Raw genomic sequence first — 72089 nt, forward strand, 5'->3', positions numbered from 1 at the left:
TCTGCTAGAACGCATTTGCTGTGCTTTGACATGGACAACTCAGAAATTGAGGCATTGCTTCTGTGCCTATACCACATACCTCATATCAAGGATGGATCCTCTAAAGTACATCTTTTAGAAGCCTATGCCCCTCGGGAAGTTAGCCAAGTGGAAAATATTGCTGAGTGAGTTCGATGTCATCTATGTAACTCAAAAGGCAATCAAAGGACAAACATTGGTAGACCATCTTGCTGAAAATCTTGTATGAGGAGAGTGCAAACCACTAAAAATGTATTTTCCTAACAAAGAAGTGTCATTCGTAGGAGAGGACATTGTTGAAGCCTACGGCGGTTGGATAATGTTTTTCAATGGAGCTACAAACTTCAAAGGAGTGGGTATTGGAGCAGTCTTGGTATCAAAGATAGTTCAACATTATTCGATATCTGCAAAGCTTAGGTTTTAGTACACCAACAATATGGCAGAATATGAGTCTTGCATCATGGGACTCAATTTGGCCAACGACATGAATATACAAGAGTTGCTGGTAATTGGGGATTCGGATCTTCTAGTACATAAAGTTCAAGGAGAATGGGCTACGAAAAATACTAAGATACTACCATACTTGTACCATGTGAAAGAACTGATGAAGAGGTTCACAAAAATAGAATTCAAACATATTTTGAGAATTCAGAACAAGTTCGCAGACGCACTGGCAACTCTATTTTCCATGTACAACATCCGGACGAGAATTTATCGATCCCATCTGTAACGACCCAACTGGTCATTTTGAGCAATTGCATCTGGTTTGGCAGTTTGAGGTCATGAGTAGCTTCATATTATGTGTATTGACTTGCATGCGCAGTCCAGACGTAAAACCGGAAAGCTTTTATGTGAAAATATAAAAAATATATTAATTTCTAGAGTTAAATTTTGGTTTTTAGTTGACTTTGGTCAATATTTTTGGTAAACAGACCCGGATCTGTATTCCGATGATCTTAAAAGGTCTGCGGTAAAATATGAGACATGGGCGTATGCCCAGAATTGAAATCCGAAGTCCCTAGCCTTAGAAAACATTTTTTGAAGAAAATTGTTGTGCTGGTTTTTAAAGGAAATAAAGAAATGTATTAATGTTTGAACTCGTTGGTATCGGACACATATTTGGTTTCGGAACCTGTTACAAGTTTGTTATGATATTTAAGTCCTATCTGTTAAATTTGGTGAGAATCGGAATTGATTTGACGTGATTTGGACGTCTGGTTGAAAAGTTAGAAAATCATGAGTTTTGAGGTTAAATTCATAGTTTTTGATGTTATTTTGATGTTTTAATCACACGATAAAGTCCGTATGATATTTTTATACTTGTGTGTATGTTTGGTTTGGAGCCTCAACGGCTTGGGTGAGTTTCGGATAGGTTTAGGTTATGTTGCGCTTGTTTTTGGATGCTTCATGTTTCTTCAAGCAAAAATGATACCAAATTGAGTAAATGAAATCCAAATTCAGTTTTTATTGAACCTTTAGATCTGTATCAAAATTATAGAGCCATATGAAAAAGAATAATTGAATTTGGACATCGTATGAGAAAGTTATGCTCGTTTTCGTGTCGGAAAAAATTGCTGGTTTCTGGTGTGGTCACAAATGCGAACTTTTTCATCGCAATTGCGATGCCCAATTCGTAAATGTGAACTTTTTGTCACAAATGTGACTTTTCCCAGCCCTGTCTTGTTCGAAAATTGCGAGGGGTGCGAACCCTGGGTCGCAAATGCGACATCTAAGGCCTGTTAAGTGAAATTTTGACGGGATTTTCACCCATTTTTCAATTTTCTCAAACCCTAAACCTCCATAGGCGATTTTCCAAAGACCCAAACTTCTTCAAATCATTGGGTAAGTGTCTCAAACCAATTTTCAACTATATTTTATGATTATAACTTAGATTTAACATCAAATTCATGAGAAAATAAAGGAAAATTTGGGGGAAATTGTGAAATCTTTCAAAAATGTAAAATTATGATTTGAATGACCAAATGGTATCCGAATTAGATAATTTTTGTATGAGTGAATTCGTAGCGGAATGACTTGTTTGATGTATTCAAGTCGTTTTTTGCTAGATTGAGCCGATCGTTGATGAATTGGTAGAGAAAAAGCTAAATTCAGTATTGATTTGGCCGGATTGAGGTAGTATCTTGCCTAACCTTGTGTAGGGGACTTCCCCTTAGGATTTGAGTCTTCCATGCTAATTGTAGTCCGTGCACGCGAGGTGACGAGTGTGTGCTTGGACTTATTTGTGGGAAAATTGCCTTTAGGGTTCTTAGGTCCTTATGTTCATTATGTGGGAAATATTCCGTTATGATTGAGTTATCTAATTGCATAATTTACCTCTATATGCTCCATACGATGTTGTTATCCTTCCTCTAACTCTCACCTATTACTTGGCCTTATTTGCCTTAATACTTAAGTGTTCCTTATTGTTTTGTTATCTCCTAATTGGAAATTCCTCTATGACCCCGTGTATATATGCTATGTGTCCAAAATGTTGTGATTGTCGGTGTAGTTATCACGTGCTTATTATGTCTTGTTGTTTTGTTAAGGTTATTGCACTTCTTGGTTTCTCCATGATTCTCTTGTTGCTATGTAATCATACTCTTGGTGGTGGAATTTCCTTGTGATTGGATTGTTGGATTGTTGTTGATTCCCTTGCTGGGATATTATTGTTTATATTGGTGATTCCCTTGCCGAGATGTATTGTTTCTATTGTTTGGGTGAGGAAGAGTGTAAAGCACGAAGAGTGATGTCGTGCATGATATTGTGAAGAAGAGTGTAAAGCACAAAGGGTGATGTCGTGCATGATATTATGGGTGAGAGTTAATGCACGAAGGGTGATGTCGTGCCATGATTATGAGAATTAATGCACGAAGGGTGATGGCATGCCATATTCTGTGAGTGTAAAAGTACGAAGGGTGATGTCGCGCCACATTATTGAGAGTTAAAGCACGAAGGGTGATGTCGTGCCACATTATTGAGAGTAAAAGCACGAAGGGTGATGCCGTGCCACATTATTGAGAGTAAAAACACGAAGGGTGATGTCGTGCCACATTATTGAGAGTAAAAGCACGAAAGGTGATGCCGTGCCATTTCTGTTGATTTCTATGGTGAGAACGTGAGTAAAAGCACGAAGCGTGATGCCGTGCACTTTCTTTTTGATGTGTTTATTTGTTGATTATCAAGTCAAATATTTTAACGGTTTAGATTCCCTTATTGTTGTGATCCTTTGTGTTGGAACCCATAGTGTTTTCAATACATCGTCGTATATATATATATATATATATATATATATATATATTAATACCTCAAATATCAATAATCTTTGCATATTTTATTCAATTAGTTTCTCAATTAAATTTCCTTAAATCGTCTGAGCTTGTATTCTACTTAAACAGGAATTTCTACTAAGTTGTAATTTATTAAATCCCATGGTAAAGCTAATAATTCATCGGTGTTGTATATTAATTGAAAATGGCACTTTCTTTATTCAAAATATTCCTAAAAATAACTTCATATTTTCTTGTTGAGTTCCTAATTGGTTTAGAGTAGTACTTTACTTCATGTTATGTAAATGAGACTCCTTGCACATTCGAAATTGTATGGGTTATGGACCCTATGTACTGAGTAATATGAGAACATTGTTGTGCAAAGTGAGACAGAAATATATGGGCACAAAGTATCGAGTGTGCCCAAGGTTTGGTAACTGAGGTTATGATATGAGACATCGAGTTTGAGATGGCTGGAATTTGTGCATCAGAAATGATATGATTTATTGAGTTGACATCGCCTTCCTTATTGAGTATTTTTTTTACTTGTCGGTGTTCCAGCTGTGTTGGTGTAGATTTCCTTGGTTGTCTTTCGTTTCCATCCGTGTTTCCTTTTATCATTTCTACTGATTGTAGTTTGTTCTCTCCATGTTGTGTATATTACTTTGTTATCTCTACGTTAATAGTTTATTATCATGTCTTGTTCTATTTATTTTACCAGTAGGTGTCCGGACTATTCCTCGTCACTACTCCATCGAGGTTAGTCTTGATACTTACTGGGCACCGTTGTGGTGTGCTTATACTACATTTTTGTACATTTTTGTGTACAAATCCAGGTATTTAATCGATAGTAGCTGTGCGGGTCGTTGCGGTGGAGACTTCAGGTAAACCTGATGTAGCATTTACAGGTCTCGGAGTCACCTTCAATTGTACTTATTTCCATATGTTCCTTTTGTTTCAGAACAATGATGTATTTATTTTGTATAACAACTCTTAGAAAGGCTTATGACTTATACCACCAGTTTTGGAAATTGTAATTTGTTCAGAGTAATTTAATTTTAAGTTAGTAAATTTCCATGTTATTATAGAAAATATTAGGCTTACCTAGTTTAGAGACTAGGTGCCATCACGACTCCTTTGGAGGGATTTTGGGATGTGACACCATCCCATTTAGGATCCACATTCAGCCAGCTTATTGTGCTCATGTTGAAGAAGAAACGGACGGAAATTCATGATTCCACGACATCAAGGAATACTTGGAAAAAGGATACTACACAGAGCAGGCGAATTATACTCAGAAACGCACACTGTGTATGTTGTTCAATCATTTCTTTCAAAGCGGAGGAATTATGTATAGAGAACACCTGATCTTGGACTATTAAGGTGTGTTGACGCCAAAGAAGCTTCCAAATTGCTCGAGGAATACACGCTGGAACCTGTGGACCACATATGAACGGTTTTGTTCTAGCCAAGAAAATACTCGGAGCTTTTTTAGATGACTATGGAAACAGATTTCATCCGGTATGTCCAGAAATGCCACCAATGCCAGACACATACAGATATGATACGAGTGCCGCCGAACAAACTCAATGCGACAAGTGCACCTTGGCCTTTTGTTGCCCGGGGAATGGATGTCATTGGTTCAATCGATTGCACTGCTTCAAACGGGCACAGGTTCATTTTAGTGGCCATCGATTACTTCACAAACTGGGTAGAGGCTACATCTGACAAAGCAACTCGCCGCAAATTTTGTCAGGGATAGTATAGTGTGTCGATTCGGGGTTCCCGAGTCCATCATCACTGACATTGCCCCCAATCTCAATAGTGATCTGATGAAAGCCATGTATGAAACTTTCAAAATCAAGCACAAAAATTCCACAGCATACAGGCCTCAAATGAACGGAGTCGTGGAAGCTGCCAACAAAAACATCAAGAAGATACTAAGAAAATGGTAGAAAATCACAAGCAATGGCACGAGAAGTTACCATTCTCCTTATTGGGATACCGTACCATAGTCCACACATCAACTGGGGCAACTCCCTATTTGCTGGTTTACGGGACCGAAGTTATCTTTCCCGTCGAGGTAGAAATTCCTTCTTTAAGGATCATACAAGAAGCCGAACTAAGTGATGCAGAATGGATAAGGAGCCGCTATAAGCAATTAGCCCTCATAGATGAAAAAAGGATGAATACAGTGTGTCATGGTCAGCTTTATCATAGCAGAATGTTCAGAGCTTTCAACAAAAGGGTCAAACGAAGACATTTCACATCGGGGCAACTGGTGTTAAAGAGAATCTTCTCGCATCAAGATGAAGCCAAAGGAAAGTTTTCACCAAATTGGCAAGGGCCCTACATAGTTCACAGGGTACTAATAGGAGGAGTACTCATACTTGTATAAATGGATGGAGAAGTTTGGCCAAAGCCTATCAATTCGGACGCAGTCAAGAGATACTATATTTAAATTGTTCACATTTCTTCTTCTGATGTAACTGAAATACGCTTGATCTGATTCCCATTTAAGAGGGGATACATAGGCAGCCATTTGGGTTCGGTCACATCTCAATAAAAATTTCATTTTCCCACAACTAGAAACTGGGGCAGAATTTTGAGGAGGACCCTCAAAATTCCGGAGCAAGTCCAGCCGACATCATCATATATAAGTCAGTCAGAGAATCGGTTAAGTAACTGAGGCTCAAAATTCTGGAGCAGGTCCAACAAAACTTTGTTACATGCAGAACGGTCGAAGGGTCGCTTACTAAACTGGGGCAAAATTTTGAGGAGAACCCTCAAAATTCTAATGCAAAGAAGCCGCAATGTCTCCAAAAGTGTCGCAGTCATTAGTTCATCTAATTTACTTGATATTATAAACCACTATGTTTTCCAAATAACTCTATTTTATCAAATAAGTGCATATTGTTTTGACAACTTTATTTCTATGGCAGCCAGGTGTTACCCATGGCAACTGAAGCAAGATTTCCAGAGCAAAGCAAAGCAAAACAAGCAGACAAAAGCACGAACCAACCTGTCCTGCAAAACTCATAATTTTTCTTTGGATGCAGGAATGAGGAATAACCACAAGTACGTGCACCTTAAAATCATTACCTTCATAACAACCAGACCGCCAAGCACAAATATATCTCCAGCTAAGAAATATTCTGCTCCTATTTGCTATTTGCCCATTGCATGAGACAAAGCCTGTCTCAAATCTTGCATGAGGCTAAGCCATGCCTCCCTATTTGCATAAGGCTAAGCATTGCCTTCTCTTTGCATGAGACTAAGCCATATCTCAAATCTTGCATGAGGCTAAGCTCTGCCTTCATATTTGTATAAGGAAAAGCATTACCTTCTCTTTGCATGAGACTAATCCATGTCTCAAATCTTGCATGAGGCTAAGTCTTGCCTCCCTATTTGCATAAGTCTAAGAATTGCCTTCTCTTAGCATGAGACTAAGCCTTGTCTTAAATCTTGCATGAGGCTAAGCCCTGCCTCCCTATTTGCATAAGGCTAAGCATTGCCTTCTCTTTGCATGAGACTAAGCCTTGTCTCAAATCTTGCATGAGGCTAAGCCCTACCTCCCTATTTGCAGAAGGCTAAGCATTGCCTTCTCTTTGCATGAGTCTAAGCCCTGCCTCAAATCTTGCATGAGGCTTAGCCCTGCCTCCCTATTTGTAGAAGGCTAAGCATTGCCTTCTCTTTGCATGAGACTAAACCGTGTCTCAAATCTTGCAGGAGGTTAAACCCTGCCTCTTTATTTGCATAAGTCTAAGCATTGCCTTCTCTTTACATAAGGCTAAGCCCTATTTCCTCAATTACATAAGGTTAAGTCTTGCCTCCACATATGCATATGGCTAAGCTCTACCTTCACATCGCATGAGACTAAGCATTGTGTATGTGGCAAAATTAGAGGACTTGATTTCTTGCTATCAAGCCACTTCAGAAGAATGGCTCGAGACCCCGGGGACGTGAAGGCACGACTGAATTCCCTCCCTCAGGGATCGTCGGGGCCCGATTTGAAGAAGACGGAGGACAAGGCTAGAACAGAAGGGGAAGTTCCCTAGGCATACGGTTATGTCTGACAGAGCCGGCCTATCCAGAGCCTACGCCAAAGCATGGCGTCTAGCCATCACATATCCATACTTTACAATTAATGCGCATGTACTATAGCCAGGTTCCCCTCCTATATAAAGGGAACCCACACTACCTTGTAAAGGGCTAATGTTGCTCCAACTATTTCTCCTCAAGTGCAATAATATATCTCTCTCTCCCTCTTCTTTCTAACTTGCTCGTTCTCACTGGCTCGAGGCCAGTTTAGCATTTATCGATTTCTTACTTGTTCTTTATTTATCGCTTGGTATTGGCCATAAGGAGCCCTGATTAATCATATATTAATTGTTATCCCATTCCCAATTTCCCTCGATAGCTCGAGATCGAGCCCAGTATAAACCCCGAGGTCCTCCATCGACCGGTCCAAATCCCGGGCAGTAAGCCATTTAGTTTAATTATTGCTTCGTTTTAGCTCGGATTTCATCGTTAAACTTCATATTCTTAGCATCATCTAATCTAACAACTAGCATAAAAATAGATCACGTATTTTTAGAATCCCATTTACAAATTTAATTGTTTCTACCATTTTCACGGTAAACAGTTTGGCGCCCACCGTGGGGTTAAAAATAATAGTGATTATTTTCATGCTGGTTTTATTGCACGAACATGAGTTATCTTTCACACTTTTTCTTGTCCAAGATCTCTTTATTTCAGGTCAAAATGTCTGGCTCGGTAAACAGAGTCGGGAACGACAACCTCGAAATTCACGGCGAAAATGGTGTGGCTGCTCCAGTCATTGGTGCGACATCGCAGAAGCCCGATAACGCACTTGGGCCGATTCTAGTGGACGCTGGTTCGCAAGACGCGCAGCAGGTCAGCGAAACCTCGCACACCAATGAGAGAATACGGCACAGCGACCGACATGAAGCCCATAAAACCCCAGCTCGGGAAGAACAGGAAGTTAGTATTCATGTTATTTTTGAAATGTTGCAGGCACAGCAGTTGGCTATCGCTCAGTTGCAAAGCCATGCGGAGACTCCCAGTACAGTAGCGCCGAAAATAGCTCCCCCTGCCAAACAAGTACCCGAGAGATCAAGAAACAACATATCGATAACTGACCCTGCCATAGCAAAGATGCTTAGAGATTCTCCAAAAGGATTGAGTCAGGTTCGCGGAAGTTCATGCAACAGCCGTTCCCTGAGGAAGCAGTCCCGGAACCCATTTCACGGAAGTCTAAAATGCCAGAACTCCCTAAGTACAACAGGACCTCGGATCCCGACGAGCACATCGCCACGTACACATGCGCGGGAAAAGGCAATGACCTTCAAGATGATGAGTTCGAGACCGTCTTATTGAAGAGGTTCGGGGAAACACTCTCAAAGGGAACCATGATATGGCGGTGTAGCCTAGCACCTGACCCCACAAACTCGCTTACCATACCAGCAAATATCTCCGCAGAGACACATGTTGATGCCATCAAAGTAGCGACGAGAGAGCCCGACACATTCGGGGTCGAACAAAGGGAGAATGAAATGCCACGGGAATTCGAACCTCATTCCCTGATAGAACAAACGAGGTCGCCCCCAGTTTCAGATTACTGGGCAACACAGGCCTTTGCCCAAAGCCTAAACAAACCAAGCCCAACGACTCTGAGGCAGTTCAAACAAAACTCAATCAGATACCCAACCAAGATCTAGCCGGATGCCCTTACTCGGCACCATTTGCGAATCAGGGTCGTGGACGACCATCCGGGAACCTCCTCAGCTCAGTGTACCAAAGTAGGCTGCCGTCAAAGAATCTAATACCAAATAGATGGAGGTACCACTCATAAGCTATGGATAGGAGGAACGCCCCGAGACACAATCTACCTCGCAATGATCGGGAAATGGCTCGAGGGCAACATCCTCGAGGAATCTTCAACAGAGCCAGATTCGATGAGGCATGGCCAATAGGGGCATCTCACCCATCAGAGTACGATTTCAGCATTGCTATACCGAACATCGTGTTCACCGTAAGCAAAACCAGGGATGCCAAATGGATCAGACCTATTCGACTGAATCCTCCTCAAAAGAACCACAACCTAGCGCGGGAACCGCATGGCAAGCACGACCACAGGGTCAAAAATGACCACCAGCTCAGAAGGAAAACAATCGTGCTACTCAATAAAAATCACTGTCGAGTATTGTCTAGTGATCTGTCTCGAACCCAGCCCCGAGGGAGGAAGGAGAACAAGAAGAACGAAGCAAATAAGCCGTGACGTATTGCCACGATAGTGGAGGAATGGAGGTACCCTCCAAGGACTCATAAAGCGAAAAGTAAAAATGCTCGTTACCAGGAAAAGATGGCTCCAGGGATACATTCCTGAGGACGCCCTTACATCCAGCAAAAAAGATGTTGTGACTTCGCCATGACCTCACACTAATACATTGGTAACCTTCTCTCTCATTTGATCTATTTCAAATAAAACATGTGCTCATGAATTCAGGTGGTTCGATCAACGTTGTCGGGCCGAGGTTAATATTGCGGCTCGGATCTCCAGGTTAAAACACGAGCACCTCTCGAATCTTTAACAAATTCCAGACGGCGATCGCTATAGCAAGGAGAAAGACCATTCTCTTGATACCTCACAGCTTGCTCAGATGGGAACGCTGAGTCCCATACCGCCAAAGGAGGCGCAAAGCACGAACGTCTTATTCAGACGGCCACGAGTACACCGCACGAAGACAGCGTCGCCCCCACTTCGCCCGAGGGATGGAATTCCACGCAAGGGATGGAATTAAAACTGTGAGCAGAAAGAAATACGCAGCAAGAGGAAATTCCTCATTATATGACGCATCGCCGGCATCAATACCTCCACTCTCGAAAGGATCAAAGGGTAAGCGAACCACATCTTCGGCCAAGTCCGATTAAACATAGCGGAGGGTCGTACTAGGATCTATGCTCCGGGCTCATAAAACATCAGCAAGGTAACTCCGAGCTCACGAATGACGGCCTTCGAGCCCAAGCAAACTCGATGATTGTCGCCATTTGTCGTACACTGGGAAACCCGAGGCCGTAAGACCCTGAGCGGGCAGACTCGGTATAACCCGATCTATTCCACATAGAAACACAAACTGTAAGACCTCAACAGGCATGACAAAACTATAAGACCTCAACAGGCATGACAAACTGTAAGACCTCAACAGGCATGAACAATTTTGTAAGATCTTACTACAAGCATAAAACTCAAAATCCCAAAGTTTAGGCTATACGTCGCATTTGTAAGAATCCCGAAAGGGTTGCCCCTCGGTGTAGACGCCTAAACAATCACTCGGGATCAAAAATGGCTCCGGCCAAACACATATGACTACGGTCAAAATGGCTATTCCATCCAAAATAACGCGACTCAGGGACGCCCGACCGTCTCTAAACAAAATCACAGGCCATTACTTCGAATATACTTCGAAAAGAACCGATTAAAACAGGCTTCCCTCAATAGGCAAATGAGCTTCGACCATGTCAGCTCCAAATCACAAGGCTTCGACCTACTCATCCTACGAGCTAAAAACCTTCTGAGGTCCTCGAACATCGCCGCTAACGACTTGAAATTGAGGTTCTTCTCGAACTAATGACGGGCCAGGAAAAATAATTTCAAAAAGACCATAACAAGAGGAATACAAAGCCTACAAAATGCCTACAGGCAAAAGCGTAAGAGCCATTGTCGCCAGCCAAATAAGCCTCCGGGCTGCACACAAAAAGGTCTCAACGACCAAACAGCATAAGAGCCATTGTCGCTAGCTTGAAAATTGAAAATTGAAAACTTGAGGATTAAAATGAGCTCAAGTCTTAACCCAATTCAGATACCGGATCCAAAATAGTTAACTATACAAGCCTCCAGGCCGCATATTAAAAGGTCTCAACAACCAAACAGTGTAAGACCCACTGTCGCCAGCTTGAAAATCGAAAAAACTTAAGGGTCAATTGAAGCTCGAGTCGCAACGCGACTCGGAGACTGGACCCAACATAGTTGAAACAACAAACGACCAAGGGCGAGAAATAGAAACCATCATCATCCGCCCATGCAGGCACGAAAAACTTGAGGGTCAATTGAATCTCGAGTCGCAACGCGACTCAGAGACTGAACCCAAAATAGTGAAAACAACAAACGCCCAAGGGCGAGAAATAAAACCGATTATCATCCGCTCATGCATGCACAAAAGATTGGAGGTCTGGTAAGCTCGAGTCAAGTCGGGCTCAAAGATTGAGCCTAAACATCTGGGAAAAGTACAAAGGCCCCAATGCCTACTTACGACAAAAGTCGCACTTAAAAGACTTCGGACCTGCCTAATTAGCTCCGGACCCACGAGGTTCCCATCAAATACCGAAACCAGCCCGCCTGGTCAAAAGTAATGTAGAAAGGAATACGAAAGAGATAAAGCTTCAAGTTTTCCCTTATTTTATATACGCAAAAGGTGCACTCTCTATCTACAAACATGTTCTATAGATATCAAAACAAAATTGAAAAATGACGAAATCTACACTTTGCTCCAAAAGGATACGGCCTGCCGGCCCCAAATTTGCTCTCCGAGACGTTAGCAAGAAGTAACTGAGCATCATGCTCATCCGCCCTTGCACGATCCAATTCCTCCGAGAGAACGAAGCCCCTAGCGTCGACCTCCTCGAGTAACTCTCTGCGGGATCTACAATAAACATACTCTTTGATCTTCTTCTCATGATCGAGGACCCACTTCAACTCGGCCTGGGTGTCAGCAGCGGCCTTCACATGTATTTCCATCTCCTGATAAACCCTTTCTCGACTCAACGACGCTTCAGCCCGAGCATCGATTATCTTAGCCCTAACCTTTCAGAGATCGGTCTCGAGATTCGCGATCATATCCGCTTGAACTGAAGAATTGTCACGAGCCAAATAGAGTTGGACCTCGAAGGCGGGAACCTTGGCTGAGGAGCTCTCGTAATTCAAGATCCAGTATGCCTCATATCGCTAATGCACCAACTCAACCTCCTTCTCATCGCTAAGGAGCTTAAAGGAATCACCCTCTTCCAGAGCTTCCTAAAGCCTGGCCTCTTGACGAAATAGTTTAGATCTGAGCCTATCAATGGCCTGCAAAAGAAAAACTCGATAAAGAACGGAAGACGCAAAATACCAGGATGACTGCGTTGAAACTCACCATGAAGTGAAGTCGGCATACTTCCTTGAAGGCGGAGCACACTCCTATTGGTCCTGCCTCTTCGGCCCCAAAAGAATCAACATCGGGCAAAGCATATCCACTCGGAGGAACCACCATCCCGGAATCAGACAATCCGGGAATAGCAGGCTCGGGCGATGCCCCTTCCTCGAAGGTATGGGCCTGTTGAGCCCCATTAAAAGCTCCACCACACTGCAGGTGCAAATCCCATTTATCACCATCGTCCCTCAGGTCGGAGGCCGATGACTTCTTCCCCTCTTTGGAAGAGCACTGCCCCATCCCAAGGAACCGCCCGGTACCACAGCGGCAAAGCCGGTACAAAAAAAAGGGGAAAATATCATCTCAAATATACGAAGGCCAAGGCAAAGGCAGCATGCGCGCATACCTTGGTATCTCGCTCCCCATCTGATACGAAATACAGTTTGCCACCTACGCTCATCGCAGGTCGAATGGGTCACCAACCTCCGAACCCAGCCGGGCAGATCGAGAACTTCGCCGGCATCCATGAAGTTACTACAAAAAGGGAGAAGCACAATTACTCTACTAATTTTTTGCTATAAGCAAAATCTGAGAAAGCGCTAGTCACTCGACTCACATGTGTAATTCCATCTCTTGGGAAATGGCATAAGCCCACGGGGATGATGCCAGTCGTCCGGACCCGGATGGACCAACTGGCCCACTCTCGATCCCCATATTCTACGTCATCGACAACAAAGGGCGTGGACGAACGGCACCGCAAGGTTAGCAGGCCTCTATGATGAAAGGGCCGGTACAGCCTGACGAGGTAACTGAGCGTGAATTCAAGCCCAGCCTTCTCCGCAAAGGACCTCATCATCAGCGCCACTCGCCAAAATGACGGATGTATCTGTGCCAAAGTAGCCTGGTACTTCAAGCAAAAATCAAGCACGACCCTATCAAGGGGTCCAAATACAAAAGGATATAGGTATACGCTCAAGAATCCATCAACAGAGTCCGTAATGCTCTCATCCGGGGAAAGCACCTGCAGCATTGTCCCCTTGCTCCATCCATAGTATCTCCTTATAATCTCCATATGTTCCTCTTTTATCGAAGACATGGTCTTCAGAGCGAACTCCTGCAGATCCTGAGCGCCAGGAGTGGCACTCCCCACTACCTGGCGGGCCGGCCCCGAAGTAGTTGCCATGACTATGGTAGAATTGACAGACTAAAGCAAAAACGTGCGCCAATGCTTTTTGCGCCTGAAGAAATGAAGAACCCTATGCCAAGGCGTAAAGGTAGCTATCTAAAATAGTGAGGCCTTTTGAAGAAGCCGAAGCCACCCCACATATATACGGGAGTCAGCAACGATTCACCTATTCAGAGTGAGCCCCGGAAGCCAACGGTCTCAACACAGATTGATGGGGTGATACCCGACCCCATGGGCATCTATCGACGAGAAGCCAGGCCTCAAGGAGTCAACCGTATTGTCTCCAGTTTCGAAGCAGCATCCGACCTTGAGGATCTCCGCCAAAAAAGAAGCCAAGCTTCGGGAAGCTTTCAACGTCATCACTCGGCTCAAGGCGGTACCCGATCTCATGGTTTCCTTTTATAAAAAGAAAAATAAGCACACGAAGTTCCGATCACGAAAGCTCCAGGAAGGCTCGAGGCAACACCTGATTATAGGCAACCTCTCAACAGAAGTCTATCCCCTATGGTTTAAAAAGCTATCTGCATCAAGTTCAAAAAAGAGCCCCAGGTACCTAAAGTTGACCTTCGCTCAGGTTACCACTCTCGAAAGCTCCAAAACTCAACGTACTATCTCCATGCAACTCGGAGGCCCCAACAGCCCGAACCTATCGGATCAATTCAGGCTTGGTCTGAGGTACGATGATGGGCTCGGAAAAGAGACATGTCAATCAGTAGAGGATTGAAAAGAACGCTCGCATCCGAGTGAGATATCAGCAGTCAAAATCAAAGGAAAACATTCGAAGACCTCGATGGGCACAAGAGCATGCAATAATAAGGCAAGAATCAAAAATAGAAGTCAAGGAAGTATATTAATATTCATAAAAATCCATATACAACGGCCCTCGAGGGGTCCTTACATAGAATTACAAAAGCATACAGAGGATCTCTACACCAAAAATGGAGGAACGGAAGGATGTACATGTGTTGAAACCTGAGAGCTCGGTCCATCCTCGAAAATCCATCTCCGGCCCCTTGAGCATGCATCCTCAAGGGCGATTCCTTCAACTGCCGCTTCCTCTAGGTTCCTAGCTCAATCCCCCGGGGGTTCCCCGCTGGGGGAAAAGATGAAGAACAGGAAAAGGAGGGGATGCAGAGGAGGAAGATAAAAGAGACATGACCCGCCAAAGGATGAAGTGTCGCACCAGGCCCGGGTAGGAGAGTGAGCAGCGGTGCATAGTCCGAATGACTACCTACGAAAGGGGAACACTGACTCCCCGTCCGACATCGTCTCAGGCCAACGATAATAACAACAATGAACATAATAGCGACAACGGCAGCAATAGGACAGCATGATCATGCTCGACGAAGGGAAGCTCCGGCAACAGACCACAACACAGCCTGCGGGAGCTCTGCCGAACGGCCTTGAGGCAATGAGATCCAAATATGATGTTCAAGGATGGAGGAAGATAATAAGAAGAAATGGACAAATAAGCCAACGGAGGTACTGGGATAGAAAAATCAGCGCCAAGGCACCCCCATTTATAGGGGGTAACGACACGGTCATCGAGGCTTTGGGAGACTGATCGACGAACGCAATTACTGCGCTCTTGAGGAACCAAATCGACGGCGGTACACTCACCTTGGAGAATGTGAATCGGCAACACATTAAATGATGTCAAATGCACAAGTCCGTGGGGCACCCCGATTGCCACAAAAGCTCGCGCCACAGGTTACATCATTGGTGTGACATCACCATAAGATGTTCGAGGAGTCAGGTGTCAGAATCATTTCCCATCGCTTCGTTCTGGGAAACGCAGAGACTATTTGTAGCGAAATTAGAGGACTTGATTTCTCGCTATCAAGCCACTTTAGAAGAATGCCTCGAGACCCCGAGGACATGAAGCCATGACCAAATTCCCTCCCTCGGGCTCGTCGGGGCTCGATTCGAAGAAGACAGAGGACGAGGCTAGAACAGAAGGGGAAGTTCCATAGGCACACGGCTAAGTCTGACAGGGCCGGCCTATCCAGAGCCTACGCCAAATCATGGCGCCTAGCCTTCACATCTCCGTACTTTACAATTACTGCCCATGTACTATAGCCGGGTTCCCCTCCTATATAAAGGGAACCCACACTACCTTGTAAAGGGCTGATGTTGCTCCAACTATTTCTCCTCAAGTGCAATAATATCTCTCTCTCTCTCTCTCTCTTCTTTCTAACTTGCTCGTTCTCACTGGCTCGAGGCCACTTTAGCATTTATCGCTTTCTTACTTGTTCTTTATTTATCGCTTGGTATTGGCTCAAAATGACCGGCCAAATCATTATACCGGGTGGGTTAGATTATAAGGAAAGGGGTGGGTTTTACTTTTGTTCACTCCATAAGATACACACATGTGGCAAACTTAGAAAATGACATCTCTGATCTGTTAGCTTTAAGGGCATATTTGAGCCAAAAATAAAATATTAGGGTCATTTTTGGCCCTTTTCCATTTTAAGAGACTGAGTGAGCACGTCTGGTAGCAAAAATTTAGGACAACTTTGAAATGATTCACCGAGTGCCTTTGCTAATCGAGCAACTATAGAAACATGTGTACAACAAGGTCAAGATGGTTAAAAAAGATGGCTAGGGTGCAATTTCCGTAGCTAGTCAATATATAATTTCCTTAAAATTTGGAAATAAAATTTTGTTCCATGACTGTGTAGTTGCCTACTTATAGGCAAGGTAAAAAAAATTAGTCTGCTACAATATGTCCTATATTCCTATTACATGGAAAAATAGGAGAAGTAAGGAAAAACAGAGCACCAGCAAATAACATGTAAAATACATTAAAACCACCAGAAAACTAAGACTGAAAAGAAAAATAAGGAAGCAATACTTTATCATCTCTAAGTAAAGCTCGGCATCAAGAATGCTCCTTCTCAAGTAACTGATTGGTATATAAAATCAGAAGCAGATCTAAGATTTTAATAACATGGGTACGCACTAAAAAAAGGAGAAAAAAAGAAGTATTAAGTGGGATTTGATCTCTAATCCTCTAGGTAAGTAACTCAACATTTAGCCAAGTGCACCACCAAGCCTCTTTAGAGCATGTGTCCCAGCAGATAATACTAGACCAATTCTAAAAAATATGTACATAAAATAGCTACTTTAACGAAAAAACCATGGTTTCACGTGCCCTATGTAAATGCCTACAAATCCGCCTCTGTATAAAACCAATAATTCATTTTGCACTTTCTGTAACATAAACCTCTTTTTGACATACCCTTTAAAAGATACAAAGATTTTAAGAGCTAAAAGGGTATCACATTCTAAAAGTGACAAAATATTTGTTTCGACAGGGATTTTCTCAGAAGTCGCCACTTGACATAAATTTTGGTGTGCCAAGTCACCATTTTAAAAATAATTTTCCTTTGAAACACATTTGACTCCAAAACTGATTTGCACCAGAAATTTTGAGTAAGAGGGTTCATTTGACTCAGGAAGAAGGTGTTAGGCATTCCCCTAATCCAGTGAAAGTCACGATTACATAGATGATCTAGTTGGCTTTTAAAAATACTCGAATTGGAGGCACAATACACAGAAAGAAAACTAAACAAAAAAAAGGGTCGAGATTGTTCGCTCTTAGATAAAGGTAAAATAAAAGAAAAGAAAAGGAAAAGAAGGTACCAAAAGTCCTAAACTATCCTGCACTATGCTTCTTTTACGGTGTCCGTAAAGGCCTCTAATTACATGATACCACGGGGTATTCACCTAAATAAAATATTTACAAACTCTTCGAGGTATCCCCTGATAAAAGCTAAAGGGGACAACCTCTTACCTCAAAGCTGAAAATAAAATGTTCTAATATATGCCTACTCTGTGTTGACAGCATAAGCATGCTCCTAGCGATTAAAGTGAAAATAAAACATAACTAAATAAATAAAAATCCATTTCAACTTTTAATTTCTCGTATTTGACCAAAACCCATTTCCTAAGTATGTGAGCAAGTTAATATCTAATGGGTTCGGCCTATTCCCCCAACTCTCACGGCTTAACAGGCATTCAAGATACAATCATGTTTAACATATGTGATATCCCAAACACATAAACATTCAAACAAGTAAATCAAATAGGAGAGCAAAAAGAAGAAAGAACGTCAAGGAAATAAAACAAAGAAACGTGAATTCAAAACATGATAAGAGCCATAAGTCCGTCAAAACTAAAATTTAACTTTACCAAAGAGATAAACCAAAGGTCATAAAGATTCTGAGATTGGTTTCATGCAGGCCTTTAATCACGTGAAAAATCAACCTCATTGTGGGTAAAAACAGTGAAATATAACTTGCCAATATTCACAATGCAAAGTCAACAATTTCTTTTTGAAATTTCATTTATAACCAATAGCCATGAGTTTTTTTATTTATTTTTTAAATGTCCTATCTATTTCCAAGTGGTCTCTTGCATGAATCCTTAAAGCCAAGTGTTGAATGACTTTGACAAATGGCTATGCAAATTTATCATATATCTTCATGCATGGAAGACAAGATACACTTGTCAATATTGGAGCCAAGTGGACTAATATAATGGGACAAGTGTCAAACGACTCTCGACACTTGTCGTACATGCAACCTCCTTAATTACCTATAAATAGGTTATGGATTAGCGGTCATAATAAAATAAAAAATCTTAACCAAGAATCCATCTTGCTAATCATTACTTTTCTTCCTACAATATTCTTTAATTTCTGTAACAACTACAGAAAATACCTTCAGCTTCTCTTCTTTCTGGGCAACTGTTTTGTGCAAATTCTAAACTTCCAGCCACGAGTACACGTGTTTGGAGGTGCTGTGGAACCTCGGGGAGCGACCGGCCTTAACGATTTGCACCTAGTCAGGTCGAAATCGCTTTCAAGGCAGTGGCTTGCCACAACACAGTATTTTTGATAAGTTGTTCTTCTTTCCTTCTTATTCTTAGTCAATATTATCTACTCATTTTTCTTACAATAATTATAAAATATGGATATTATAATATCATTTCAAACAATAAAAAACTCGCTAATCTAATTTTGAGTTATCACACAATTGCAACAAGATAAGACATTCATGCTTTAAACTTCATGTTGGCAAACTGAGACAGATAATTATCGCATGCTAAACTCCAAAGCACAGAAGCTGAATCAACCAACCGACGAATCAAGAAACTTGTTCTTGATGTTTTGATAGTCGACATCATAGATTAAAATGGAGATATTCAAATCCTTTCAAATACCAAAATAACTTATGGCTTTTAGGATCTATTCTAGTATCTCTAGTAGCAGAAGATCAACTAATTGTCAATTTTAACAACATAGAAAATAAGAAAACGTGACAATGAACACCACACACTTTCACGTTAGAAGCAAACGACTGAAAGTAGTTACTCATGTTATTTTATCTACTAAATGCTTTTGCAATCGAATGCAAATTCTACATAAAGTAGAAATTCAAATACTTTAACCTTGTTAGGACCGAAAAAGGCAGGTGTCATGCGGAAGCTAGCAAAGTAAACCTTGAACGACGATAAATCATGCAACAAAGAGAAATATACCAAAAAAGACACAAACATTTAACATGGTTCGGTCAACTGACCTACATCCACCGCGGAGATGAGCAATTCACTCTATAAAAAAAGAGTACAAAAATATCAAGAGAACAACCTCACGAAGAGGAAAATACAAGTGACTCACTAACACTTGTCCCATAAAGTTCTCTCCCTAAACATAACTCTCAAACCCCATATGGCTACATTGTGGATGCTCCTGAATGAGAAGGAAGGATCCTCAATTTATAGAAGTTCAAACATTTTTCTACAAGAAAAAGGACTAGCCAAGTATAGGAGAATTATAATTTCCTTCTACAAAAAGGAAAACCCAATTAAGGTAATTATATTGCTCTTTCCTTCAACAAATAGGAAAACCAAATATGGTAAGAAATCATGGCAAACACCTAACAATTCTCCCCCTTGACCGGAATTTTCTGACAAAATAAACTTGAACCACCTTCTTCACATAGCCTTCAACAGGTCGCATCTCCAAATCTCCACCACAAAGTTTGTCTCAACGTGCGTAGCACACCAGTCAAATTCCTCAGAAAAAATCACGATTATCGTCAAATATATTGCGGCTAGTACTGAACCCGCCAAGATAAACCTGTCTTGAACCTCGCTCTGGTACCACTTGTTGGGATTGGAAAATCAGGTGTCATGCGGAAGCTAGAAAAGTAAACCTTGAGCGACGATAAATCATGCAACAAAGAGAAATATACCAAAAAGACACAAACATTTAACGTGGTTCGGTCAACTAACCTACGTCCACCACGGAAATGAGCAATCAACTATATAAAAAGAGTACAAAAATATTGAGCGAACAACCTCACGAAGAGGAAAATACAAGTGACTCACTAACACTTGTCCCGTAAAGTTTTTCCCCTAAACACGACTCTCAAACCCCATATGGCTACATTGTGGATGCTCCTGAATGAGAAGGAAGGATCCTCAATTTATAGAAGTCCAAATATTTTTCTATAAGAAAAAGGACTAGCTAAGTATAGGAGAGTTATAATGTTCTTCTACAAAAAGAAAAACCCAATTAAGGTAATTATATTGCCCTTTCCTTCAACAAATAGGAAAACCAAATATGGTAAGAAAATTAAACCAAACACCTAACAAATATCACTTAACACATAAAACAGAAATTTCACTAAAGGAAATTGGAAGAGAAACAACAGCCATAAAGACATATATACTCCACCAAGAGAAATCAATTGACACACACTATCACTGCAAATTCAACCTCTAACTCTTAATAGCTCTTTTGAAGCTTGATTCCTAGTAATACATGTTAAGTTAAGGAAAAGAAATGAACCTGTTAAAGCAAACGTTTCTTTAATAACAGCATAAGAGACATCACAAGGCCACTTCCCAAACAGTTAATGGGGGAAGATCCTAATGAAAGGGAATTCGAACGAGAAGTGTGGTAGGATTGAATGCCTATGTATTGTAACAAGTGCTTGCAATTGGGGCGTGTGTGCCAGGAACCACAGAAGGAAGCTATGCCTAAACAACAGAAGGGGAGGTATCAGAAGCCTCAACAATTTTGGAGGAAGTTAGTGTTGAGTGCCAAAGTTCCACATCGGTGAAGTACCAATTTTGGTTGGTACTTCACCCTATAAAAGAAGGCGTAATGTTTAGGATTTAAACACACCTCTCATTTGCCTTCTTATCTTCTTAAGGAATTTGTATCTTCTCTCTTTAGTATTATTTCACTTGTATTTTTGGAGTGGAATAAAATATTGGTTGTGTCTAAGGAAGTAGGCAAAATTGGCCGAACCTCGTAAATTCTGGTGTTCCTTTTATTGTTGTATTGTTGTCTTATTTATTATTTAGTGGCTACCATAATTTTTGGTATAGTAGATGTGACTCATTCACACTATATACATTTGGCTTCCGCAATAATTGGTATCAAAGACAAGGTACTGTCTAAGTATGCTATGTGGTTGTAGCATAGTCTGATCTTCCACATCAGAAAAGATTTATCTTGGTAACTGAGTCAAGGTTCTGTCTGAGTATGCTCTGTGGTTGCAGCTTAGTCTGATCTTCTACACCAGAAAGGAAATAATCTTGATTTGTGTCGTCAGCTATTAAATAATATTTGTGTCAAAGATGGGAGACAATAAACAAGAAAAATCTACATCAAGTGTCAACAATACGTCATCATTGGCATCTTTGCTTATGACAAGAATTGTGTCAAATGCAAAATTTGCGGTAGAAATTTTTGACGGGTCAAGACATTTTGGGATGTGTCAAGGCGAGGTTCTAGATGTCCTTTTTCAACAAGGGCTAGATCTTGCTATTGAAAAAAAGAGACCAGATGTTATTGGAGAAGAAGATTGCAGAATTATCAATCGTGTTGCTTGCGGTACCATTCGATCCTACCTTGCTAGAGAGCAGAAATATCCATACACAAAGGAAACTTCTACAAGTAAATTATGGAAAGCACTGGAGGATAAATTTTTGAAGAAAAACAGTCAAAATAAATTATACATGAAGAAGAGACTGTTTCGCTTCACCTATGTTCCTGGTACCACGATGAATGAACATATCACTAGTTTCAATAAGTTGGTCACAGATTTGCAAAATATCGATGCAACTTTTGATGATGGTGACTTGGCCTTAATGTTGTTGGGGTCACTTCCTGATGAGTACGAGCACCTTGAAACTACTCTACTCCATAGGAATGACAAAATTTCTCTTAGAGAAGTTTGTTCGGCTTTGTACAGCTATGAACAAAGAAAGGGAGAAAAACAGAAGGGCGGAGAAGGAGAAGCATTGGTTGTGAGGGGTCGTCCTTAAAATCAAATGAGGACAAATAAATGAAGATCCAAGTCAAGATCTAGACCCAGCAAAGATGAATGTGCTTTTTGTCGAGAAAAGGGGCACTGGAAGAAAGACTGTCCAAAGTTGAAGAATAAGGCCAAACATAATAATGGAAAGGCCATTATGGATTCAAATATAGCTGATGGTGATGATTTAGACTTCTCATTAGTTACAATAGATCCATCAACATTATCAGACATATGGTTGATGGACTCGGCTTGTAGCTATCATATGTGTCCCAACAGGGACTGGTTCGTGGATTTTCAAGAAGGAGAATATGGAGTCGTCCACATAGCGGATAACAGCCCTCTTACCTCATATGGAATTGGTTCAATATGATTAAAGAACCATGATAGAATAATCAGAATATTAACAGATGTTCGATATGTACCAGGTTTGAAGAAAAATCTCATCTCTGTGGGAGCCCTAGAATCAAAAGGGTTCAAAATCATTACAGAAAATGGAGTAATGAGAGTATGCTCCGGTGTACTAGTGGTAATGAAGGCCAATCGGAAGAACAATAACATGTACCGTTATCGCAGTAGTACAGTTATTGGGACAACGACAGTAACATCCAATGACGAAAAAGAGGCAGAAGCAACCAGGCTATGGCACATGCGCTTGGGACATGCTGGAGGAAAATCCTTGAAATCTTTATCAGATTAAGGATTGTTAAAAGGAGTAAAGGCTTGCAACTTGGAGTTTTGCGAGCATTGTGTCAAAGGGAAACAGACAAGGGTTAAATTTGGTACGGCGATCCATAATACTAAAGGCATTTTGGATTATGTACACTCTGATGCTTGGGGTCCTTCCAAAACACCTTCATTGGGTGGGAAGCACTATTTTGTAACCTTTGTTGATGATTTTTCCCGAAGAGTGTGGGTGTATACAATGAAGAGCAAAGATGAAGTGTTGGGAATTTTTCTCAAATGGAAAATGATGGTGGAGAATCAAACAGACAGGAGGATCAAGTGTATTCACACAGACAATGGAGGTGAATACAAAAATGATCATTTTAATAAGGTCTGTGAAAATGATGGCATCGTCTGACACTTCACTGTCAGACATACACCACAACAGAATGGAGTGGCAGAACGTATGAACCAGACCTTGTTGGAGAAGGTACGGTGTATGTTGTTCAATGCTGGCTTGGGCAAAGAATTTTGGGCTGGGGCAGTTACATATGCATGCCACCTCATTAATCGTCTACCATCTACTGTTATTGATGGCAAGACACCATTTGGAAAATGGTATGGAAAGCCTACTATAGATTATGACTCTTTGCATGTATTTGGCTCAACTGCATATTATCATGTGACAGAGTCAAAATTGGATCCAAGGGCAAAGAAGGCTATTTTTATGGGGATTACTTCTGGAGTCAAAGGATACCGCTTATGGTGTCCTATGACAAAGAAAGTAATATTCAGCAGGGATGTTACCTTTGATGAATCTGCTATGGTAAATAAGGTAACAGAAGATACCAAACAAAATGAGGGTGCTTCTAAGCAGGTGGAGTTTGAGGGAAAATTTATTTTTCCTACACAAGAAGCAGAGGAGGAAACAAATGAATTGTCCTCTGGAAGAAGAGCCAGTAGAGAGTGAGATTCCAACTCAGGAACCTCAATAACAACTTGAATCAATAGCAACTAGCAGGCCAAAAAGGACAATAACAAAATATGTTCGTCTTATAGAGATGGTTGCTTGTACCGCCTCAACTGTAGCTGATGATGTTCCTACCACTTATAAAGACGCAGTCCAAAGTTCAAAAGAAGATAAGTGGAGGATTTCCATGAATGATGAAATACAATCTCTTCATCAGAATCATACATGGAGATTGGCCAATCTCCCGAAGGGAAAGAAAGCAATTGGGTGCAAATGGGTATTTGCAAATAAAGAAGGATTTCCTAACTATGAATATGTTCGCTACAAAGCAAGATTGGTGGCCAAAGGATATGCTCAAAAAGAGGGAATTGATTACAATGAAGTGTTTTCTCCAGTTGTAAAACATTCCTTTATTAGAATTGTGTTGACTTTGGTAGCACAGTTGGATTTGGAACTAGTTCAGATGGATGTAAAAACTACGTTTTTACATGGAAGCTTGGAGGAGGAAATCTACATGACTCAGCCAGAAGGATTCAAAGTTGCTGGAAAAGAAAATATGGTATGCAAACTTGAAAAATCATTGTACGGATTGAAACAATCTTCTAGACAATGGTACAAGCGATTTGACAAGTTTATGTTGCGGCAAGGGTACAAGAGAAGCAAATACAATCATTGTGTGTATTTGCACAAGCTTAAAGATGGTTCCTTTGTATATCTTCTCCTATATGTTGATGATATGTTGATAGCTTCCAAGAATTCGGAAGAAATTGATAAGTTGAAGATTCAACTGAAGAAGGAGTTCGAGATGAAGGATCTGGGTGAGGCAAAGAAAATTCTTGGCATGGAGATAATAAGAGATAGACGTTCAAAGAAACTCTATTTATCTCAGAAAGAATATTTAAAAGAGTACTATAACGTTTTGTCTTAGATGAAAAGACTAAGCCAGTTAATACTCCACTTGCTCCCCATTTTAAGCTAAGTGCTACTATGTCGCCAAAAGATGAAGCTGAACAGGAGTATATGTCAAGGGTACCATACGCAAATGTTATTGGTAGCTTGATGTATGCAATGGTCTGTACGAGACCTGACATTTCACAAGTTGTTGGAGTTATTAGCAGATATATGCATAATCCAGGAAAGGAGCATTGGCAAGCTGTAAAGTGGATTCTACGGTATATTCATAATATTGTAGATGTTGGGTTAGTTTTTGAGCAGGAAGGCAATCAATCTGTAGTTGGATATTGTGACTCAGATTTTGCGGGTGATCTGGACAAACGAAGATCAACTACTGGTTATGTGTTTACTTTTGCAAAGGCACCAGTTAGTTAGAAGTCTACTTTGCAGTCAACAGTTGCTTTGTCTACAACAGAGGCAGAGTACATGGCTCTTACAGAGGCTGTGAAGGAGGCAATTTGGCTTCAAGGGTTGCTAAAAGATTTTGGTGTTGAACAAAAAAGTATCACAATTTTTTGTGATAGTCAAAGTGTTATTCAATTAGCGAAGAACCAAGTTTATTATGCAAGGACGAAGCACATTGATGTTCGGTATTATTTCGTACGAGAAATCATAGAAGAAGGTGGAGTCATGGTGAAGAAAATTCATACTACGGAGAATCATGCTGATATGCTGACAAAGGTAGTGACTGCGGTCAAGTTTCAACATTGTTTGGATTTGATCAATATTGTTGAAAACTAAAGATTGAAGATGCAGATACAACCAAAATTTGTTATTGAGAGAAAATTGAAGATGTGAAATTTTGCCAAGGTGGAGATTTGTTGAGTGCCAAAGTCCCACATCGGTGAAGTACCAATTTTGGTTGGTACTTCACCCTATAAAAGAAGGTCTAATATTTATGATTTAAACACACCTCTCATTTGCCTTCTTATCTTCTTAAGGCATTTGTATCTTCTCTCTTTAGTATTATTTCACTTGTATTTTTGGAGTGGAATAAAATATCGGTTGTGTCCGAGGAAGTAGGCAAAATTGGCCGAACCTCGTAAATTCTGGTGTTCCTTTTATTGTTATATTATTGTCTTATTTATTATTTAGTGGTTGCCATAATTTTTGGTATAGTAGTTGTGACTCATTCACACTATATACATTTGGCTTCCGCAATAGTTAGGACATAAGGATGGAGAATATAAAGATACCAGGGTATACTTAAGGCTGTTGTACCACCAACCCAAGTACAGGGTGTGAAGCTGAAGAGAAATGAAACTACACAGCAACAAAGTCTCTCAAAAGGTCCAGATATTCCTACAGAGGAAGAAGGGTGGAAGACTGTCAAAAATAAGTTTGTCTCCAAAGGGGCCAAGACTGTGGAAAGGAACCAAGGGGTGAGCACAACTAATGGGTTCAACATTCTTGCTCCTTCGAGCTCTCAAATGCTGGCACCAGTAAATCAGATAGGTACCAGTGGTATAAATAGCAGGGAAGTGATGCAAGAGACGAACGACATGAAACGTTAGAGGCTTGAATAAATTCTATAAACATAGAGAAATAAAGCTTTATATTAGGGAGAATAAAGTAGCTTTGATAGCAATAATTGAGCACACACATGGAAGATTATTCAAAAAATTACTAGGAATTGGAAGTGGACTGATAACTATGCAGCAAGTAACAGAGGGAGACTATGGATTCTGTGGGACCCTAGAGTACTGGATTTTACTCAGCACAGCTGATCACTAGGAAGGTTCTTATCCACCAGGTAAACAAAGAGTTCTGGATGTCAACAATATATGGTCTTCATACTATTGACCATAAAAAGACCATGTGCAAAGAGATGACACATTTATATAATGTGTTAGATGGACCTTGGATTGCCATGGGAGATTACAATGCTATACTAAATTTTGAGGATAGATATAATGGCAACTCAGTTATGGAGGCAGAAATTAGGACTTCTCAACTTTTTTGCAAGACACATGAATGATAAAGCTTAAAACAGTGGGCAGAGAATTTACTTGGACGAATAGCCATGTACTTAGAAGAATAGATAGAGCTTTAGTAAATGCTAGATGGATGATTGATATGACAGTTAGAGGTGGTACTTCATGATCCTTTTCTTCTCTGATCATACTCCAATATGCTTATACTTTGAACAAGACCAACAACCACCACTAAGACCTTTCAAATTCTTCAATAACCTAGCAGATCATAAAGATTTTCCAAGTCTAGTTAATGAAACCTAGGAAGTTAACATGCAGTGCAAAGAATTTGGAAGAAGTTGAAGTTGTTGAAACAAGGCTTGAAGAAGTTAAATGTTGAGAGTACATAGAATACATGAAAAGATTCAAGCTACTAGGGAAAAAATTCAACAAGTACAAATGGAAATTCATAACACCTGATCACGCAGAGGAATTAAAGAGCTCTAAAAAAATATTTGAAAGCTAATCTGGAGAAATGGGTGATGATAGAGGAAAGTATCCTCAAGCAGAAGTCAAGAAATTAATTCTAGGTGATTCAAACTCAGCTTTCTTCCATGAAAGTATCAAGAATAGAAATACTCAAAAGAAGATTACTGGGCTGCTCACTCAGATAGGAATATATACTCAAACTCAGGAGGAGGTGCAACATGAGATAACTCAATTCTATAAGCAGCTCCTGGGATCAGCAGCAGAGGTAATTCCAGCTATAAAACTTGAGGTTTTGAAGAGGGAAAATGTGCTCACAAAAAGCTAACAGTTGAAGCTAATAGCACTTGTTTCAAAAGAACATGTCTTCCAGGCTTTGCAAAGTATAGATGACTCTAAAGCCCTAAGGTGTGATGGTTATAATACACTGTTCTTTAAGAAGGTATGAAAAAATATATGGGAGAAGCTAGTAAAGTTTGTTCAAGTTCTTCAAAACTTCCAAGCTATATAAGCCTATTAATTGTACTGCAACAACGTTGATCCCAAAGGTGCAAAATCCTTCAAAAGTATCTGAGTTCAGACCAATATCTTGTTGCACCACCATTTACAAGGTTATATCCAAAATTATCACTAGCGGACTACAAGAGGTAATGGATTATTTGGTGGATGATTGCTAGTCAGCCTTTGTACCCAGCAGAGTGATATCAGATAATATCATACCAAGTCATGAACTGGTTAAAGGGTATAACAGAAAGTCTATTTCACCAAGATGATGTATGAAGATTGATATGAGGAAGGCTTATGACTCTTTGGAGTGGTGCTTTCTAGGACAAATTCTAATGCAACTAAATTTTCCTGAGATATTCATTCAATGGGTCATGAAATGTGTGACAACAATATCCTATTCTATTCTCATTAATGGTAATCCTACTAAGCCATTCCCAGCAAAAAAAAAAAGGGGCTAAGACAGGGAGACCCTATGTCTCCCTTCTTATTTGTACTTGCCATGGAATACTTCACAAGAGTTCTAAAAGGGTTGAAGGATAACAAGGAGTTCAGATACCATCCAAAACGTGCAACGTTGAACATAGTACAACTGGGGTTTGTAGATGATCTTCTATTGTTCTTCAGAGGTGATATAGCTTCAGTCAAAGCTTTGTATGCATGCTTCAAGATGTTCTCAAGGGCTTCAGGTCTAGAGGAAAATATGGATAAAAGCAATGTGTATTTTGGTGGAGTCAACCAGACTCTACAGCTTGAAATTCTTGACCATCTAGGATTCATAAAGGGGAAACTTCTTATAAGATATCTAGGAGTTCCTCTTAGCACAAAAGGTTGTCCATAATCCAATGCAAGCCTCTCATTGACAAGTTGATAGGCAGAGTTACAAGCTGGATTTCAAAGGTGTTGTCTTATGCAGGGAAACTACGGCTGATTAAAAGTGTACACAAGTACAAAGTATGAAGTAAAAGACAAAAAGGAAAGAAAACATAAAGCTAAACTACTGCATCCCCGGAATCCGGGGGAAAAGAAACATATGCGCACCCAGGAAAAGTAGGTGGATCTGCTGCTGGATAGAGGTCTTGACCTTCACCATCATCCCCTTTAGGTTCTTCTTCAGTTCCCGAGAACTCAGAACTGGAACCAGAAGAGTCAGTCGCATCAGGTCGGACCGGGAGACCCCTTTAGGCAGTTGACTCCAGCTCACGAGCCTTGGCGATCTTTGCATCAAAGTCTATGAAGCCCGCTTTGGCCTCTTCCAAAGTTTTTCTCCTCATGTTGTACATAGAATATGTTTTTTCAACAATGAGGGAAACCGCTCAACACTAAAGCTCTTCCTTAAGCTAGTCAACCTCGATCGAAAGGTTATTTCGTTCGGATCTAGCGGCCTAAAGGTTGACATCAAGGTCATGGATAATGAAGTTATAAACCTTATTGTGCAAAAAAATAATCTCAAAATATCCTTCTTAAACCATTGTTCCTCTAGGACCGTCCATGCATTTCTATTTTCATATTCTTTGTACATCACATTTCGAATTTATGCAAAATGGATGTGTCCAATCTCTACAATATCCAATTACTTAAAATATTGTTATTGAGAATTCTACAAGTAGGTTTGGAAGGATCGAATGTACACATACTTTATTTCTAATTTTGCGAAGGTAAAAATATTGTTTTCGATAGACCATCGGTGTTTATTGTTGTTGTTATTAATATACAAAAATATTAATAATCATTTTATTTTTAAAAAATAATTGAGTGTAACTGTCTAGTGTTACAACAAATATTAATCATTAAATTACTTGGTAGTCTAAAAATTATAAATGTAAATCCGCACCTGCCCAAAAGTTGGCTAGAGAAAAATCCAAGAAAAAGAAAAGAGGATAGCTTCTGTTATTACAGTTTGCTGAGTGTTGTATACCTTTCAGAAAGAGGAAGAAGAATATTCTATGTGGTTTCTAAGCAAAAAGGGTGCTTCTGGGTTCTCTGCAAATTCAACAGCTGAGGAAGTAACTTATGGAATTGATGCCTCTGCTCTTACTGCCATTGTTACTGGTAACTAACTCTCCCTTTCAATTTTTCCAAACTGAGTTGTGAGCATAGTATTCCTACGAAAATTCTACCTGCCAACAGAAGTTTCTTGGTTTAGTGTTTAAATAGATTTTGCGTAGTTCACTTCTGGTTTCTAATTTTGTTGTTGAGTCAGAAATTAAGTTATTGAAACTAACTTAGGGTGCATAAAATTTGCAGGATTAATAGATTGTTTGTTTTTCCTCAAATCTACAGGCACCTTGCATTCATATATGTCTAATCTGCTTAAACACGACTTGAATCATAGTTGATCCTCCCTCTTAACATTTAAATTCGTTTGAAACATAATCAAACGTCCAACACTACCTCAATTGTATAACCCCCCCCCCCCAAACCCACACGCGCACACACAAAAAAAAAAGGAAGAAACCTAAAACACTGTAATTTGCATGAATTTCATATGTAGTGTATTTGGAATGAAACAAACCCCAGTAGAGAAGAATGTGCATAGAGGCTTCATAAGCTAACCCCAACTAGTTCGGAGTTGAGCTGCAGTTGTTGTTGTCGTTGTAGTATTTGAAAAGTAGTAATAATCTCTCTAAATTCTCTCTTTATCTTTGTGGATACTTGCTATCAAAGTACATGTTTTTATTTCTGTTGCGGTTGACAGGAGCATCAAGTGGAATCGGTGCTGAAACTGCACGTGTTCTTGCATTGCGGGGTGTGCATGTAATAATGGGGGTCAGGAATATCTCTGCTGGTAAACAAGTTAAAGAGGCAATCATTAGAGATGTTCCAGAAGCTAAAATTGATGCCATGGAGTTGGATCTCAGTTCACTTGCATCAGTGAGGAATTTTGCATCAAATTACAATTCCTTAGGCCTTCCTCTAAACCTGCTTATGTAAGATGGAAATGGATAAGTGTAGATTTCTCTTGTTTTAGCTACTTTCTATACTCTCCGACGTAAATGCATAGCAGAGCAATTTCAAGTATTCCTAGTTGTGCTTTCTTTTCTTGATTTGAATTTAGTAAACTGTGTTAGCCGTACTTCATGAGAACTAACATACTTATGACCGCTTCATTAGTTTCAACTAAGAGACGTAGTAATTCGTAAAGATAGAAGTATGTTAACTACTGATATTGAGAAGGTTAAAGCACCGTGCCTCATTTAATGTCTCCAAAAAACAGAATCCTGTATATCTGCTGTGAGTCTTATGCGCATTTCTTCCCTAAGTTCTCATTAAAGGTGTGGTGGCCGGGGCATATAAGTATAGATGTATGTATGTAAATACAGAAGCAGGAGAAAAGTAAGAAGTTAAAAAGAACATCAAGGGAAGCTAACCATTGTTATGTGTTAGTTTTCAAACACCGCATGCTTTGGTAACCTAATCTAACAGTTGAAATAGAATGTCTTGAATGATTAATAAATGTAGAAATGAGATTACTTAATACACTAAGCCCCAAATTATATTCTATACAAGTTTTAAGTCAAAATCATAGGAGTGGCAAAATGGTTCAAAGAAAACAGTTAACCACCCATATTATCCACTAAAAAATGGGTTGGATAATGAACTTTTTAAAAACGGGTCAAATATGGATAAGAACCATTTTATCCATTTAGAAAATGGATAACCAAGGAGTAACCAAATGGATAACCAATGGGTCTAACTTTTACATTTGTAAAGCCTCAAATTGGGGATTTCTCAAGTTAGGAAGACTAAAAATTCTCCCAAAAGTGATCATATACAAGAAGTCATGGATAATATGGGTAACCCATATTATCCGCCGGTTAACCCGTTTTTTATCCGTATTAAATATGGGTCGGGTTGGATAATTGATCCGTTTTTTCATTACCCATTTTCGACCCGAACCATATCCAACCCGACCCGCACGTTTGCCACTCCTACAAAATCACTAGACTTTATCACTAAATGGAATAGGTGAGTCAATCTTCATCAAAAGAAGATTCCATATTTGAATGTGACATATGGGACTTATTTGGTTAATCTCAGGCGTTTTTCTTCTCTGCAGTACATAAGATAAGTTTTATGTTTCAATGTTTTAATATAAACGGAGATCACCGTTTCATTTTCCAATCAATCGACTCAGACAATACAAAATCAACATGCAGTTTCTAAAGGTTAGCAATTTATATTACCAAGTAATGTGAATTTACTAGGAAATTCACAAAATTAATGGGTCAATTTTTGAAAATTAGAAGCTTAAAGTAACCAGTCATGCTAAATTCAAAGATCAATTCTCAACCGTATCAAAACAACCCCTGATTATTATTTCTTCGCTCGAGAAAGCACCATAGTTCAAGTAATTATGGCTGCATATTCCTTTTAACTTTATACAATTAAAAAGGGTGACAGATTGAATCCAAGGCCATCCATATTTGGTTGCTGATATAGCGAAGTTCAGTGTGCTGGTAAATAAGATTCAGATGATATTGTCTTGTTAAACCCTCCTCCCACCACCATCAGGGTGAAAAAAACTTGCATTCCTATTCATGAGTACTTGTGCTTTAACTTGCTTATAGACAGACTTTTGAGCACGGAAATAACTAGATCATTGAAATGCTGTGGCAAAGTAACAATGCAGGTATCATGGCAACCCCATTCACACTTTCCAAGGATAAGATTGAGCTGCAATTTGCAACAAACCATGTTGGTAAGATGCAACACATTTCCTACTAAACACTGAAATGAACTAGTCAAGGAAAATGAGAATAGAAAGACTGGGTATTTTCTATGGTGGCAATATGGTTAATATAGGGTAACATGAATCTCCAGTCTTTGGGCCTTAACACTAGAGTGATGAGGTCAAGTGTTTTGGCTAAGTGTCTATCGTCTAATAATATACGTCCTGCTTGTTAGACTGTCTGTGATGGCCAATTCTTGGTTTGCTTAAGTTTGGATGATCACCTGGTCTTTACAGCGAAAATTCACTCGTTTTATGTTTACATTATTACTCCCTTGTCGTGCTCATGTCCTTAGTTTGCGATGTTGTGTGTTCTTAGATTTTTGCATAACTTTATGACATCTTTCTAGTTTAATATCATTTAAGGCAGGCACCCTAGTGGGCATTTGTAGTGTTGAATGCTAATTGTTTTAATGTCATACTCCTTCACTTGGCATGGTTCTGTATTCGTAGATTTCTGCATAACATAATGACATCTTGTATTTACATTATATTTTTGGTGATACTAAGTTCAAATTTCATCACTCTTGAAGGTGATTTCACGGGTATATTTATTTGCAGGCCACTTTCTTTTGACAAATTTATTGCTGGAGACCATGAAAAGAACGGTTAATCAGAGCAGAAAAGAAGGGAGGATTGTTAATGTCTCCTCACGACGCCACAAATTTTCGTACCATGAAGGGATTCGGTTTGACAAAATCAATGATCAATTAGGGTGAACATGCTATAGTCTGACATATCTTGCATGTGCTAATTCTTTAATTGTTGAGTCTTTAATTTTCTCCCCAAAATTTTGATTAGTTGGATTAGAGTATCTGTAAGAATTGAAGTGATAGAAATTTATTTTTGCCATTTCTCCCAATCTTTCTCTCATAGGGACTGAGCATCTGTTAGAAACTGGCCCTGATTTCCTTATTGTGTTGTCACCGACCACATTTGAATGAAGAAACATCATAGGGATGCCATTTCCTATGACTAAAGGGCAGCCAGTGCACTAAGCTCCCGCTATGCGCGGGGTCCGGGGAAGTAGTCATTTCCAATGACTACTGCAAAATGTTTATTCCCTACACAAATTTAAATTATTTGGATAAAAATTCTCGGTGATGGAGGACAAAAATATTTTAGTCAAAGGAGTTGATCAATCATTTGCAGTCATAAGGAGTACATATTATGTTGTTTTCAAAAATAGATGAACTATGCTTATGTCTAGAAAAGTTGAGACCAGGATTTTGTCTTATGCGGACGAATGATCCTCAGGTATAATGGGCTGTCTGCATATGGTCAGTCAAAGCTTGCCAATGTGCTACATGCTAATGAACTTGCTAGACGTCTGAAGGTACACACTAACCTAGTAAACAGTTTAATGTGTTTGAAGATGGACTTTTCTTATACATTTGGTAAAAATATTCCACCAGATCATTGTAAAGGCATTTCATATAAAAATGTCAAATTTGAGACTGACACTAGACCTAGTAGTTTTTGAATGGATTTACCATGATGACTGAAATCTCCTTCACAAAGTGGCATGGCATGATGGTAGGAGGCTTTTGGCTTTGCGCTTTCTGCTAAACAAGTACTTAAAGCACGCCTTTAAATTTCAGCATGTGCTAAAAATGTTCTCACGAAAACATCATCCATTGCAGTCCCTGTGATATTGCATTGTAACACTTTTGAGTTACAATTTTTATCTTAAAAATATATTAAAGCCCATAGTCCCTGAATAGATATTGGCATAAGTATCCTCTCTTCTTTTCTGATTAGACGTTGAAGTAGTTAGATTGAATTCTCTCTTTAACTAGCATTGTTAGGCTTAAAGAACCTTTTGGTACTCTGCTTGTCTGGTAACAGGTATAAGTAGAAGATAAGCTTTTTATCCATTTTAAGAATAATAATGTGGCCATTTCCTTTAAGAACAATAATGTGGTCATTTCCTTGAAAAGGAAGGGGGCGTGGAGATTACAGCGAATTCTCTTCACCCAGGAGCCATTGCCACTGACCTTTTCCGTCAGCACAGCATTATCAGTGGTAATCTCTTTGACTTTTGAGTCATGTATTCTGTCTATCTCTATTGCTTCATGACTTCATAGGCGAGGATTTAAGTTAAACTCGGTGGTGCTGAGAGTGAATGACACTAGCCAGATGATATTAGCTAGGTAAGCATCTAATGAGCCAAATCCGTTTTTGGAGCCCGTCCATAGTGGATCTTCTCAGTGGCTCGTTTCTTACATGTGTTGCTTATGTCTTGTTCTTTACTAAAGTTTGTGAACCTGTTACTTGCATTTTCTGGAACAATATGATCAGGTCACTGCCTTTGGTCTAAATTATAAGCTTTATATGGCTGCGAGCTTATTTATCTTTCATCTATTTCATTAGCGCTCACAATGCTCTTTGAGGGCATTTTGAAATTACCGAAAGATTCTCTCTCAGATCTTTCTTCCATGTTATATTTCGGGTTCTGTACTCTGAGTAACCAATAGTAGAAATGAATTTTATGAATTAAATATACTGCAGGTTGGTATGTTCATTAATCTTTGAAAACTTGGACTAATGGATATGTTCTTTGGTCTTGTGACTAGTACCCTTTCTACATGGTTCTTATTCACGTTTTACTCTTTTTTAAGCCATTGTCCCTTTTCGATGTGATGCAGGCGTTGTTAATATCCTTGGTAAGCATGTGATGAAAAATGTTCAGCAGGTAATTATGGGAGTACTGGAAGTTCTATTAAATTCTTTTGTATTAAACTGCAAGAAGAAGAGAAATGAGACGTCTAAATTACCCTGTTTGTTAGAACTTGAATTTAACTTCCAAATCACGATTCATTGGGTTATTTTCCAAATGGAGTATGATACAAAGAGTCTGCTATTATTTTTCCTTGAACAAACTCTGGTTGGATTAAGACCTACAGTTCTTTAGATATTATGCAACCAACCCTTTCTTCTGACTATTATCAATAGTAAGTATATAGTACTTAAAAGAAGAAAATGAGGTTTGTCATCATTTGTGTTCAAAGTGGAGTACCCACAGGTCCTTTCTTTTCTCCATTTCTACTGTTATAGTGTAGCTTTGACATGTATGAATAGCTTTCACAAATGAAGTTTCAGGAGCCAAAAGAGAGATCTGGAGACAAAAAATATTTTCTTTAGTTTTGGCTGTTCCATTCTGCACCTTTTAACTGTTTCATAGGCACATAATGTTGTCTCCATAAGATTGTTGATATAATTCTATATTTGCTGATGTTGCCCTGTGAAAATTGGTCTCAGGGGGCTGCAACAACATGCTATGTGGCTTTGCATCCGGATGTTAAAGGTGTAAGTGGCAAATATTATTCGGACTGCAAGATAGCTGAGACAAGCCCACAAGCTAAAGATGCTGAATTGGCAAAAAAGTTGTGGGATTTTACCATGAGATTAGTTGACTAACATAATGCATACTCTTTTAAACCTTGCTGTTGTGTGAAGAGGGGACTCATAGGCTACTACGCCAAACAAATATCCGATTTTTTCAAGAGGAGCTCTAGGTCAAGCTTCTTATCATTATAAGCTTGATTGCAGTTACAGTTCCACCGAAACATGTACTCAGGATTTTTTAGGGAACCGGGTAACTTGCCTAATTTCATGGTGTAACCATGTCCTTTGACTTTGCTATCTTGTAATTTGGATCTAATTTAGTCCCCCAAGCAACTGATACAGTCCCCAATACTTGTGCTTCCGCAAACAATTGGAGCACGAACTAAACGCCTTTTAAATCAAAACTTACTTGAAGATTGACCGTCTCAGTAAGACACCAGCTGCAGTCGTAAAGACAAAATATAGAAAAGAAATGTGCTGTCATCTCAGATTGTTTAATCAACAGTATCTGCAATATTTTCAGTTCATTGTTCACTGTACAACAACCTCAACCCCCATCCCCAAAAGGGGGAAAGCGGAGGAGATAAAGGGCCCTAAACCTATTTAATTTGCATGCTTGCTTCTTTTGTACTCTCTCTTCTATGGGACAGCATAAATATACATGTTTGGTACCACAAATGTCTTGTTGAAGGATCAGCTATACATTGAATCACTTGAAGCTAGCTTCCACGAACAAATGACTCCTTTCATGGCTCAGGGTTGGTTATAAAATTTGATCTCAGGCACTCAACATTTTACAAACAGCTGTAGTGACCAGAGATGCTATGGTGAAGAAGGCCAAAAGATTCACTGGGAAGTAAGCTTCATCTTTGAAACACTAGACTCGAGGCCGGGCAGAGGTAATATGATCAGCTGAACGACATCGACAATGGATAAAGTTCTGCTCAATAAGCTATTTTATTTCCCAAGTCCCCAACCCCCACCCTTCCACGGGATCCTTATTGCACAAATCAGCTTCCTTCAAAGTTACTAAGATAAACAGATTTACAAGAAAACCCAGTAGACAATGAAACTGGGAAGTTTCCCGTGAATGTTGTATCTTTTTTTTTCAACCTCGAATGTTGTATCTGACAAATATAATATCATGCTTCACCTGTGCGACCTTCCAAAGGAGGGCAAGGGTTTAGATCTAGTGAAGGAACCAGTTTCACATGATCCCTTAGGAGTTGCTGAGACACTCGATTGGCCAGCACCGACTGCCCATCGAAAAGCTCTCCTGTCGTAGGCCTCCCAAACTGCTTTCCAAGAGCATCATTTTGAGAGGATGCCAGTTCCCGGAAAGCATGAGATCCTGACGGTGTCCCTCGTAAAACATCAGGATCCCAGTACGAAGGCCCATTCATATAAGGACTCTGTGGAAGTTGTGCTGCCTCCTGTAAGTAAACTGACTGATTAAGGTGATGAAATGGGATAGCACCAGTCCCTCCAGAGAGAGGTGTTGATGAGCCAGACATGGTGATAGGACTTGATATGGGTGAAGGAGACATCCTCCCATTTAGGTGTTGAGGTGACCTTGGATGTAAAAGAGGGCTACCAATCGGCGAGACTGGGCATGATATGTTCCTTGTAATGTGGATATCACTGGAGATCAAAGAGGAATATCAGTAATCACAAAGACGAGTACTGCCTTCATTCTCTATTATATTCAGAATTATAACTTGAATGGCAATTGCTTTCTTCAGAAAGACTCAATTAAAAATCAGAGAACTCAAGAAATTTGAAATAATCAAGAGAAAAGAACCTGCAGTGAAAATTAGATTTTGAAACTCTGGACGAATGGATTGCAAGTCTTTCTGATTCTGACGTAGGTGAGTTCCTTGCCTGTCCAATGCCCTAAGATTCATAAAGAACACACCCGTAAGTTTAAACCATGCCACATAAGTCCAAGATGAAGATGTATAATGTTTTCGATGTACTGTAAGTTTCACTTGGAATTACTTTTTTGTGCAATCAGACATCATGAACTTAATATGTAGTTATCAATCGTTAGCACACCCTTTTCTTTAGGGGTGATTTACTCTCTTTCTCTTTTAGGTATTCCAACATGGGACAAGGGAAGACGGTTTGTTCCAAGGAAGACATGATCCCTCATACTGGTGCTAGAATAAAGAGATAACAATTTACATCTAATAATACAGTTAATGGTGCGATAGCATCAATATGCATCATCATTTCGGATATGCTGCACCATGAGCATCCTCCATCTAGATCTCCTTATGGAAACCGACACAAGTCAATTATCATTTTTTTTAAAGCATAAAAGTTTCACTTCCTTCTATTTTCTTTCTGTGTCTCTCTTCTTTCAAGGGTGAGCAACTTACTCTCAAATGAATCAAAAAGCTAAAAACAAGTCAATTTTTTTTTTTCAAAGTAGAAGTTCACTTCTATTTTCTTTCTTTTTTCTAAGAGTGAAGCTTCTTACTCTGTTATGAACCAAGAAGCTAACAAGAACTAGGCTCACCAATCTCGATTACCTTCAAGGAAAGCAATGACAAAAGAGATGGCATTCTAACATGAAACACATTTATGCTTAAGAAAGCACATGCACAGACATCAGAGATAGCTCTCTGCTTTTGTTTGAATACAGGGGAAGAGAAGCAAGGATGGGGAATGACAGGACTTAAAATTTTAAGTTTATTTGGTCATCCAAATGAACCTAGCTTGTTCTCGTCAAAAGAAGCAGCTTTTAGCCACATGACAGAATGCAATACAACTGGTCAGCAAGTAGAAAATTTCTCACTGTTCCTCTTTTAACTTGTCTAGTAAATCCCTTTTCTTTCTCTTTTTAATTTTACGTACTTCAATTGCTAAAAGATTCCTATCCGAAGGAAAAAGGAAAAGAATAAAAAAGTTCATGATTCCAGAAAAGATAACAGAAACTACTTGGTGATACCCAAGGAAAACATATTGTAAGAACCCGTTTCCTCCCCTAGCCAACTGTAGAGAAAAGCTACAAACTCTACTACACAGATTATTTAGCGCACATCCAACAATATAAACCTTGACCATATTTACATACCAGTTAAATCATCTACTTTTCCAGAATAAAGCGATCTTTTTTCTAAGAACTAGCCATTATTTAGGTCCTATGTGACAAGTTCATATAACTGAATTATTATCGGTATATGAGATTGATTACTGTATGAACTCCAAATATAGACGCTTGAACTAATCTTAACCAGGAATGAACCCTTAACAATATACGCGGTCAATAGATTTAAAATAAAGGCCTGAATATTGGATACATGTACCCAATCAGTTAATTTTGCCAAAACTAATTGCTGATTCAGAATACATCACATTAATGATCATTTTACTGATAGAAGAATAAATGTGCCAGTGTACTTTTACCAGTACCATCATCACAACTTTCCTGTTTCTGAAAAGTGAAAAGAAAGAGAAAGGACTTCCAAAGTCTTATTGATGGGAAGAAAAGAAGACTAAAATAAACAGAAGTGTACCTGAGATTTTACGCCATTTATTCCTGCATATGGAGGATCAGAAGATGCAGGAGAAACATTTGGCTTCTCCAGAGTTGCAGCATTTTTCACAAAAGGATGCTCCAATAGTAGAGCAGCAGTAGGACGATGACGGGGCTCACGCTGCAAGCACTTCCTCACAAAATCTTTTCCTTCATCTGAGAGATGTTCTGGTATAGCTGGGAGTTCTTTACTATTCCCAATCTTAAACATAGCAGCAACCTTTGGGCCCATCAAACACCACATATTAGAGGTTAAGGGAATAAATTGTGTTGTACAACTTGCATCTCAAATTAAATTATAGCAAAACTCAATCCCCAGACAAATTCCAGAAGAGAAAAAAAGGTGAAATGCTCAACTAATGTTCTCTAGGCCGAATTACTCACCCCTTCGTACTGGCTAAAAGGAGGCTTGGATGTAGCCATTTCTAAGACGGTGCATCCAAGACTCCATATATCAACAGCAAGGTTGCAGCCACTAGAATTCTTTATAACCTGAAACATTAGCAAAGAGGCACTTTTAAGTCAAACTATAAGCAACCAAGGCGCATGCAAAATTTTTAATTACTGCCCAAATCATTCCTCACCTCGGGGGCCATCCAGTAAGGGCTTCCCTTGAATGATAATGGACATGATTGTCCTGTAATCTGCAAATTTGCGATTGAAAAATTAAAGACATGAGGCTCAGCCTGAAGAGCACACCTACAGAGGGTAAAAGTGTCCCTGATGGTACAGTATTGACAATAACACCAGTGCATGACTTAATGGATTAAGTTCTGTATTTATCACTCCAGAAACAAGAAACAAAACTAGATGATTAGAAAAAATGTTGTCTATTCCAACAGCAATAATTTAGAGATCAAAGAGCAGATTTGAATAAAAAAAACCATATGACATCTAATTGATTATATCATACAGCAAATTGCTATCATCTAACATATAACTCCTTAGAAGTCTATGGGTAAACTTACATGTTTTGCCATTCCAAAGTCTGCTAACTTTATGCGCCCATTTGGATCAACAAGAATATTTGCTCCTTTAATATCTCTGTGAAAATGCAGAGTTAGGCAATCAGGGTACAAAGGTAAATACTGCTAAAAGAATGATTTTACGAAAATGATCCAACCAAAGAACATAATTACCTATGCACTGTGTTTTTAGCATGTAAATATGCAAGCCCTGATAAGATTTGTTGAGTATAACTACGGATCGCTGTTTCTCCAAATGCACCATATTCTTGTAAAAGCTTATAAATGGACCCGCCCGATACATATTCCAAGTAGATATACAGTTTATCGCCAACCTGATTGAGGTAAACAATTCAGAAAAAATGTCAGCTCAAAAAGACGATAAAATTTCGGAGCGCGAGAAAGTCTGTTCTTTCCTTTCGGTTTATTCACTGCTCTGAAACTTAGCACTTGTTTTATTGATTCATGGGACGGAAAAGTATATGGCTCTCATATGATCAGGTTTATAGTTGCTCCCTACTTAAATCTCGCAACTAAGCTTTGGAGTGATAGGATTATGAACCAAATTCTTTAACAGTAATTAACATATCAAGCTCTCAATTGATAAGGCTGCAAACTGTGTCCGAAGCTCACCGTTTCTGTCCCGTAGTACTGAACAATGTTTGGATGCCTCAACCGGCTTAACAATGCAATCTCCTGCAAAGTACTTGAATATAAGAGCATACTCAAACATGAACACATAAATATATTATGACTCGGGAATCAACAACTCTAAGCAGTCCACAAACATTAAACCTTCAATAGACTGCTCCCTATTGGATAACTTACTTGAGCCAACTGCTTTGCACTTTCTTTTGACTTTGCATCATCTGAAAATAATGTAACCTCCTTCATTGCACACATTTCACCACTATCACTGCAGAATAGACAAGGCCAGGTATTAAACAAAATCTTCAGACGATCAATAGTAGAATTGGACATGTCAACATGTTGGATTTGTATTTACTTCAAAAGGCCATGGTAGTGAATGTACCTGTTAAAACCAACATAAACATGTCCAAATGTGCCTCTACCCAGCAATTTCCCCTTTTTCCAACGAGAGCCAGGGCTAGCAAGGTTCTCAGCTCTACCTGGACTTCGAGGCACCGAGGGAGATGTTGCAACTGAATTGGAATGTGAAAAGGGCGAAGAGTTGGAGATTGTCAAAGGAGGAAGAGGCAAAGGGTGACTTTGCAGTTTTCCATCATCAGGCCAACTAGACTGCAATTCAGAGGCTCCACCTACAGCCCTAGGATGAATTGGTGTGACGGCGCCACTGTGAATTCTCGAGCTAGGCCCTGGACTTGTCATCCTAGGACTAGGAATTGGTGAGTACTCTGGACTTCCTCTACAAGGCTGCCAAAACAGTTGTCCTGACATATCTCCTCCCATTGAATTATGCCCAGAATTCTGACCAGATCCTGGGCTTGAACAATGGCCAGATCCAAGTGAAGGAAGATCTGGATAAGCCCTTCCTGCCCATAGAGTAGAACTAGTAACTTGCTCACTTCCAGCAGTTCTCATAGGACTTCTAGAAGGACTTGACATAGAACTATCAGGGGCACTGCAAAAGGCTCCATGAGGAGGGACCTGTATATTGGTCACATGACTACTTAAAGGTCTTCTTTTAGGAGATACAGAGGAAACATTTTTACTTGGCGAAAGACTAACTGGTCCTGTTGTTTCTTTCAAGCTAATTTGTCCAGCCGCAGATTGATCCTTAACAATCAAACTTCAAAACCAACAAGAAAAAGAATTGTGTCAATCAGGGTACTACAATTACATATCAAAAGAAAGCACCAAAGTTTTTAACAAGAAAAAACACTAGCCAAAGAAATTAAGGCCAGCCAAAGGTAAAAGAGATGACTTTTCAAAGAAAAGAATCGATAATGACCAAATTTTCCTCTGAATGACCTTCTACATTTGCTAACCTGGAAGGACTACCAATAGCAGTTCTGCTCCCAGTTTCATAATCAGATGCAAGTGGACTACGTTGACGTGAATCAGCAGGATCATCACTCTCAATAGAGCACTCGCTTGAAACAGATGCAAAGACAAGCTCTCCATCTGTATCTGCAGGGTCCAGTCTGTGCCTGATGCATGCAGGCTTGGGGAGAGGCAGAAACAAGGATGGCTTTGAGCCCTTCTCCACTCTGGACTTTGCGGATGCACTGATTCCAGAGTCTGACCGACCTACATTTGCTGGACGCAGACCAGGAAGTGGTAGTGGTTGGGCCAGAGGCCTTTCAGCAAAGCTTTGACATCTTGCTACATGTTTGGAAGGCGATGATGCTCTTGATTGTGCTTGGGACAGAGAACCCTTCTCAGAAGCAGTGTCACTGCTATGTCTTCGAGAACCTCCTGATTTACTGGGAGATTTAATTTCAGCTGGACTCTTAAACTTGCGATGCAATGTGTCAATAAAACTTTCTTTTGTTGCTTTCTTCTTAGCTTCTTTTGATGATGACTTCCACCATGAAGGCATATTTCCTTTTGCTATAAATTAGCAAAATCAAACAAATTACTACAACATTATTTTCAAATATCCAGCCTTGTATAAGACAATAAACCTGCAAGCAGAAAAAGACTGGCATGATCTAGTTACGAATAATAGAATCTCAATCCGTTGCTACAATCCATATGTCAATCCCGCCATATATTTGCAAATCAAGATTTTTGAAGATAAATATTACATAAATGATATTCCAACAAACAGGCATGAAGTTAAACAGGACCAAGGACATACTTATAGATGATAGAAGTAGCCAACTAAAGCAGTCAGCTTCATAATACAACCATGGTAACCAATAGTTATGTCAGTTCATCAAAAAGAACGTGGACAATCAATTAGAGGCCAAGTGGTTAAGATTTTAGACAAGCATAACTAAGGTGACATTATCAAACCTTGTTTCACCTTCCTATTGATAGGCGTAAACAGATAGTTTTGTATCAAAAATTTAACTTTCACTTATAAATAATATGCATAATAAAACAGAAATTGCTACCCCATTTCTTTATTTACTTGATCCTTCAACATGTAATCAATCATTTTCCACTACGAGAAACTTCCTAGCAAACCGATTAAACACAATATGGCCTGAACATGAAATAGTACCCATTATCCAATTCGAAGGAATAACTCCCTTTTATGCTTATACAATTTGAAAAGATTAATGAGTATCCAGATATTAGAGAACCCTTGACTCACTCACGCCAATCAAAACTGGTGAGAGGAACTACGACGAAATCTCCTGTACCCAAATTCTTTTTAGAATCACAACTCAAAAATATTGTTTTTTTCATTTCTTGCCATCTACGGGTGTTTGCATCAAACTAATAGATGCATAACACGTGTATTTTACATATATCTTTTATCACTTATTCACAGTTAATCAATGTTTCAATATGCAACTAGTGTTTGTTCCTCTTAGAAATAAATCAACTACTGATCTCTCAGTGTTGAGTTACAGTAATCAGCATGATCTCAAAAATTCGAAATACACAGCTTTTCCAAGCAGATCTAAAACACTAACAATGCACTTAAACTAGTAAAAAAAGTACAGATTTTTAACAAGTTTAATAGTCAGAAATTTGTTCCTAAAATTGAAAACAAAGATCACGAAAATCTCACCTGTAGAGTGCTGAGCTGTCACATATCGAGCACGAAACAGCTCGCTTTCAGATTTGGCCTGCTGAATCCAACTCAGATATTAGCTCAAATGAAACCCTAGAAAAATCTCACTCGCTCTGTCCCCGCTCCGAGATTTTTCTGAGAGGCAGAGATAGAGAGAGAAATAAAGAGATAAAAAAGCGTCCAGAATTCGAATTGGAGAAAGTGATTTTAGAAGAGATCGCGTAAGAATGGAGATGAGAGTTGAGAGAGAGGAGTGAGAAGAGCTAAGTATAAGAGAGAGAAAGAAAGTGGAGTGGAAAAAGAGGTGTACGAGTTAAAGAATTTAATAATAAATCATACTATATTTTTTAAATAAAATAGTGTATTTTTGACTATTTTATTATGAAATCAATTTGCATGTACAACTCTTTTTTAAATCAATTTACTTCTACTTCGACTAATATGCATAGCATCTTTTTTATTAATCTTTGCTAAATTATGTCCAAATATTTGTAGTGAACTATTGAAGCTATAAAAAAAAAGAGTATATCAATTGTTGCCGATGACAAAGGTCAAAGTGAGGTGAGGTACTTTTTTTATTTTGAATAGGGGATCGCTTTTTTTTTTTGTTGTAATAAGAATTTGAACTTAAATATTTCATTACTCGATCATTTTCAGAAAAACTAATGCATTTGGGACAAGGTGAAAAGAGTTTGACCAAAAATATTTTCATATTTTGATTGTGTTGTTTCAAATTTTTGTTTTGTTGCAAATCTATCAAACAACACAATTTCAAAACTTCTCAAATATTTGGCCAAATATTGTTTTACAGGAGTTTCGTTAAAAAAAAACAACCTAAATGGTAGTAATATAATGTAAGAATTTAACAATGAATGACAATTAATGTTATAAAATACGGAAATAAATTTTATTATTATGAAATAATTAAAGTTGGGATAAAATTGTGTGCTCTTTCTTTAATTCTCTATTGTTTCATTTATGCTTTTTGGAGGTGTGGCTCACGCACGAAGCAATCAACGTCAGCCGTGTACGTGGGATTATGATCCAACGGTCAATTATTTTTTTCATTTTCTCTTTTGGTTGGTATTATATTTATTTTTAGTTTTTTGGTTGGTATCATATTTATAGCTATGTGAAGAGTAATCTTTCTTTGATATGGACAATGTAGAGCACCTTAGTACATTTGTACTTGAAAGTTGAAAGTGACAGACAAGTAAAATAACAAATAATTTCGTTTTATTTCTCTTTTTTCCGTTCTGGTACAATTACACAAACCTCCCCTGAAGTTTGAATTTGTACATGTGCTTGCCTAGTGATTTTATTAGATATTACACAAACATCCATTTTTATTGTTTTATCAATCTATATCTATATTATATTAAAAGCACGAAGGCCCTCAGCGAAATATCGTTCATCTTTTTTACCCTTTTAAAATAGAATTCACATTAGACAAAATAGTCATTTTATTATTTTTCTATTTAAGAATTTGAAATCACTAATTTTTTGTTATTATATATTTTCTTATTTGAATGTTTCCAATATTTAAGACTTTAAAGTTAATTAAGTTTTTATCTTTTATAAATCCTTTCCTATTTGAAATATGCAATCTAACAATATTACCTTTCATGTTAATTTTCTTAACACTTGTAATGTTGGAATACACTAAAATATTGTTCACAAATCCTTCTCAACCTTAATCGGCAAATTCCCTAATCTTTATCTAATTTACACTAACTATTTGTTTGTGCATTAGTTTGTATGAGTCCACCAAACAGTAGAGTACCTAGTCCTCTATGAGGTTGTACTGAGAATGCTAATAAAACAGTAAGTAAATAAGACACGGGATTTTTACATGGAAAAATCTCACCTCAATGGGACAAAAACCACGCCCTACACCTGTAGGCTTTTAACTTCACTAACTTATAAACACCTATTACAAGCCGCTTTGTAATGACTCAATTACAAAGAATTCAATTCAACTAACTTGTGATACTCTTACCACAAGCCACTTTGTCACTCTCTAGTTACAAAAACTTTAACTTATGACTAAACCTAGTCACAACATAAACTCAGAGAGTTTACGGATTTTACAAGAGGGTTCCTAATCAATGCTTCTTTCTAAGCAACTTAGGAGATACAATAAGAACAATCACAAAGTTACAACTCAACTATGGACAACAAAATACTAACTTTAGGAACTGGTTCGTAGTAGCGTTTAACTTTATTCTTCAAGCTCGTGAGAATTAATTTCTCAGTTTTGCAAAAGGCTTGAATGAGAAACTGAAGTGTTCAAGTGATGTTTTGATATAAACTCATTATTGATACACCTTGATGACATCACTTGAAATGATGTAAGCACTTTAGTTGGTCAAGGAATAAGTGGCCACTGAAAACAGTGCAATACGGGCAGAAACAGTGCAGGCAGTCACGTCGCTTCCAGTTGTATCCCATTGACGTCGTACTACTATAAGGGAACCACAAGGGTATCATGTCCTTGTTTGGTTCTCTATCCCCTAAAGCTATAGCGGTTCACATTTAGCTGAAATCTATTAACTTGCAGTGTAGCCTAAGTGTGTCAGGTTCCCTATCTGGTCCTTGACAGTAAGTTTGTCAGATCATCAAAACATAAGTCAAAGATATTGAAAACCTATCAATTTTCCCCTTTTTGATGATGGCAGACTTAAACATTGATAACGTGTATTTAGAGCAAGAAGAACCAGATAAAGTAACAGGAACTCATAAGTTCCCTCTAACTTTATGCCTTCCTTTTTGAATCATGTTCCCCCTGAATTTAGGGCTGCCTTCTTTTTGAATCATTTTATCTTTATCTTTATACTTTATTTATTCTCTCTTTTGGTATCATTAAAAAGACACAAACAGTCAAACATCATAAAGAAGTCTAGCCGAGCTAACTTATGCCACATATGTGCACACAATATGATAGAGAAGAGAATTTAAAATTCAAGCAATGAGACAATAAAAGATGATAGATTTTATATAGATAAAGATTTTATATGCATTTTCTTAAAAAGCAAAGGCAACATTGGACTGAACTGGGGCGGCTGGTGGATCTCCAGGTACGGCCCTAGCTGCTGTGCGAGCCACACCTCTACCCCTACCGCGACCACGACTGCGTCCTCGGCCACTAGTGGCCATAGCTGGTGGTACTGGTGGTCGTCCATCCCCTCGGGCAATATCTCAGAAATAATACCAACCCCTCAGGCTATATCTCGCATCACAATGGGTACCCGCGCTCACTGGGGGTGTGCAAACTCCTGGAGGGGTCCCTTACAGCCTAAGCGCAATATCAAGCCATCTCGTGGCATCATCACTAGGCTCTCAGGCTCACATCAACAAGCCACCTCATGGCGTACAAATCTCAGGCCCTCGGCCTCATAATCATAATCAGTGTTTCTTCACAACATAGGCCCTCGGCCTTACTCAGACAGAATCTCATAAGCCACTCGGGCAATAGTAAAACATGATGGTCAGCCCAAAAAATCATTTAAGTGTTAAAGCAGAGTAAACATGACTGAGTTATGAAAACAGTAGAATATAGCATGACTGAGTTTAAGTATAAGGTCAAAACAGTGAGGAAATATCGGTAAAATACCATAAGGGTTCAAATAGTTGGCACGAGGTCCAAATATGGCATTCAACCCAAAATAAGATGATAGCAAATAGATTTCAATCAAATACGCGGTAAAATAGTCATTCGGGACGGACTAAGTCACAATCCCCAATGGTGCACGACCCACGCTCGTCATCTAGCGTGTGCGTCACCTCAATATAGCATAACGATGTGCAATCCGGGGTTTCATACCCTCAGAACAATATTTACAATTATTACTCACCTCTACCGGTCACAATCTCTAGCTCGCGATGCCTTTGCCCCTCGAATCGGCCTCTGGATGCTCCAAATCTAACCAAAATCTGTGCAAAACCATTAAAATATGCTAAGGGAATAAAGCTCACTCGAAAGAAATTAAATAACAACACAAATCCCGAAATTTCTGACCCTCTAGCCCACGTCTCGGATTTTGATAAAGTTCACATCAATGGATTCCTTATCACTCCCCCAGTTCATTCATACCAAAAGCGTCAAAATCCAACCACAAATGACCCCTCAAATCCCAAATTCTAGATCTCCAATTTCAAGCCCTAGTTCTTCAATTTTAGGCTTAATTTCCATGATTAATTAGGTAGATTTCACATTAGAATCGAGTATTAAGTCCATGAATCTTACCTCCAAGTGTTTCCCAATCCCTCGTCAATCCTCTTCAAAAAGCTCCAAAATCACTCAAAAATGGTGGAAATAAACCCCAAAATCGCGACAAGACGGCTATTTAAACATTCTACCCACACCTCAATTCCTTCTTCGCGAATGTGGTCAACGCCTCGCGTTCGCGAAGCACAAACCAACTTTGACCAAAAATCCTCTTACGCAAATGTGATATGCCCATCGCGAATGCGATGGTTCCTCAGACTAACCCTTCACGAACGCACTCCCTCTCTCGCGAACGCGATGAACAACTCAACCTCAAACCCAGCTGCTCGATTTCCTCTACGCAAACGCGCTCCCCTTCTCGCGAACGTGATGCCCAATCACTTAGCCCTTCGCGAACACGGAGCCTTCCTCGTGAACGCGAAGGCTAAAATCTCAACCTTCACCAGCTAACCCTTCGCAAACGCGAGGACCTACTCGCAAACGCGAAGGTCTAATTTCTCTGCAACACTCAGCAGTTTTTCTGCAATTTACAACAACAAAAAATGGTCTGATTGACCACCCGAAACTCACCTGAGGCCCCCGAGACCTCAACCAAATATTCCAACATATCCCATAACCTCATTCAAACTTGTTCCAACCTTCGGAACGCTCAAAACAATATCAAAACACTCAATTCGCATCGGATTCAAGCCTAGGAATTCCAAAAACTTCTAAATTACGCTTTTGATCAAAAACCCAACCAAACCACGTCCGAATGCCCTGAAATTTTGCACAAACATCCCAAATGACACAACAGAACTACTGCAACTCTCAGAATTCCATTCTGACCCATATATCAAAATCTCATCTATCAACCAGAAAACGCCAAAAATCCAATTTCGCCAATTCAAGCCTAAATCTACTCCGGACCTCCAAAAGACATTCCGATCACCCTCCTAAGTCCCAAATCACCTCCCGAAGCTATCCGAATCATCAGAACTCACATCCGAGCCCTCTAACACATAAGTCAACATCCGATTGACTTTTCCAACTTAAGCTTCCTCAAAAGAGATTAAGTGTCTCAAACCTTACCAAATCCATTTCGAACCCAAACCAACCAACCCAGTCACTCACAAAATCGATAGACAAAGCAATAAGAAGCAGAAATAAGGGAAATAGAGCGGCAAATCATGAGACGACTAGCCGGGTCATCACACTTCTCCTTTTGGGATCGTCTCACCAATGAACCTAGTTCCTCTGGTGTTTCCTCTTCCACTTCTACCACAGGGACTGCTTTATCACATATGAGCACATTATCTTTCACCAATATCCTCTTTTACTTCTTACTACTTTTTTTGCTCTTTTGAAGGGCAGAGTCGTAGGCCACCTTAGCTTGCAACCTGGTAGTAGGTCACTTGGTGGTAGAGTCAGGAGTGGACACCACCTTTCACTTAATTATGAATGCATCGAGAGCCAAGTTGTCTAAATCCTCCTCATCACTGGACCTCATCTCAGAAGCTTAAATGTCTATAGGCGCAATAACAAATGTAGGAGCAGAACTGTACTGGGAACGAGAACCCTGACCTAGGTCCTCCGGAGAGGGATCAGGTGCCTCATGTGAGGGCCAGTAGTTTCTGCTAGTACAACATCTTCAACAGTCACTATGGCTCCTTCTTCCCTAATACCCCGTACCTCGTTATTCTGAGAAATTATCTCATGAAGGACACCGTCAGCAGATACAACAAAAATAGTTACAACATTTTCTTTCCTAATCAGCACCACTGCCACCACAAAATTTGCAGTAACAATGGCGGAACCCTCTGCGACCTCATTGTTTTGACCTTGTTCTCCATTTGTTCTTTGATTAGTGGGAACCTTAGAAGATAGAGAAGACGGATCAACAATTTTAGGGGTTTCTAAAATGGAGAGAGATGGGGAATCTGGGTGAGGAGTGATTTCAACGGGGAGAGTAGGAGTGGTTATAGAAGACCCAGAGGGGACGAAAGACTCCATAGGTTTTTCAGTACCAAGGATGACTGAGGCAGGGATGTCGGAGTTTGTATCGGCCATGAAAAGATGGAGTGAAGGTACTCTAGGGAGTTCCAATGGAAGACGTATGGTTTGTGGAGAAAAAAAGAGGGTTTTATTAAGGATGGATAATTATGAAGAGAGAGATAGGGACCGGTTCTGAAACGGTAGTTGTGCGTGGAGAAGTGCAATGTTTTAGAGGGAGATGGAACGATTTGAAGTGAAGAGACATGACAGTAGGATCTGAAAAGGTGGATGACATGGCAGTTGTGTTTTGTACCTTTTTAAGACGTGTATTAAAGAATGCACAGAACTACTCATTTTTGGTACAAGAACCAGGTTCTTGACCTGTTATTTGAAAGTATCAATCCTCTTTTATCGTCTATGTACTGCATTTACATCTTCTATACTCATCATGTGTATTTACCTTCAACGGTATTGAAGTAAGTTAGACTTGGCCAGAAAATACTTTTAGCTAGTTTTACCTAAAGGTGATTTTCATAGCCAAATGATGAGGAATCAAGTCCTCAATTGGGCTTTAACATCCCTAGTTTCACTCTGTTTCTTTCAAAATGTTCCCTACTTAATGCTTTGGTGAAGATATCTGTAATTTGATCTTCTATGCTATAGAATTTCATATAGATCAACCCTTTCTCCATATTATCCCTCAGAAAGTGATGCCTCACATCAATATGCTTGGTCCTTTTTGTGTTGAACTGGATTCTTGGCCATGTTGAGTGCACTGGTGTTGTCATATAGAAGGGGCACACTCTTAATAAGTACCCCAAAATCTTCTAGTTGTTGCTTAATCCATAGAAGTTGAGCACAGTAGGATGCTACAACTACATATTCTGCTTCAGCTGTTGAAAGAGCCACTGAATTTTGCTTCCTTGTTCCCTAGGAGATGAGATATGATCCTAGAAAGTGAACCATTCCAGAAGTGCTTTTCCTGTCCATAAGATAACCTGCATAGTCTGCATAAGCATATCCAATGAGATTAAAATTGTCGCTTGAGGGATAATAAAGAACCAGGTCATGTGTTCCTTTAAGGTATCTCAGAATTCTTTTGGCAGCCTTCAAATGAGATTCCTTGGGATTTGATTGAAACCTTGCACATAGCCTCACACTGAAGACAATATCAAGTAAGATAGAGAAGAGTCCCAATGATGCCTCTATACATGGTTTGATTTACAGGAGATCCAGTTTCATCCATGTGCAGTCGAGTGGCCATCGTAATGGGAGTATCTATCACCTTTGATGCTTCCATGTCAAACCTCTTCAAGAGCTCCCTGATGTATTTTTGCTGACAAATGAATGTACCCTTTGAGGACTGTTTTACTTGAAGACCCAAGAAAAAGTTCAGTTCCCCCATCATGCTCATTCCAAACTCATTTCCCATGAGTTTTGCAAATTCTTCACACAGAGACTCAACTGTTGCCCCAAAAATGATATCATCAGCATAGACCTGAACAATGAGCAGTTTCCTTCCCCGTTTCTTTAGGAACAAAGTGTTGTCAATTTTTCCTCTTTTAAAATTATTTTCCAAGAGGAACTTTGACAGTCCTTCATACGAAGCTCTAGGAGCCTCCTTCAACCCATACAATGCTTTATCCAGTTTAAACACATAATCAGGGTGTTCATGACATTCAAACCTTGGAGGTTGCTTCATATAGACTTCTTCCTTAAGAAGTCCATTTGGAAAAGCACTTTTGACATCCATTTGGAATAAGGTGAATTCAATATAAGATGCTGTTAGTTTGTGTGAGTCCACCAAATAGTAGAGTATCTGGTCTTCGACAAGATTTTGCTGATAATACTAATAAAACAGTATGTAAATAAGGCAGAGGATTTTTACGTGGAAAAATCCCACACAAGGGGATCAAAAAACCACGGCCTACACTTGTAGGCTTTCAACTTCACTAACTTGTAAAACACCTATTACAAGCCACTTTACAATGACTCCACTAACTTTAGTGTACTCTTTGATGGTTTTTGCCATTGAAAATGGAAGTTTCTCTAGTACCTTGGTTGGAGAATAAGGACCATCGCATATGATATCCCATAACTCACAATTCTCAGCCATGATAAAATCGTGCATTCTTGTTTTCCACCACCCAGAGTATTGTCCATTGAACCTGGGTGGTCGGTATGTAGATTGTCCTTCTTCAAAATTTGGTGGAGTAGCCATGAGGATCCTTCCTAGGTGTTAGCCTAATATGAGGAACCCGTTCTGATACCAATTGTTAGTTTGTGTGAGTCTACCAAACACTAGAGTACCCGGTCCTCTACAAGATTCTGCTGAGAATGCTAATAAAATAGTACGTAAATAAGGCAGAGGATTTTTACGTGGAAAATTCCTACACAAGGGGATCAAAAAACCACGACCTACACCTGTAGGCTTTCAACATCACTAACTTGTAAAACACCTATTACAAGCCACTTTGCAATGACTCCATTACAAAGAATTTACTCAACTAACTTGTGGTACTCTTACCACAAACCACTTTGTGACTTCCTAGTTACAAAGACTTTTTCTAACTTGTGATGCTATCACCACAAGCCATTTTGTCACTCTACAGTTACAAAGGCTTTTACTTATGACTAAACCTAGTCACAACATAAACTCAAGGAGTTTACGGATTTACAAGAGGATTCCTAATCAAACGCTTCTAGCTAAACAGTTTAGGAGATACAATAAATATAATCACAAAGTTACAACTCAACTAGGACAACAACAAGCTATCTTTAGGAACTGGTCCGTAGTTGCGTTCAACTTTGTTCTTCAAGCTTGTGAGGATTGATTTCTCTATTTTGGCAAGAAGCTTGAATGAGAAACTGAAACCTTCAAGCGATGTTTTGTATAAAGTCATTATAGGTACACCTTGATCACATCACTTGAAATGATGTGAGCACTTTAGTTGGTCAGAGAATGAGCGGGTGCTAGAAACAGTGCAATGCGGCAGAAACAATATAGTCAGTCACTTCATTTCCAGCTGTGTCCAATTGACTTTGTACTACGATAAGGGAACCACAACGGTATCAGATCCTTATTTGGGTTCCTAGCTCCTAAAGCTGTAGCAGTTCACCTTTAGTTGGAATATGTTAAGCTTGCAGTATAGTCCGAGCAGGTCAGGTTCCCTATCTAGTTCTTAATAGTAAGTTTTTTAGATCATCAAAACATAAGGCAAGAACATGTGAAACCTATCAGATGCAAAAGCTATTAGAATTCTAATAGCTTCCACGCGAGTGACCGAAGCAAACGTTTCATCATAATCAATCCCTTCATCCTAATTGTAGCCTTGAACCACTAGCTTGGCCTTATTCCTTGTGGTATTTCCATGTTCATCAAGCTTGTTCCTGAATACCCACCTGATTCCTATAATGGTTCGATCTGAGGTTCTAGGTACCAGGTGCCAGAAATTGTTCCTTTCAAACTGATATAACTCATCCTGCATGGCTGTAATCCAATCTGCATCTTTTAAGGCTTCCTTGATATTCTTGGGTTCTATTTGGGAGAGAAAGGCTGAGAAGGTAAGCGAATTTCTGGCTTTTGACCTGGTTTATACTCCGGAATCTAGAGGGGTGATTATGTTGTCAAGAGGATGAGAGCTTTTATGTCTCTAGTTAAACGTCTGAGGTTCATTTGTAGAGAATGTAGGTATATTTAACTGGTTTTCATGTGTTCTTATCTCAGGTGCTAGTGGAGTACACTGAACTGCATCAATCACCCATTCTTCAACTTCAGTGGTTGTAATTGAAGTATCTAGTTCCATTGAAGATGAGGCAGTATTGTCTTCACTCATCTCTTTTATTTGTCTCATCATATCTGCCTTTCCATTTGTCATGTCAATGACTTCACTAGGGACTAGTAAGGATTCTCCATCTTGATCTTCTTCAGCACTCTTCTCACAGGATGGATAAGACTCATCAAAAATAATATGAACACTTTCCTCAACACATTGAGTCCGCTTATTGTATATCTTGTACGCTTTGCTTTGAGAAGAGTAGCCTAGAAATATTCCTTCATCACTCTTGGCATCAAATTTACCAAACTGATCCTTTCCATTGTTGAGAACATAACATTTGCACCCAAATGTTCTTAGGTAAGTCAGCTTGGGTTTCCATATGGGGTTTTGTTCAGGAGTGATCTGATCATGCACTTGTTCACCAAGTAGAAGGCAGTGTTGACCACTTCAGCCTAGAAGTTCTTTGCAATTCCACTGTCGATTAGCATTGTTCTTGCCATCTTTTCAAGAGTTTTGTTCTTCCTTTCCACTACTCTATTTTGTTGGAGAGTTCTGGGAGTTGAGAAGTTGTGAGTGATGTCATTTTCATTGCAGAAATCATCAAATTTGGCATTGTCAAATTATGTTCCATGATCAGATCTAATGCATGTGACTCTAGACTCCATCACCTGGATTTTCTTCACAAACGCCACAAATACCTCAAAGGTTTCATCTTTAGTTCTGAGAAATAGAGTCCATGTGAATCTGGAATAGTCATCCACTATCACGAAAATGTATCTTTTTTCTCCCCTGTTTTGCACTCTCATAGGACCACATAGGTCGATATGTAGAAGCTCAAGTGGCTTTGAGGTGCTCACATCCCTTTTAGACTTAAAAGAGGACTTCACATGTTTTCCTCTAGCACATGCATCACAAACTTTTTGCACCTTGAACTTTGACATGGGCAGACCATGGACCAGGTCCTTTTGAATTAGTTTGTTCAGAAGAGAAAAGCTTGCGTACCCCAATCTTTTGTGCCATAATTCAGCATCATCATCAACAGTTTTTAGATAACTCAGATCACCACTTTGTAAGGACTCGAAATCAGCAACATAAATGTTCTTGTATCTCTTGGCCACAAGTACCACTTCACCAGTTACCAGATCAGTAACTGTACATATCTTGGACAAGAATTCCACCTTGTTTCCTTTATCACAGATCTGAGAGATACTCAAGAAACTGTACTTAAGGCCATTGACATAGTACACATTTTCAATAGAATGAATAAGCGACTTCCCGACTTTTCCAACTCCAATAATGCACCTTTTTTCCCATTGCTAAAGGATTCCCTCCTTGCAGGGCTTTTAATGAAAGAAAGTCCATGATGTTCTCATTCATGTGCTTTGAACATCCACTATCCATGAACTATTGTTGACCGCTTCCTTTCATTGTTCCCTGCACAAGAAGATCAAGAGTTAGTTTTAGGAACCCAAGAAAGTTTGGGTCCCTTGTAGTAGGCAAGAGGATGAATAAGAGTTCTCTTAGTTCATGCAGGTAATATGCATTTTTTGTGAGTGGAACCTGGTCCCTCTTTAGTAGTCACTTTTTCAGCAAACACTTTGTTTTTCTGAACAGATTGAACCCTGGCTGGCAATTTTCTTTGAAGTGCCCATTGTTCCTACAGTGGGTACAAAGCCAGTTATTAGGAACAATGACGTAATTGCTACGAGGGTTGTAAGGAGTTTTCTCCCTTTGGAACCCTATTCCCTGCCTGTTTCCACCATTATTAGTGTACATGGCAGTGATATATTCTGAGGACCAAGTCCACTTTAGGGACTTTTCAAGATTTTATTCTTTCCAGTTTAGTTTGGAGGTACTTGTTTTTTCTCTGTTTCAACACACATCCCAGTTCTCACAGCTTTCAACTCATTTTCAAGCCTAATGTGTTCCTCACTGGCTATCTTTTTATCCTTTTGCCAGTATTTCCAGGTTTAGACTTAGTTCCTAGTCCTTCCATTATTTCCCTTAGTTCTGCAATTTCTACCAAGAGATCATCTCTTGTTTTATCAGCTTCCCCTAGTTCTAAGATCAGGTCATCCTTATCCTCCACAAGGTTATGATAGGCATCAATCAATACATTAGCTAAAGACATAAGTTTCTTAGGAGAGTAGGATTTTAGATTTCTCTGAACATCCCTGAAATTTACATCTTTGTCGTCATCGTATTCATCATCATCTGATTGGACCATCAAAGCAAAAGTTGAGTCATATTCATTTTCCTCTCTTTCAACTACCATCATGGAACTATCGCCAGCATCAGTTTCATCTTCAAACTCAATAGAGGAATCCCCCCATGCTGCAAGAGCCTGTTTCACCACATGGTCAGCAAATCTCTTTCTTTTGAAGTCCTTGAGAGGAACCAAGTTCCTCTTAGCTGATTTCTCAGGGTTGTACTTGGAGAATTCTTGCTTCAAGAGACTTGAAGTGTCCGGGCTTTCCACACTTATGACAGAGATCATAATTTTTTGGTTTGCTAGAGCTGCCTCTTTTTAGTATTTCTCCATTTCTTCTGACTATCTTCTGAAATCTTTTGGTTAAGTAAGCCATGTCACTGTCTTCCTCACTTGAGTCATTGCTATCAACTTTGAGTACCAAGTTCTTTTCTTTCTTTGGTTCTCTTCTTTCACTGTCTATCTTCATCTTCATCTCGCAGGTCTTCAGATTTCCAACCAGCTCTTCTATGGTCATCTCGTGCAAGTCCTTTGATTCAGTAATAGCATTCACCTTACTTTCCCATGGACTAGGCAGAATACTGAGGATTTTCCTCACTAGCTTGTTCCTAGGAATGGTTTCACCAAGTGAGTGTAGCTCATTTATGATGGAAGTGAATCTTGTGTGCATATCTTGAATAGATTCATCATCCTTCATCCTGAAGAGTTCATCCTCGGTAGTGAGCATATCAATCTTAGATTATTTTACTTGGGTAGTTCCCTCTTGAGCTGTTTGCAAAGCTTCCCATATCTCCTTAGCAGTGTCACAGACGGAGATTTTATTGTATTTATTAGGTCCTATTCCACATACCAGAATCTTCTTGACACAAAAGTTCTTCTCTATAGCTTTCCTGTCTGCGTCAGTATATTCTTTACTGATTTTTGCCATTGGAAATGGAAGTTCTTCCAGTACTTTTGTTGGAACATAAGGACCGTCACATATAACATCCCATAACTCAGAATCCTCAGCCATGATAAAATCATGCATTCTTGTTTTCCACCACCCATAGTATTATCCATTGAACCTGGGGTGGTCGGTATGTAAATTGACCTTTTTCAAAATTTGGTGGAGCAGCCATAAGGATCCTTCCTAGGTGTTAGCCTGATAGGAAGAACCCACTCTGATACTAATTGTTATTTTGTATGAGTCCACCAAACAGTAGAGTACCTGGTCCTCTATGAGGTTGTACTGAGAATGCTAATAAAACAGTAAGTAAATAAGATACGAGATTTTTACGTGGAAAAATCCCAACTCAAGGGGGACAAAAACCACAACCTACACCTGTAGGCTTTCAACTTTACTAACTTGTAAACACCTATTACAAGCCACTTTGTAATGACTCCATTACAAAGAATTCAACTCAACTAACTTGTGATACTCTTACCACAAGCCACTTTGTCACTCTCTAGTTATAAAGATTTTAACTTATGACTAAACCTAGTCACAACATAAATTTAGAGAGTTTACGGATTTTATAAGAGGGTTCCTAATCAACGCTTCTTGCTAAGTAACTTAGGAGATACAATAAGAACAATCACAAAGTTACAACTCAACTAAGGACAACAAAATACTAACTTTAGGAACTGGTCCGTAGTAGCATTTAACTTTGTTCTTCAAGCCTGTGAGAATTAATTTCTCAGTTTTTGCAAAAGGCTTGATTGAGAAACTGAAGTGGTCAAGTGATGTGTTGGTATAAACTCATTGTTGATACACCTTGATGACATCACTTGAAATGATGTAAGCACTTTAGTTGGTCAAGGAATAAGTGGCCACTGGAAACAGTGCAGTGCAGGCAGAAACTGTGCAGGCAGTCACGTCGCTTCCAGCTGTGTCCCATTGACTTCGTACTGCTATGAGGGAACCACAAGGGTATCAGGTCCTTGTTTGGTTCTTTATCCCCTGAAGCTATAGCAGTTCACATTTAGTTGGAATCTATTAACATGCAGTGTAGCCCAAGTGTGTCAGGTTCCCTATCTGGTCCTTGACAGTAAGTTTGTTAAATCATCAAAATATAAGTCAAAGACATTGAAAACCTGTCAAATATGTTGTAATAATATAATTATTACATAAAGGGTGTGTAAATATTTGTTTGTGCTTTTTCGATAGTCAAGGAAATGTTATTTGAAACTTGTATGTTAAATCTTATAGCATAATTTCAGAGACACTGAAAAACTTATCATGAAAAACGGAAGAACAGAAATATCGGAAAAGATTAATTTGTTCTTACTTATTTTCATATTTTATGTATTTTGAAATTTAATTTAAAAATCTTAATAATTATGTTGTGTCTAAAAGCTAACGTCATGTCCTAATGATAAGTAATGTAATATTTTTTATTTAGGGTTTAAATAATATTAAATCATTAGATGTTAATTTCATTTTGGGTGTAGATAATACTATTAAATTCCTAAAATATTAGGTGTTGCCATATAGTTTAAAGAATGAAAGATTTAATAGTCAAAATTTTAGTAAAAATACCTAAATATAATATAAAAAATAATTATATGAATTTTTATCTAATTTAAATATATTTTTAAAGGATAATGAGATTAGAAAACTCAAACACTTGAATAAAACAAAATTAGATTATCGTCTACATGCCAAGTGTTTTATTTGTCATAAAGAACATATATGAATATGTTGTAATAATATAATTATTACATAAAGGGTGTGTAAATATTTGTTTGTGCTTTTTCGATAGTCCAGCAAATGTTATTTGAAACTTGTATGTTAAATCTTATAGCATAATTTCAGAGACATTGAAAAACTTATCATGAAAAATGGAAGAACAGCAATGTCGGAAAAAAATAATTCGTTCTTACTTATTTTCATATTTTAAAATTTAATTTAAAAATCTTAATAATTATGTTGTGTCTAAAAGCTAACGTCATGTCCTAATGATAAGCAACGTAATATTTTTCATTTAGGGTTTAAATAATATTAAATTACTAAAGGTTAGTTTCATTTCGGGTGTAGATAATACAATTAAATTCCAAAAATATTAGGCGTTGCTACATATTTTAAAGAATGAAAGATTTAATAGTCAAATTTAGTAAAAATACCTAAATATAATATAAAAAATAAAAAATAATTATATAAATTTTTATCTAATTTTTAATATATTTTTAAAGGATAATGAGATTAGAAAACTCAAACACTTGAATAAAGCAAAATTAGATTATCGTCTACATGCCAAGTGTTTTATTTGTCATAAAGAACATATATGAATATGTTGTACTAATATAATTATTACATATAGGGTGTGTTTGGTATGAAGGAAAATGTTTTACATGGAAATATTTCAAAAGCTTCTCAATCACATCAGTTAATATTATTTACGTAATTTGTTTTAAATTATACTCATCAGTATGGATACACGCGCAAAGCGCGTACCCTAATACTAGTTACGAATAAAATGTCTAATAAGATTTGCTTCAAATTTCCTTCCACAAAATGGCGTCAATTACTCCCTGTATTAGTTTAAAATTGTATAATATATAATTAACGAATATAGAACTGTCTTGGCAAGAGAAAATAATTAAAAAAGAAAAGAGGTACATGAAGAAATTAAATCATAGCAAATTAAATATAATTATTTGTTGGTCCTTTTTCTGTCGGTATCTGAAAAATTAGTTGTATAAACTAAATTAATAGGGCTTAAAGAAATTTTTCTTTTGGTTTAATTATAGATTGTAATCGACTTGGCAAGAATCATTGATAAACTAGTAGGGTCCCTTTCTTTTTCTAATCTTAAGATTAAGGGCCGTAAGAAGCAAAAGAAAAAGGAAGGCCATTAAAAAATATTAAGAGGCAATTCCCTGGAAGATGCAATAAACTCTTTTTTTTTTTTTTTTTTTAATCAGTTTGTAGAACATCAAATTGACAAGAAAAATACCCTTAAAATTCAAGGATAGTATCTAAGTGAAGGACATAATGGCGAATCCAAGGAGATACAGTACTGTTGTATTTTTACCAATTTTTAAGTACGTGAAATAGACATATTTAAGAATCAAAATCAGCAAGATGCCAATATCTTTAGCACAATATAGTTAAAGCGATCCAATCTCCTCATTCTTCAGATTTTTTAATAAGTAAAGCAGTTGGATATATGCTTTTTACGTACGCCTTATAAAATGATCATGTATATTGGCAAGAAAATACTTGCTCGGTAATTACATAAAATCACTATTGATTTGATGTAAACGTTAGATATGAATAAGTGTTTTGTCCAATTAATGATTCATGGTAGTCAAGACTTTAGGATGCTTATTACAATTTGTATTAGCTTTATTATATCACTGTGCGTGTTGTCTAAGTTTGTTAAAAATATAAACTATGTTTAACTTTTTTCTTAGTTGGAAAATATTTTAGATATGCAGGAAGGATCTCAATAGCAACATGTCAATTGTTATTATGGTTAAGACATTATGCTTAATTTGATAGGATGAAATTTGTTCTAACAATAGAATAACTTTTTATTCAAGGGAATAAATAAGACAAAAAGTAATTGTTGTATGCACTGAATAACCTGTGTGCCAAATTCGGAGAGTCTCGATGTATTCCGCCTTTATTTAGCTTTCAAATCGGCATATATCTGGTAGCTATTGGCATAATAGATATGTAATAGTGAATGGAGTAAAGACAATAGTTGCATATATATATACTGTCTCTACATTGGTGCGATGCACGAATATCTTATGTCAAATGTTATCAAACACTTTTCAAAAGTAATAAACATTCTAAAATGACATAAGTATGCATTGAAGTTGTAAATCGCTTAAAGAATACAACAATACTTAATATTATTTTTTTGATTGAATGATTCACTTTAATTTAGTTAAGCCTTAATGATCCAGGTACATAAAAGTCATATTTTTTTAAATTAAGATACATTAATAACGAATAATACAAACATAAAAAGTTATTAGGTAATAATTCAATTTCAAGATTTAACTCCAACCGCGATTAATTAAACTCCAATCACGTGTCTCTTCCATAAGCGTAAATACTCGTACATGAAATAGTTTAGTATATCCAAATATCAATTATCACTCATGTATCTATATATACATGTTCTTATTTTTTCCCCTCAAAATAATCAATGTGGTTGTTTATTATTTGCATTATATTTGAATAATTATTTTATATTGGTAAACTATTTTATTATATCAGTATTGAGTTGTGATTTTTTTGTTCAACTCCGTAGTGGCTAAAGCTTTACATATTATGATCCATTCAACAAAAGGCATTATTTTCTGGAAGAATATATAATTTACCTTTTAAAAGGCATAAAAATAAGTTTACATATCATATGACATAAAGTGCTACTTTTTTTTTCATCTACCATTTTCTATTCATTTTCGGGCCTAAATAATTCGATTTTTTTCCTCTTCAAAATTTTGGAATTAATATTGAGCATATATTTTTCTTTGCCATGTAAATTTAGAGGAGATCACTTAACCAAAATCGCAAAAAAAAAAAAAAAAAAGATGGAAGAGTGATTAGACGAAAATTTATTAATTGTTAAATTTCCTTAATTTTAAGAAAGTTAAAAAAAGATCATAAAGTTACTTAGTTGTGTACTTTAGCAAGTTATATGAACACAAATTTTTTAAGTTTTTTCCATGCAAATCTATTGTACGAATCACCCATTATTTATTTAAGAATAATATAAAAAATATAGTAAGAGACAAACATGTAAAAAAGTAAAATCGAAAATAAGCATATTCATGATTGAGAAATATCTTAAAAAGATGTTTTAAACATTTATTTTAAACATATAACTAAATAAAAACTTAAAAAATTAAAATCTAATATATTAATATTCAAAAGACTGCGTACTATCCAAATAAAACTAACCATTTAAAATATTGTACAATACTCTCGGAAGTTAGAACCAAGTTACTCAATAAAGAAAAAATGAAAAAGGTTTTAAAAGCTATTAGTACTACATTATTTTTGAAATACGAGAAACAATCACAAGTCTTATTTTATAGTCCTACTTGAAAAGTTGTAGAAAACTTAGAGCCCGTTTGGGCATAAGAATTTTTTTATTTTTTAATTTTTTTTTTACTTTTTTTCGAAATAAGTGTTTGTTCATAAAATTTTCAATTTTCACTTGAAACTTTTCGAAAATTTGAAAAACTTAAAAAAACATTCCAGTTTCAGTCTGTATGGGGACGACATCTCTAGAAAGAGTAAGAATTAATTAGAAATATATAGGAAAGGAGAAAACTAGCATTATCATGCATGTATGAATTAAGTAAGCACCTAATTAATTAATTCCATATCTTTGTCAAGTTCTAAAGTTGGACAAAGACAAGCATTACGAAAATGTAAACATCAAAGCAGGTATCATAAAACCAGTGAGCCAGAAGACCAATAGACAGTGATGCAAAAGGCCAAACTCTCCAAGGGGAATGCATGTACAATACCTACTTACCATCAAATTAAAGAGGAAAATATGAATCTAACTTTCAGGTTATCAATCCACGTATCTCAACAACACAAATCTTTCTCCTTTTTTTTTTACTATATATATACACACACACGTTATATACTAAAATTAAAGTGTAAGATTTTTTGTATAATTACCATTGATTTTTAACATGTGAGACAGTGAGAGCTAGCTATTGCGTTATAGTTTTTTTACCGCTTGTTTGGATGGTTGTTAGATACCGTTTCATAATGTATTGTATGTTTGATGAATATAATATTTGGATAGATTGTATTGTTTGCAATTGTTTGATGATGTCACACGCCAACAATATGTGAAGAATAAACTTGCAACATTACTAAGAAAAAATATGATACATAGTAGAATTACTATATGGCGCAAAGTGTGATAAAAATGTGCGACTGAGACTTAAAGGTAAGTTCTACAAGATTGTAGTTAGACCGACTATGTTGTATGTCGCAGAGTGTTGGCAAGTCAAGAACACTCATTTCTAGAAGATAAAAGTAGCTAATATGAGGATGTTAAGGTGAATGTGTGGGCATAACCGGTTAGATAAGATTAGGAATGAAGTCATTCGGGATAAGGTGGAGTGGCTTCGGTGGAGGGAAAGATGCGAGAGACGAGGTTGAGATGGTTCGGACATGTTAAGAGGAGAAGTATAGAAGCCTCAGTCAGAAGGTGCAAGAGGTTATCTTCAGTGGGTATCAGGAGGGGGTAGAGGTAGGCCTAAAAAGTCTTGGGGCGAGGTTATTAGGCGGACATGGCGCAACTGGAGTTAACTGAGGACATGGCCCTAGATAGGAGAGTGTGGGGGTCGAGGATTAGGTTAGAAGGCTGGTAGGTAGTAGAGCGTATCTCTTTGTCTTTCCAGTTCGCTAGCATTAATGTTAGTATGATATTCTTTTATTTATAGATTGCTATTATTACCTAGAGTTTAACTGCTTTCTTGGCTTCAGTATTTCTATCTTGTTGTTATTCCTTCTTGTTGCCATTATTTTTTGTCATCCATTCTCCAGCCGAGTGTCTATCGAAAATAGACTCTCGATCCGTCCTTCTAGGGTAGGGGTAAGGCTGCGTACATCTCACCCTCCCCAGACCCCATTTGTGAAAAAAATACTAGGTTTGTTGTTGTTGTTGTTGTAGAATTATTATATTAAAAAATAAAATAAATGATAAAATATGATTATTTAATAATAAGGAAGGGCAAGATGAGAGAAAAAAGTAAGGTAACGATGCCACCACACCAAATCCGTCATTACGTACATAACGGCGGATTTAACGATACGATATAATAAAATTAAAGTAACAATCAAAACAAATATTGTATTTAAAGAAATAATACGATATAATACAATATGTAACAAGTAACAACCATCCAAGCAAAATGTTAAGGTTATCAATTATTTTATATATAAAAATTAATTATAATACCTTATAAGTGATCTGATTATATGAATAATTTTACCTACGTTATATAGAAATTAAACATTTTTTCCCTTTTTCTTTTTGTTCCTTTTTGGCGAGAAGCTGCATGACTCTGCAGACTTAGGGATCGTTTGGTTTGAATACGGTTTATGCCGGGATAAGTTATATTGGTATAAGTTATGCTGGGATAAGTTATGCTGGGATTAGTTATACTGGGATTATTTTTTATGCATTATTTGGTATGTTGTATTAAATATGACAATTGCATAATTTGTAAGAAGTATGTATAAGTTATACCGATACTAATTACCCCACCCTCTATAAGGTATAAGTTATCCCGGTGTTAATTTTAATCCTAGGATAACTTATACCTAGTTTACTCACCAAGCGAAATATTAAAATGACATTAAACTTGTATACCAACACTATACCTTCTTATACCTCATACCAAACTACCCCTTAATCTAACTAAGTTAATTCCTTTCATTTGTGTAGAATTTCCTAGGTAGGAGTGATGGGAGTGAATACGGCGCCAGCTACTACGTGACATAATTTGGATTTTGGATACATCTCCCTTGGCCTTCTTTTATCTTAGTGGAACAAAAGCAAGTTGCCATGGTTGTGGAAGTTCTCATGCAACGTGGAACTTATGCCTTAAGTAGAAAACTTTACTAATGAAAACAACTTTCACTAATCACTTTATGCCCCAAATATTGCATGTCATTGATATATATCTCAAAATTATTCTTAAGGGACCCAGATAAAGCACCAGCTGAGAACTCATCAGGTTAATTTTCTAGGGTTAATTAATGTCACGACCCGGATTTCCCGCCTTCGGGAGTCGTGATGGCGCCTACTAATATGAGCTAGGCAAGCCGACTTTTGAACAATTTACCTATTTTCCATTTAATCCTTTAACAATTTTGAACAATAATTTAAAGACAACGAAAATTATAACAAGCGAAAGAAAAATAATAAAAATACTGAGTATATCCAATACAACTGTTTGAACAAGACTACACAAAACTGGAGTCACAGCTTCACAGACGGTCTAAGAGTACTACAAATAAAGTCTGAAAGATAAATAGTACACTGTTTTTGAAATAAGTAAATGAAACATACTGAAGAGATAGAGGGAAACGCCAGGGCCTGCGGACGCCTGCAGGACTACCTTAGATCTCTGTATCGACTGAAGGCAGTCACCCAAGATAAGGTCCAAAAGCTGCTGCTCCGGGATCTGCACACAGTGCAAAGTGTAGTATCAGCACAACCCACCCCATGTGCTGGTAAGTGCCTAGCCTAACCTCGACGAAGTAGTGACGAGGCTAGGACCAGACTACCAAATAAATCTGTGCAGTTAAATCATATACAGCGGAAAAGAAGAACAGTAATATACAGTCAAGTATGGGAAGGGGAAACATGCTGCGGGAAAACATCAATTAAGAATAGAAAGACAGGGGTAAATACAAGAAACACCATATCTCAAATATCAGCAAAAATCAGGAATCAAACCAGTGCACGACATCACTCTTCGTGCTTTTACTCTCGTCCTCACCAAAAGAATCAATAAAAATTGCATGGCATCACCCTTCGTACTTTTACTCTCGTCCTTACTATAAAATCAGTATAATCGACACGGAATGGTACATCGTGCGGCACGGCATCACTCTTCGTGCTTTACACTCTTCCTCACAAAATCATACACGGCATCACCCTTCGTGCTTTATCACTCTCTCACCAAAATAATACACGGCATCACCCTTCGTGCTTTAACGCTCTTCCTCACCCAAACAACAATCACAAATAATAGGGCAAGGAAATAAATGAAATTACACTAAGAATCTCGGCAAGGGAACAATGTTCAACAATCAAGTCCCGGCAAGGGACCAACATCAAAACATCAACATCTCGGCAAGGGAGATAGCATTAAAAGCAATAATATCCCGGCAAGGGAGGCAACAATAAGATTCTCTTCTCTTTTTTCACTTTTACTTCATAACTCACTTCACAACTTGAGCCAGTGCTCTAAAAGGGGTTCAATTACCTCTTATACTTTTACCTTTCGTTATACAACTTGAGCCAACGCTTCTCAATGTTCAAATACACTATTACTTCCACAAACTTTGCCCAACAATAGAAATCTTCATCAAGGCATGAATAATATAACGAAATCAAGATAATTATGATATAAGACTCACGGGCATAATTGACACCAACGTATAGATAATCGTCACCATGTCTATACGTCGTACTCAACAAATACTACATAGCTAATAGGACTCGACTCCTAATCCGTCAAGCTAAGGTTACACCAAACACTTACCTCGATGCCACAAATACAATTCAAGTCCCAACTATTTCTTTACCCCTTGATTCTACCACCAATTCGCTCGTATCTAGCCACAAGTTACTTAATTACATCAATAAATGCTAAATGAATCAATTCTAATGCATGAAAATAAGTTTTCCAAAGTTTTACCCAAAGAGTCAAAAATCGCCCCTGGGCCCATATGGTCAAAACTCAAGGTTCGAACCAAAACCCGATTACCCATTCCCTCACGAACCCAAATATATAATTTGTTTTGAAATCAGACCTCAAATCGAGGTCCAAATCCCCAAAATTTTAAAAACCTAGGTTCTACCCAAAACACCCAATTTCCCCCATGAAAATCATTGATTTTGAGTTGAAATCATGTGAAAAGATGTTAAGGATTGAAGAAAACTAGTTAGAAATCACTTACAATCGATTTGGAGAAGAAATTGCCTTTGAAAAATCGCCCTAGAGAGTTTATGTTTTGAGAAGATATGAAAAATGGTTGAAAATGCATCTAAGTATGAATTTACAGGTCTCTGATATCACAATTGCGACCAGGATTCGTAATTGCGAACCCTTCATAATTTTGAGACCTTCGCATTTGCGAACAAAATGTCGCATTTGCGACTAAGTACATTTTCCGGTCTTCTTCGCATTTGCGATAGACCTCTCGCAAATGCGAAGTCGCATTTGCGATACAACAATCACATTTGCGACTAAGGCAATAACTGGGGGGCATCACATTTGCGATGGGTACCTTGCATTTGCGAGGTAGCGCTGGCCTGGGCTATTTTGCATTTGCGACCCAGCCCTCGCATTTGCGAGTCAGGCTTCGCATGCAAGCCTGCAATAGAACAGCTGAAACCTGCAATTTTTCCCAAGTCCAAATTCCACCCTGTGGCCTATCCAAAACTCACCCCATTCGTCGGGACTCCAAACCAAACATGCACACCAACCTAAAAACATCATACGTCTTGCTCGTGCATTCAAATCACCAAAATAACATCAACAACTATGAATTTAGCATCAAAAGCATGAAATTTCATAAGAACTTCAAATTTTTCAATTTTTCTCAAATAAGGTCCGATTCATATCATTTCAAGCCCGTTTCTTACAAAATTTCACAGACTCATCTTAAATCACATATAAGACCTGTACCGGGCTCTGAAACCAAAATACGGGCCCGATACCATCAAGTTTTAAACACATTTCATTTCCAAAAACTCATAAATATTCCAGAAAACAATTTTCTATAAGAATTCATTTCTCGGGCTTGGGACCTCGAAATTCGATTCCGGGCATACGCCCAAGTCCCATATTTTTCTACGGACCCTCCAGGACCTTCAAATCACGGATCCGGGTCCGTTTACCCAAAATTTTGACCGAAGTCAACTTAAATTCATTTTATAAGCAAAATTCATCATTTTCACAGATTTTTCACATATTGGCTTTCCGGCTACGCGCCCGGACTGTGCACGCAAATCGAGATGATGCAGAAGGAGGTGTTTTAGGCCTCGGAATATAGAATTTGTTTTTAAAACTTAATTTGTCATCACAATTAAGCTACACGTTCCTGTAATTAGACTTAGCTTCAGATACATTCCATGTATTTCAAAATCAAACACTTATATCCCCTTTACAATAGAAATCCTATATTTATATCCCCTATGAGGTATATCCTATATTAGATTTAATTATTACCAGGCACATTGAAACTATAAATAAAAAGTTTTTATTTCTTTATTTTTTATGAAACTTAAAAGGAGTATAAACATTCTTGTTAAAAATATTTATTCACACATTTGATTAAATACGAGAATTAATATTTTTAAAATATTTATCTTTTGGAACTCTTAAACGGGAAATGAACACAAATTACTTAATTATGAGATGACTTGAACTTTTACGTATTTGGCAAAGTATTTTTATCTCTAAACTCTTAAATATAATATTGTTATCCCTACTTTTCTAAAAAGTATTTTTAAGATAATTTTAAAGCGAATTAATTAATAAATAAACTAAAATAAAAATGTGAAAAACTTTTTCTTTATAATTTATTTTTTAATAATTATACTGTAAATACTTAGTTATATTATACCCCAGCGGGGATTTATATGTAGGATTGGTATAGGGGTATAAATGTTTAATTATAAATTTAATACAGAAATTATATCCAAAAGTGAATCCTATCATAGGTGTGTCCCAAAAGGCCAGAACTGAGGTCAGTTGATATAAATAAGTTAATTTCATTATCTATTCAAATTCAAACTTCAGAAAACTTTCTTAAGAATACGACACTCGAACATATATGAGAAACATTTTTTTGTTTTTTTCTTTTCTCTTTTGGGTTGTGTGTTTTACTACCTAGATGCAACACAAGTGAAAACATTCATTCCTTTCTTTTCGTTTACTTCACATGCATATATTGGTAACTTAATGTTTGCTACATGCAGGTCCTTTTTTAAAGTATTGAATAACTTTCAGATGCCAACTTTTTGGAGGATTATATTCCAACAAAAAGAAACAGAATGGTTACATATGGCGTTATGCCACTTTGACTTGGCTTAAAGACATCGTGCATGGAGCAAGTGTTTTTCCTTCTTTCTTTGTAAATAAACTAAGATAAGGAGTAGCTCTCTTCAAATTAAACTCCAAATTAAGAGGGGGAAAATGCCAATATATATTGAGCAAGTTCTGTTGTCTTCATTCTCGGCGTGTTTATATCTAACCTTCTCCGATTTTCAATTTGTATATATACCTAATCTCACCACAAAATACAACTATATAGAGAGAGAACTTCCAAAAATAAGAATAAGAACATGATGGGTTAATGGAAATTAGTTTTTTCTAATGGCAAAGACACAAACACACACACACACACAAAAAAAAAGACAAGAAGCTGACATAATGACGTGTTTCGTTTATCCCGAAACCTCGACTTATAATCATCGTAGCTGCCAATCTTTCTGCTGGAATATTGTCTCGTGCAGAAACAAAAAATGCATAGAGATCCATCCTTAGATAAATAAGTAAAATGAATAAAAGAAAACATTCATATTTGATATGATAAGGCAAATTGAAGCAGATAGCAGAGATAAGTCTCTTACATTAAGCTCAGCCGAGTCGGGTGAATAACTAAACTTCTATGGAAGGAAGAACAAGGCCAGCGCAGCGCAGAACGTAGCCATGAATTTCTTCGAGAGTGTATAAACTTGAAAAAAGTGAAAAAAAATTCCAACAAAAGGTTTTCAATATATGTTATTGTATACGGGTAAAACCGGTCTCGTGGTTACACCCCGATCTCCGACATGTTAAGCCAAGCTCGAGATACGACAGCAGGGAGCCGAGACCGAGGTAGAAGTCTCATCGATTTGGAGTCCGGGACCATAACGCCTACGCTCGAGGATATCGGGATCATGGTTCGGGTCGGTCCATGCCTTCATTAACTTCGGAGCACGTTGACAGGTAATCAAGCCCGGCCAACAGAAGGCCATGATATTCGTGATCGACCACATATCACGGCGGGGATCTCGGACGTATCAATAAGAAATCGGCTATCAGTTAATTAGAAGATTTGTTACCTTTTATAGAGTTGTACTTAAATTAGGACTCCCCTACTATATAAAGGGGGTCAGATGTTTCATAACGCACATTATAACTCGCACTTCAAGGCAAATATAGTGTTATTGTCTATGCTATTAGCTATCTTTCTTGTTCATTATCGCCGATCGTAGTGGGCTCGGATCGAGGTCGATTATTTCACTAAGACTGGAACCATCTCTCTCACGTGGTTTGAATCGTTTCTGTCTTTCTTTATTCGTTATTTACTTCATCAATTGCTTTGTATCGAATTAAACCACGCATCCTTGAAACTACTTACAAATTTAATTGTTATCCGATTTTAAGGATAAACAGTTTAGCGCTCACCGTGGAGCTAAGGATAATAGTGGCTATTTGATACGAACTTCTATAACACACCTTGTTTTACACTTATTCTTTGAAATGTCTCTGATTTCAGGCCAAAATCTAAAATGTCAAACTCCCAGTCAGCCCCTTTAAACGTAGACGCCGAATCCGGCCAAACCGACAACGTGGCACCCGGAAATGAGGTCCCCCCAGCCGACCTCGGCGGAGTCCCAGTCACAGACCCGATCGACATTAGCTCGCATGTGGCTATCAATGCAAATTTGCCTACCGATCCTTAGAACAACATCCGCAGAGATCTCCGGTTGGTTGCACACGAAGATGGTGGGATCAACTTGCGGGTAATTTTCGAAATGTTAGAGGCTCAACAGGCAATGATAGCCCAACTCCAGAACCAGAGCCGCACGCCGAGCAGGATTGAGCCCGAACAATCCTGGGAAGTCATCAACAGAATGAACTGATCCCGGAGAGGCCGAACGAAAAGGAGTCGGGGACCAACCCCGAGATCAAAAAAATGCTCGAAGAACTAACGAAATGGATAGAATCATGGGAGAAGAAAATCAAAGCAAATGACCAGAAGGTGGAAACCTTCAATTCCAGGAGCACCGCGATACTGAAGGGCCTGGATTCCAAGAAGTTTGTTCAAAAACCTTTTCCTCATAGTGCCGCTCCAAAGCCGATTCCTAAGAAGTTCCGCATGCTCGAGATTCTTAAGTACAACAGGACGACCGATCCAAACGAGCATGTGATTTCCTACACATGTGCCATCAAAGGGAACGATTTGAAGGATGATGAGATTGAGTCTGTCCTGCTGAAAAAGTTGGGGGAAACTCTGTCAAGGGAGCCATGATATGGTACTATAACCTACCTCCTAATTCTATTGACTCATTTGCTATGCTTGCAGATTCCTTCATAAAAAGCACATGCCAGAGCTATCAAGGTCGAGACCAGGAAGTCAGACCTTTTCAAAGTAAAACAAAGGGATAATAAAATGCTCAGAGAGTTTGTGTCCCGTTTTCAAATGGAGAGAATGGACTTACCCCTAGTTGCGGACGATTGGTCCATTCAAGCTTTCACCCAGGGACTCAATGTTCGAAGCTTGGTGGCTTCACAACAGTTTAAAAAAACGATAAAATATCCGGCTATTACTTGGGCCGACGTAGATAACCGGTATCATTCAAAAATCAGAGTTGAAGATGATTAACTTGGGGCCACTTCAGGTTCCATTTATACCGTCAGAGCCATCGATAGAGCCAATAAAGACGTTGATCGTGAACTGATATCAAGCAGGGATCGTTATCAACCATAAAATGGGGATAGACGAGATAATAGATCTGGGAGAAACCCCATAAGAAGTGAAAGGAGAAGTTATTGAGGTCAAATTAATCGGGGACTTATGAGCAAGTACGGTTTTGATAGGCCTATCGGGCCTAAGGAAGTACCAAGGTTATCGGAATACAACTTTAACGTCGATGTTGTTGCCATTTTATCAGTTATCAGACGCATAAAGGACACCAAATGACCTCGACCTCTACAATCCGATCCAGCCCAAAGGGATCCTACCTAGATGTGCAAATATCATGGCACTTGCGGCCACATAACAGAGTATTGCCGATAGTTGAGAGAGGAAATAGACCGGTTATTCAACAACGGGCATCTTCGAGAATTCCTGAGCGACTGAGCCAAGAATCATTTCAGAAATAGGGATTCTAATAAACAGACAGAACAAGAAGAACCTCAACACTTCATTAACATGATCATTGGTAGGGTCGATGTCCCTCTAGGGCCGATGTTGAAGCGCACCAAAGTATCCATCACGAGGAGAAACGAATTCGAGATTACATATCAGAAGGAGCTTTGTCTTTCAACGACGAGGATGCAGAAAGGATCGTGCAGACCCATAATGATACACTGGTAATATCTGTAATCATAAATAAATCTCGAGTTAAGCGTGTGTTAATTGATCCAGGTA

At 38.4% G+C, this 72089-nt stretch overlaps 2 protein-coding genes across 5 annotated transcripts; one reads left to right on the plus strand and one right to left on the minus strand.

The window, feature by feature from the left end:
- Window positions 1–18413: 18413 nt before the first annotated feature.
- On the plus strand, window positions 18414–36016 carry LOC104210723 (short-chain dehydrogenase TIC 32, chloroplastic-like). Of its 3 annotated transcripts, none has more exons than XM_070171036.1 (9): window positions 18414–18531; window positions 29434–29560; window positions 30207–30438; window positions 32131–32210; window positions 32802–32955; window positions 33498–33576; window positions 34181–34265; window positions 34889–34935; window positions 35502–36016. In XM_070171036.1, exons 2-9 carry the CDS (start codon window positions 29455–29457, stop codon window positions 35658–35660), a joined length of 942 nt encoding a protein of 313 aa, XP_070027137.1. In that variant the 5' UTR covers window positions 18414–18531; window positions 29434–29454; the 3' UTR covers window positions 35661–36016. The 3 variants fall into 3 exon arrangements, with proteins under 3 accessions (XP_070027137.1, XP_070027136.1, XP_009757987.1); XM_070171035.1 differs by lacking the exon at window positions 18414–18531 and adding an exon at window positions 18563–18583; XM_009759685.2 differs by lacking the exon at window positions 18414–18531 and having other exon boundaries at window positions 29356–29560.
- A 34-nt stretch (window positions 36017–36050) lies between these two features.
- On the minus strand, window positions 36051–44065 carry LOC104210721 (mitogen-activated protein kinase kinase kinase YODA-like). 2 transcript variants are annotated; one of them, XM_009759682.2, is made up of 12 exons: window positions 43765–44065; window positions 42065–42629; window positions 41128–41865; window positions 40923–41010; window positions 40728–40790; window positions 40269–40429; window positions 40098–40173; window positions 39714–39773; window positions 39514–39621; window positions 39110–39349; window positions 37390–37481; window positions 36051–37229 (listed from the first exon to the last, which is right to left on the minus strand). In XM_009759682.2, the coding sequence occupies exons 2-12, from the start codon at window positions 42616–42618 to the stop codon at window positions 36731–36733; spliced, it is 2679 nt and encodes an 892-aa protein (XP_009757984.1). In that variant the 5' UTR covers window positions 42619–42629; window positions 43765–44065; the 3' UTR covers window positions 36051–36730. The 2 variants fall into 2 exon arrangements, with proteins under 2 accessions (XP_009757984.1, XP_009757985.1); XM_009759683.2 differs by having other exon boundaries at window positions 42065–42703.
- Between the last annotated feature and the right edge of the window lie 28024 nt (window positions 44066–72089).

Source organism: Nicotiana sylvestris, chromosome 3, assembly GCF_000393655.2.
Source record: "Nicotiana sylvestris chromosome 3, ASM39365v2, whole genome shotgun sequence".
Classification (NCBI taxonomy): Eukaryota; Viridiplantae; Streptophyta; class Magnoliopsida; order Solanales; family Solanaceae; genus Nicotiana; species Nicotiana sylvestris.

Excerpts from the sequence above, each read along its gene's own strand:
- LOC104210723 (XM_070171036.1), top strand. The coding sequence starts at position 29,455 with ATGTGGTTTCTAAGCAAAAAGGGTGCTTCTGGGTTCTCTGCAAATTCA. Across the intron at positions 29,561-30,206 it reads TCTTACTGCCATTGTTACTG|GAGCATCAAGTGGAATCGGT; the intron begins GTAACTAACTCT and ends TGCGGTTGACAG. Across the intron at positions 32,211-32,801 it reads ATTTGCAACAAACCATGTTG|GCCACTTTCTTTTGACAAAT; the intron begins GTAAGATGCAAC and ends ATTTATTTGCAG.
- LOC104210721 (XM_009759682.2), bottom strand. The coding sequence starts at position 42,618 with ATGCCTTCATGGTGGAAGTCATCATCAAAAGAAGCTAAGAAGAAAGCA. Across the intron at positions 39,350-39,513 it reads CTTTTAGCCAGTACGAAGGG|GTTGCTGCTATGTTTAAGAT; the intron begins GTGAGTAATTCG and ends ATGGGCCCAAAG. Across the intron at positions 37,230-37,389 it reads AAATCTAATTTTCACTGCAG|TGATATCCACATTACAAGGA; the intron begins GTTCTTTTCTCT and ends TTTGATCTCCAG.